Raw genomic sequence first — 72,089 nt, forward strand, 5'->3', positions numbered from 1 at the left:
TAAAAGTCAACCTCTGGTGGCATTTTTGGATTAGAAGATCATGGTCAATGATTGTCACATATGAGAACCTCTTAAACATATATAAAATAAAGGGCAGCAGAATTCTTTCACTTAAAATGAGTGCTGAGAATATAGAACCTCTTAGAACCACATATTACATCATCCATCTGTGAGGTGCATTGACAAAACATCCTCACAAGAGGGCACCATTGCAACTCCTATCACCTCCGCGATAGCAGACACTATTTTTGCAGTGTTAGTTGATGTGTCTAACCTTTTAGTAACTGGCACAAACTCTCAGCCTCTGAGGGGCAGGCTTTTCAGAAAATGTATCAAATTATTAGATATAAAATCAGCATTAAAGGGTACCAAAGGGAAGCCAAGAAGTTGTCTCTGTAAGACGGTTCAGTATGAAAACACTTTTCTTTCATATATACATATATATATATATATATATTTTTTTTTTCTGAACACCAATGCAAAGTTTTTGTTTTTACCAACCGTTCAACTATCAATATAGTATTGTTCAATCAGAAGAAAGCTGATGAAAAGTTGGTTTGAAACTTAGGCAGATTCAACATACATTATTTTCTGTTGTTATCTCCAGAAAACAGAACTAAAAATTTGTAAAATGTCATATATAGTTTTAGAAAACAATTTTACTGGGCGCCTGAGTGGCTTAGTCGGTTAAGCTGCTGAGTTCAGCTCATGTCGCAATCTTATGGTTTGTGAGTTTGAGCCCTGCATTGGGATATTTGCTGTCAGCACAGAACCCACATCAGATCCTCTGTCCCACCCTCTCTCTGCCCCTCCCCTGCTCAAGTTCTCTCTCTCTCTCAAAAATAAATATAAAATAATTAGAAAGCATTTTTACTTATTAATTCCTATAGTTCTAAGAAGTAGGTTTTCCAGCTATTATTTCAGGTCATTTTATAGAAAGCTTTAGATAGGTTAATGTGTCCAAAGACTGACAGCAAGTTTGTGGCAGAATTAGGATCTGGGTTCAATGGAGCAGAGCAAGTTTCTGCCTTTTGTTTTGTTTTGTTTTTTAAGTACATAAATGCTTCATCCTCACATAAGATGTGCATCATTGTTTCCCTAAGGAGGTTTTAGAATTCTGTAAACAGGTCTGTGCCACATCTCTTGAAAATTCACAAGGCCTGTGATTGCTCACATAAGTGTGACCTATTGTTAGCTCACTAGTAGGGCTTTCCCACTTACTCCATCAAGTGACAGTCTAATCTGCATATATATCAGTAATATCATCAGAAAAGAACATCAATATATATATAATTTTACTATAAATACATTACTTACCACTGATATAACAGGAATGTGAAAACAGTTTGCTATGGCATCCAAGAAAAAGATGAAGGAAGAATGGCACTTGACCCCCAGATCATGCAGTCTTATGAGAGAGAACGGTCTGCTGCTGGGTTCTGGGTAATGAATCTTTAAGCTAAGTATCATGATAGTAACTCAAAAGTTCTTTTGAAATTACGTCAGAGGTCACAACTTCGAATGCCTTTAGGTGCTAGATGGATAGCACGTTGATATAGGACAGGGGTTAAAAAAAATGTTTTTCCATGAAATAATCCTCTTAGTAGTTTTCATTTTCCAACTCTCAGTGGAGATGGTAGTGTGCGAGAGATTTCACTTTTCTCTTCCCTCTACTCTAAAAAGGACAGACACACAAACATCAAGACAGTGCTACCTGAACTCTAAGAAGGGGAGACAGCATGGAATGAGGGTTCTATGGTCACCTGCACAGAACGAGTCCATCTAAGAGGGAAGCTACTCCGTACGCCCTTACTCTTTCCTCACTCGAGGCAATGAATGTGGGTTTAATTTTACTACAGTTTCAATTTTTTTGAAGAAAAAAGCTGAAAATATGGATTTTTAGGTGCAGTGTCGTCATGTTTAAAAGTTATTAGCTGACACAAAAATTAGCCAGGGGTGCTGACTAAACAAGTTTGTGGGCAGGCTTTGGCATGTGATTTGCAACCACCTAATTGTGTCTTAACTTTTAAGTGATATCTTTCTCCTGAATTCCTGACCTGGGTAATCAGTGAACTACTAGCCTTCTCTACTGAGACGTGTACAGTTCTCATATGTTCAACATATGTATTCAGCCATACCACGGTCTTCCCTGTAGACCCCACTCTTCTGCCGTTACCGCATCTAGCCAACAAACCTATCCATTTGTTTGCTTCAGTTCGTAACTGAAGTTGCTCTTGACTTCTCTACCTTGCCACCCACACCTGATCAATATGCACATTTTATTAATTCTTTCTCCTGAAGCTCTGACAAATTATTCCTCATTTCTCCATCTTCACCGCCCCCACCATGCCCACTGCCACCATCTGTGATGTAGTCTGTCACCTACATATGCGCAAAGACTTCCTCACAGTTTTCCAGCATGCCATTTTGCCGTTGCTTATTCTTCCACCAGTATGATCTTTGAAACTGAAATCCGATCATGTAGCTTTCTAGCTTAAACATTTAGACTTCTGACTGATGTTAGGATGGAGTTGAAAGTTTAACCTGGTTTTATGGCCTCCACGAGCTGGCCCCCATTCAATCATTCACTTGACAAATATTTGTTGAGCACCTGGCAGGCACATTTTAAGCTTCAACACCCAGCAATGAAATAGACCAACATCTCTGCCTTCGTGTTGCTTTCTGAGTGTGAATCTGGAAGCACGGTTTATTGTACAAATACATTTATCAATTGATTTTCTATCCTTTATCTCACTTACACTTAAGACCTATTATGGCCCAGGTAGTATTCTAGGTACTCAGGAAGCAAAGGCTAATAAGACACAGCCTCTGTGGTCTTTGCCCTAGTGCTATCATTTACACCTGGGACAGGAAAAAAAATATCTCCATGACCAACATTCCCATCACCAACAGTGGGCTGGTCTTCTAATATTTTCTTTTTCTATTTTGTTAGAAATGTTGGAAAATGTAGCTTTCATTAGTATGAGTCATTTCAAAAGTGTGAGTCTTTTTTTTTTTAAAGGCAGTAAAAATTGATTTTATTTTTTTAATTTTTTCATTTATTTTTTTAATTTTTTTTCTAAAGAACAATTTTTTTTTTTATTTAAGAGGATAAGATCTGTAACACCAACAAGCATTGGTCTGCATCATGTTATTTTGAATTGCCATTTTCAGCCTTAATGAGGTATAATTAACAAAAACTGTATAATCAAGGTATAAAACTTGATATTTTGATATATATACATTGCAAAATGATCACCACAAACAAGCTAATTAACATATCAATTAGCAAATTTCAAGTATACAATACATATTTTTTTCTCAATATATGAAATTTATTGACAAATTGGTTTCCATACAACACCCAGTGCTCATCCCAAAAGATGCCCTCTTCAATACCCATCACCCACCCTCCCCCCCTCCCATCCTCCATCAACCCTCAGTTTGTTCTCAGTTTTTAAGAGTCTCTTATGCTTTGGCTCTCTCCCACTCTAACCTCTTTTTTTTTTCTTCCCCTCCCCCATGGGTTTCTGTTAAGTTTCTCAGGATCCACAAAAGAGTGAAAACATATGGTATCTGTCTTTCTCTGTAGGGCTTATTTCACTTAGCATCACACTCTCCAGTTCCATCCACGTTGCTACAAAGGGCCATATTTCATTCTTTCTCATTGCCACATAGTACTCCATTGTGTATATAAACCACAATTTCTTTATCCATTCATCAGTTGATGGACATTTAGGCTCTGTCCATAATTTGGCTATTGTTGAGAGTGCTGCTATAAACATTGGGGTACAAGTGCCCCAATGCATCAGTACTCCTGTATCCCTTGGGTAAATTCCTAGCAGTGCTACTGCTGGGTCATAGGGTAGGTCTATTTTTAATTTTTTGAGGAACCTACACACTGTTTTCCAGAGTGGCTGCACCAGTTTGCATTCTCACCAACAGTGCAAGAGGGTTCCTGTTTCTCCACATCCTCTCCAGCATCTATAGTCTCCTGATTTGTTCATTTTGGCCACTCTGACTGCCGTGAGGTGATATCTGAGTGTGGTTTTGATTTGTATTTCCCTGATGAGAAGAGACATTGAGCATCTTTTCATGTGACTATTGGCCATCCGGATGTCTTCTTTAGAGAAGTGTCTATTCATGTTTTCTGCCCATTTCTTCACTGGGTTATTTGTTTTTCGGGTGTGGAGTTTGGTGAACTCTTTATAGATTTTGGATACTAGCCCTTTGTCCGATATGTCATTTGCAAATATCTTTTCTCATTCTGTCGGTTGCCTTTTAGTTTTGTTGATTGTTTCCTTTGCTGTGCAGAAGTTTTTTATCTTCATGAGGTCCTAGTAGTTAATTTTTGCTTTTAATTCCCTTGCCTTTGGGGATGTGTCAAGTAAGAAATTGCTGCGGCTGAGGTCAGAGGGGTCTTTTCCTACTTTCTCCTCTAGGGTTTTGATGGTTTCCTGTCTCACATTCAGGTCCTTTATCCATTTTGAGTTCATTTTTGTGAATGGTGTGAGAAAGTGGTCTAGTTCAACCTTCTGCATGTTGCTGTCCAGTTCTCCCAGCACCATTTGTTAGACTGTCTTTTTTCCATTGGATATTCTTTCCTGCTTTGTCAAAGATTAGTTGGCCATACGTTTGTGGGTCTAGTCCTGGGGTTTCTATTCTATTCCATTGGTCTATGTGTCTGTTTTTGTGCCAATACATCCTGTCTTGATAATTACAGCTTTGTAGTAGAGGCTAAAGTCTGGGATTGTGATGCCGTCTGCTTTGGTCTTCTTCTTCAAAATTACTTTGGCCATTCAGGGCCTTTTTTTTTTTTTTTTTTTTTTTTTTTTTTAATTTTTTTTTTTCAACATTTATTTATTTTTGGGACAGAGAGAGACAGACCATGAACGGGGGAGGGGCAGAGAGAGAGGGAGGAGGGAGACACAGCATCTGAAACAGGCTCCAGGCTCCGAGCCATCAGCCCAGAGCCCGACGTGGGGCTCGAACTCACGGACCGCGAGATCGTGACCTGGCTGAAGTCGGACGCTTAACCGACTGCGCCACCCAGGCGCCCCTAGGGCCTTTTGTGTCCATATGAATTTTAGGATTGCTTGTTCTAGCTTTGAGAAGAATGCTGGTGCAATTTTGATTGGGATTGCATTGAATGTGTAGATAGCTTTGACATTTTGACAATATTCTTCCAATCCATGAGCATGGAATGTTTTTCCATTTCTTTATATCTTCTTCAATTTCTTTCATAAGCTTTCTATAGTTTTCAGCATACAGATCTTACACATCTTTGGTTAGATTTATTCCTAGGTATTTTATGGTTCTTGGTGCAATTGTGAATGGGATCAGTTTCTTTATTTGTCTTTCTGTTGCTTCATTATTAGTATATAAGAATGTAACTGATTTCTGTACATTGATTTTGTATCCTGCCACTTTGCTGAATTCCTGTATCAGTTCTAGCAGACTTTTGGTGGAGTCTATCGGATTTTCCATGTATAATATCATGTCATCTGCAAAAAGCGAAAGCTTGACTTCATCTTTGCCAATTTTGATGCCTTTGATTTCCTTTTGTTGTCTGATTGCTGATGCTAGAACTTCCAGCACTATGTTAAACAGCAGCGGTGAGAGTGGGCATCCTTGTCGTGTTCCTGATCTCAGGGAAAAAGCTTTCAGTTTTTCCCCGTTGAGGATGATGTTAGCTGTGGGATTTTCATAAATGGCTTTTATGATGTGAGTGAGTCTTTTGAGGTTTATTTAGGTTATGGAAATATAATCCCCTACTGCCAATATGGAGATATTGTTCAGATTCGTAAAATGGCCTTTACTTCCCAAAGGGTGTTGTTTGACTAAAGGGATGAATAAAAGATTGAATCCATGAGTGCCACCTGAGCATCATGGCCAAAGAACCATTGCTGCTCCAACTAGTAGAGAACACATATCAGACTTCTTTCAGCTCCACACTCTCCCCTGTAAGCCATTCACCCTTTCTTTCTTTTGGAATGTGAGATTCTTAAGCAAATTTTTCTGTATGCCTAGTATTGGAAAGACAGTGCTAAGCGAATCAGGATGATCATGAGCATTGGACATAAGGAGGGAGGCAGATGAGGAAGAGATACTAAGACTGCTAAGTGCGTGTAGAGAGAGGGGGAAAGGCAGTTAGATCCAACCGAGGAGACTAGAACATGTGTATTTGACCTGGTGCCTACCAAACGTATAAAATTTCAACAGGCGGACAAAAAGAGAATTCCAGCTGGATGGACTATTCAGAGCAGATCTGAGCCGTGTGAAGGTACGTCATGTACTCAGGAGACAGCACCGTCTGTGAGATGCCTGCAAGGGCTGGGGAGGGTGTGGAAGTGGAAAGGCAGTGTGGGATCCAGGCCAGGCTGGGGTCAGTTCATGTTACAGAGCCTGGAGAAGAAGGTCATAACGAGAAGTGAGAACAGGAGACACATATGGAGATTCCTGGGTAGACAGCTTCAAGCAAATCAAAGTAGCCATTGTATGTCTACAAGACCATAGCTGCCAGCAGCCCTCCTGGCCTGCAGTCCTTAGGCGTGCAGTTTTTCTTTTTGAGTTACAGCATACTGCCAAATATCAATCCGGATAGAATAAACAGAAATATCCTTCTTGACAGAAGCCACTGACATGAATCATAGGGTAGTTCCCACTCATGATCTGTGTGGAGCATCCTGGTGGTCTGGCTGGTTGGAGGACTCCGCCGAGAAAGAAGGAGAATGAAGGAGTTAATATGCTCCATGAGGGTTCTAGGAGCACGGGCTTTGGCGGGTTTTAATAACAGCATTTACAGCTTTAATAAAACTGATAAAGTCTTTCTCACTTTTATACGTTGAAATATGATTTGATATTCACTGGAGATAAAGCTGATATAGTGAGAGTTTCCCCACGGCTCCTGCTGGAAACTGAAATGGCATCATCTGTAATGAACCCAAGGATTCATCTTTGGATTAGGATCTGGGTGAGTTGGAGGAGATGAGGAGTAGGTCGAGGGTTCAAGAATGAAGAGAACAAATATGAAATAGAGTTTAAGTCAGATGGCCATAAGCATTTCTTAGTTGCTCTTATGCATCTGAAAATCTGGAACAAAGTAAGAGAAGGGCGTAGAGGGGCCTTAGCTGGCCCACCTCCATCACTCACAGGCTGCAGGGACTCCCACGATACCTGACCCTGATTCTAATAGGGCTACATGTTCGTTTACTGAAAACAGGATATAAAACAATGTGCTATTTCATCTTCTGTACTTATCTCTCCCAGATCCAGCGAGAAGCAAATTTGCACATAATGACAGATCGCAGGCATCTAGCCCCAAATAGAGTGCCTGGTTGTGATCCATCATCATGACGTTTCAGTTTTAGCAAACATGGCTGCTCACAGAGGGACACAATCCGTGAGTGAAATTGGAGGGAGAGGTTTTTAGGAGCCATACATCAATAGAAGAAGGGATGAGGGAGCGTACTGATGGGATTCATCCTCCAGCAGTGGGCAGTCCTTTACATTGTATTTTTTTTTTTTTCTTTTCAATGAATATCCAAAGATCGTATATCTTTGTCACTTGGGAATCATATGGAGACTTACATCAGATGAAATCTAAGTTAGTGGTTGTTTCACCAAGATAGCCAAATCTTCCTTGAGGGATAAATCAGAGAAGGGGGGCATAGGGGATTTAATTTAATTAGTTGGCTATAAAATCAAACGGAGTGGTTTTTGTTTGTTTTTTGGTGTTGCTTTGAATTTTTGTCAGGGTTTGGATTATCACTGGATCAAATTTGGAAAGACCACACAAAAATTAGTTGTCATATACTTCAGTTATATTTTCAATCAAGGTAGAACCATTACAAAATCTTGCTATTGAAGAAAATATGAACAGATTCAAAATTTAGGCCACCTGTAAAGTGTTTATTTGACTAGCTTAAAAATAAAGACGTACATATTAAAGAATTAAGGCTGAAAGCTAAAAACTAAAAAGAAAACAGAAACATCAAAATTGCGAGTGAGTAGAAAGTAATTGGAGAAAACACTTAAAATAAGTATTTACTCTAGTCAGATCCTAACTGCCAAGTTAGGTGAGTCAGTGGATATGCAAATGACTCAGGTCTCTAACACTCAATATCCCAATCAAGGTGCACACCCGAGTCTTTAGCTTGAGTTGCTCAGATAACTGCTGAACCCTCTGGGGTACTCGCCACAGAGTTAGGAGACAGCGTCAAACCTGAATCCAGTACTAGTGAAATCACCACCCCCCTCCCCAAGTTAAAAAGCTACTGGGAGGTGATCTAGTTAGAGTACTCATCGGTTCATGCAAGAACACTGTGCCATCTCGTGAGGGGGATGGTCACTACATTTCTTCTTCAAGACACGTCATGCTGATTGATTAGTGGTTCTTTCCTATTGCTCCAGGAAGCAGTTAAATACAACCTCTCATTTTGGTAAAGTAAAAAATGAGGCATGGACAGTGTAAGCATTGATTTTATGCCATAAATGAAGACCACATTAACATGAGAGCTGTAACTTTTTCTGACTTGAGGCAAATAAGTAAGCCCCCAAAGTGTTGTGCTGTTAGAATAGAAACTCCATTTGAACAACTACAGTTAAAAGGGAAGGATACTAGGTCTCTTGAGACTTTAAGAGCAGGCATTCTGCATGGCCTTTGGAGGGCCAGCATGAACTGGAGTGCTGTAGAGACCCATGAAACCCTTCTGTGCATCTATTTTATTCTCCTTTTGTTTCTGCAGATCACTTTTCTCTATTTCCCAGTCCCCATGGTAGTTTCAAGTACATTAATGAAGGCCCAAGAGTCAAATACAAGGACTGGTTAAAGATATACTTAAGAAAATCCAGAAAGGTGACAGGGTTCTGGAGGTCAGTGGATGAGAGCAACCATAATGGAAGAGGTTAACATAAATTCATAAAAAGAACTTAAAACAGCACAATTAACCAAAACAACAAATACTACAAAATCCAGAGGTGGGTAAGAGAGGGTGATTGCTTGCTGAATTTTAGTACTGAAATGTATGCAATCCTTTTTTATTGTTTAATGCCTTAGGGATCTACTTTCACTGGAAGAGTTTAAGAGGGAACACTGTATCTCCAGGGAGAAACCAGACTTCATCTATGGTGAGGAAGCAGAGTGATTGATCTCTGATGAGTACTGTTCATAATTCTGTGATGCAAGCATTTGCAGAGACGCTATGTGGGGTTTGCATAAGAATGCAAGTAAACGAGAGACTTCTACAGACAGTTGACCTTTCCCATCAATCTTTTTTTCTTTCTTCTTTTGTTTGATTCGCTTTTATTATTAGGAGCAAAAAGTGAGCAGATTAGAATTTTATTTCCTTTCATAATTCATAAACATGATAGATATGACTAAATGGTTTGGAAATTTTCAATTTCAACAGGTATCCTGTATTGAACACAAGAATCTTCCATTTAGCCACATTATTATTGAATTTCCATTGGTTTTTCATCCAGAAGACATGTTTGAGTGATCTATATTGTACTGTGTGTGATCCTCAGTACTAATTAGCACAGACCATGCACTGCTAACTGTGTCCGGCACTGTTCTAAGAGCTTCACCCATGTGACTTCATGTAATCTATATCCACATCCATGACATTGTTAGTTACCTGTTCTTTTGCTGAGGAAACTGAGGCACAGAGATACTAAACAATGAGGCCTGGGTCACACAGGAAGGAAGTTGGATGTGAATGTCAGCATGGAGTCTCCAAAGCCTTTTCCTTAACTTGGCTATCTTTCCAAAGGTCACAAATATAAATATCTACATTAAGGAGCAGTTTATGATACACACTGACAGAGTGGTTTTCCAAAAGTATAGAAGGCATTGCTGATTTCCAGGTGTTTGACTTGGCCAAAAAAAATGTTGAATGATGGAGAATTATGAATGTTGAACTTAACTGTTAGACAATGGGGACCCACTAAAGAATTAGAGATTTTGCAGCAAAGAGGGAAAACCAAAGGTTTGATGCTTTAGTGGGAAGACAATTTGGCAGCCCTGTGAGGGAGATGGTTTCATCGGGGAGAACTGGGCCCTGGGATCTAGGGTGTTAGGGCCAAGGTGAAGGACTTCAGGAATAATCTCGCAATTGTGTAGGTATACAGGATTTGGGCTTACACCAATATGATTTTAGGAGACATGGAAAAGATAAAAAAGATAAACCATAATACTTTCCCTTTTTCTCAGCTTTCTTTCCTTACCACAAGTACACTTAATTTTTCTGTTTTGTTTCCCTGAGAGAATTTCCTAGGGCAGCAAAATAGTCATGTTTTGCCTTTGATATCTGAGTGCTAATCAGATGTTCAATGGCTTTGTTCTGCTGTTTATGACTTGAAAGGTAACCATATGGGACAAATGAAAGCATGATCCTCAGTCTATACTCTGTTTATGGTAGATCCAGTACAGGAGCTTCAATGGCTACGTTTGAGGGACTCTGAATATTTAAACATAAGCAAAGCCTTTGAAGGCCTAGATAATGTTGATCAGTCTCTAGAAAATGACAGGGATTGACACACGCTCCCATGGATTTACATAACAGGGTAAGATGTATCTTAAGCTCTTTACACTTCTGCCCTTTATATTAGAGGGTTGCCCTCTTGAGGAAAGGTCTGGTTCCTTTATATCCTTCAGTGCTTTGCATTTAGATTTGTATTGCTTGACTTTTTTTTGCTGGTAATTCTTACTAGGACCTGTTGTAGCATGTGGGTTCTTTGTGTGTTTTTTGTTTTATTTTTTTCATAGACCTCAGATCATCTCTTTTTATTTTATTTTTTAAAGTTTATTTATTTTGAGACACAGAGCACAAGTGGGAGAGGGGCAGAGAGTGAGAGGGAGAGAGAGAATCCCAAGCAGGCTCTGCCTGACATGGGGCTTGATCTCACAAAGCATAAGATCATGACCTGAGCTGAAATTAAGAGTTGGACACTTAACCGACTAAGCCACTCAGGAACCACAGTCAGACTATCTCTTTTAAAAATGAGTCATCCCTGGGGCCCCTGGGTGGCTCAGTTGGTTAAGCATCCAACTCTTGGTTTTGGCTCAGGTCATGGTGAATGTGAGAACTGTCAGTATTTCTACTGTCTGTGTGGAGCCTGCTTGGGATCCTCTCTCTCTCCCTCTCTCTCTGTCCCTCCCTTGCTTGCTCTTTCTCTCTCAAAAAAAAAAAAATTAAAAAAAATGAGTTATCCCAACAACATACTAAGTGAACTAAGTCAGACATAAAAGGACAAATAATGAGTTTTTTCATTTGCAGAAGTTACTTAGTATAGTCAAATTCATAAAGACAGAAAGTTACCAGGGGCTGGGGTGGGTGAGGGGGAATGGGGATTGTTTAATGGATACAGAGTTCCAGATCATTCTATGGGACGATAGAAAATTTCTCAAAATGGCTAGTGGCGATGGCCACACAACAATGTAAATGTAGGTTATGTCACTGAAACTTACACTTAAAAATGGTTAAAGTGGCAAACTTTATATTGTATATATTTTATCATGACCAAAAAAAAAGAGTCATACTAACTTACCCTAGTTTCCCCTTTCAAGACTGATATGTTGGTGGCTATGTTCCAGGGATCTCACTAATAATTCTATATTGCTTGAATTGTGCAATCTCTTTTGAAATGTGCAATCTGAGAATTTATTAAAAATGGGGCAGACCCCATCACTTACTTCCATCCAGGTAAATAATTGATCCTGTTTGCCTAGTGGCATTTCACAAACCATATTCTCTTGAAACTTAGATCTACAAGGTGTTAATAAATGTCACTGATTCTGTGTCTCCCTCTCTCTCTGCCCCTCCCCCGTTCATGCTCTCTCTCTCTGTCCCAAAATAAATTAAAAAACGTTGAAAAAAAATTAAAAAAAAAAATGTCACTGAAAAATAATTGAGGGAATTATAGAGCTTGAGAAGCTGTGAGTTAACAATACTGAGAATCTTTCTTACTCTCAGACTTCTCTCAAATTTTAGCATACTAATGTGAATAAAGAATATTCGAGAGAGTAGCAGAGTATGCATATCTCCCCCCAAACTTCTGGCCACACACCTGTCTAATAACAGAAAATCTTTTGGGACTAGAATTCCTTGGATAACAGTTTGGGGGAATGGAGAGTGGCAGGATAAAGTCCAGCTATTTAGTATGGATTCCAACATCTTCCATGGCGATTCCACTAAAATTCCAACCTTCTACATCCCCACCCCCCACTCAGTGCGTAGCCATGTTATACTTCTTGATTAGTGTAATTTGCACTCTTGGCTCCCATGTACTTGTTCAAGCTCAGTCTGGTATGCACTCCTCTCCTGTTTATCCTCCAGAGAAACTTGACCTCATTCAAGTTTTTCTTGGCTTTCTAAGTGTGAAGGAGTTGCAAATGTCTTATTACATCTTTTGAAGCATTAATGCATACCTTAGCTACTTACGTGAGCAATTATGACATTTTACCTTTATTATTGCTAATTGTTCACAAGTCTCTCTTATCTACTACATGTTAAGTTTCATGAGTGCAAGGCAAGGCCATGTCTTATTCATCTTCGCATTTTCCCCACCCTGTTGTCATTCACGTCAAATAGGTATTCCCTATGTATATGTTTGCAAACTTGAATTTCATTACTTAGCAGTACCTATGGTGCATCAAGCATCCGAACCAGGTTTAATTGGTAGGATTAAAAAAATATTAGTCACAGTTTCTGTTTGTTAGCAGATAGGAAACCAACACATGCAGAGCTGAAATAATTTTAGAAAAATTATAAAGTGAAATTGCTGGTGCAAATGGGGGAAAAGAAATAGAATATGTGAGAAAAGCAAAACCTTAAAGACTAATGTAGTTGGCTGGGTTGAAGGATAGCACTTGAGCTGAGTTTTAAAGGACGTGATGGACATGAATTGGTGGAGAGGACCAGAAGTGCTGCTTTCCTTTGCTGTCATCCTAATTTACATCATCAGCATCTTTATCAGAATTATTAAAACCCACCTTTCCTATCACCATTTTGTTATCAAAAAGCTGTCCATGGATGGTGCTGTCTGTTGACCTTTTCACGTCTACCTGGTGTAACCGGGCTTCCTTGGCTAAGACGATGTCTATTTCTATAGTTTCGCATCTCACTGGTGAAGTTATTTTTTTCCTTTGATCCTGTGGATGGTGCGTAAGTGACAAAGGGAAATGACAGAGGTGTTTTTCTACTCTAGCAAGTCATAGTATATTAACCACATGATGTAACTGTTGTTTTATGTATCATGACCTGAACCTTAATGCCATGTTGCCACCATATTCTGGTGGGAAAAAGACTCAGAGGCTTTTTCTGCTTTGGTATTATCTACTTAAATAATTCTGATTTTTAAGACTCCAAGAAAGTTGTCACAAGTCTTGCTTTATGGAAACCTACGGAAGGAGATGTTGCCTAACTGACGTCAGCCCTTGCTAATTACTTGGCAATCACTTGGCCTTCACAGGTACCATGGACGTTTCTGCCATTGCTGACAAATGGGAAGGGGCATGTAGTGACGTTCATTGTGCCACAGGCCGTCAACAGCAGGGAAAGACTGATTTGGCAGCTCCAGCGATGGAACTTCAAAAGGAAAAACTGTTGAAAAATTTAAGGTGCCTAGTTGGTTGAATTATATCACAGAAATAATGGGAACATTTAGGCCAGGCGAAAAAGAGAGACATAACTGCATTTAAAGGATTGCCATATCATTCTACAAACCTCCAGCAGCCTACTTTCTCCAAACTGGGCATGCGGCTCTCTTACTAGGTGAAAGTCCAGCCAGGCATGTCTGCTTCCGTGAGCATTCAGCAGGAGAAAGGCCAGCTCTCCTTAAGATTACAAACCACTAGGGGCGCCTAGGGGCTGGGTCAGTTGAGCATCCAACTTCCGCCGAGGTCACGATCTCACAATTTGTGGATTAGATCCCCGCCTCTGACTGTGTGCTGACAGCGTGGAGCCCAGAGCCTGCTTCAGATTCTGTGTCTCTCTCCCCTTCCCCGCTTGCGCGCGCTCTCTCTCAAAATAAATAAACATTTAAAAAAAAATTACAAACTACTAACATTTCCTTTCATTGGGATACTTCTTTTGAAAGAGATATTAAGCTGTTACATTTAACCAAATAGTACATGGGAAGGTGCTTTGTAAACAGTAATTTCCAGCAGCAATAACAGAAGAATATTTTATGCATTATAATATACTTCCAACACTCCATTCTATATGTGAATGCTCTTATTTTCATTATTTGAGGCAATTTCTCATCCTGGAATTTAGAGCTTACTTGCATTCGGTTTAGAAGACAGATTTCCCATTATCATTTGATACAGGCGTGAGAGACGGAAGGAACATCGGCAAAAAATGTGAAATATGAACAAGGGGCAGTGGTGGTGGGTGGTCGTGGTTATGGGAGTAGAAGGAGGTCATGACAGTAAGGCCTGTCCTGAGAATCAGTATCATTCAATTGCTTGAATTTCTGCTGCCATAGGAGCAAATGTCAATGCCTCATTTCAGAGGAGTAGCTTTGAAGTACACTAATGTGCAAAATCATAGGGGAGAGGAAAGGAAACTGCAAGGGAGTAGCTGTAAACAAAACGATCGTTATTAAGTGAATCTGGCACTTTTGTTTTTGTTGCCCATATAAATAATGTTAGAAATAACTCTAACTTCAGACGTAAATTTCAGTCTATTCTTGAGATTGTATCTTGAGATATTATTTGTGAAGCGGTTCTTTCCTCTAACTTCTTTCCCCCTGGTTAATCAGAGACTTCCATATTGCCCCAAGAAGTAGGAATATTGTAAAAGGAATAAAAAGAAGTAGAGTCAGTGTTCAGTTTCCTTGACTTTCAATATAGGGCATTGAGATTCAAAAGGGAAAACGTAAACCATTTAAGGAACAATTTACACCTGGAAGTAGAATGAATGAGGAAGTAGAACATGAGATTATGCTTGACTAGGGTCGCCTCTACCCTGCCCCCTGGTGGGAAGATAGAGGAATGACACAGGAATAGTTCGGGAGATTTCAATTAAAGACTTGGGCAATGCTGGAAACCAAATCATTGATTCTTTGCGGAGGGAGTCTTGCATGCAACCTGTATGAAGGAGGTATGATAGTGGCCTATCTTGTCCCTGACGGTCCTTTTAATGTTAGCTGTCTACATATTGCTCTCTTGTCAGTTTGCAGAAGGATTTCAGGCTGTACCTAAACTGCCCCATGTAGACAGATACCATCCTATCCCGACCTCTTTAAATAACCCATTACAAATTCTCAAGTTGACTAATATGCCTAAGGGAATACAGCCAGTCTATTGCTAGTATTCACCCCAAACATACAGTTAGGATTCAAACTCAGACTATTTCATGCAAGGAACGAGCTCCATTTAACCACTAGGAATTACAGAGAGATCCAAGGAACTGAGTCATAAGAACTGTCATCAGAGGATGCCGAAACTGTGACAAGTTTACCTCTGAATTGAGCAGCCTGCTGCTTAGAAGGACACTTTCCACTAGTCATAATCTTGTGAAAAATTAAAAAATATTTTATTTATATTTAGAATGGCTTTTTATAGATGTTAATGATCATAAACTCGTATCTTATTTGTACCCTACTCAAGAAATGATCAACAACCTTCTGTCTTTTGTTTTTTTCTGAGGTTAAGTTCTTTTTCACTTATAAAATTAAATAAAACACTACTATACAGGGTTACGAGGATTAAATTGGATAACATGTCAAATGTCGAAGCACTTAGCACAGTGTCTGACACATACAAGACCTAGAAAACTTTAGTGATTGTCTTAGAAAAAAAGAAAAAGAAAAAGAAAAAAATGTTCTAGGGCTATTTTTATGTATTAACCACATAAAAAGGTCAGGTGCCAAAATAAAATATGTATCATTTCTATTTAATGGCTCTACCTCTTAATTTCCCTGGGAGATTTACCCAAAGGCACTTTTTCCCTGATATTATGATTCTGTTGAGATCTTGAGGAGGGATTTCAGTGATTTCACAGATGCAAATGAAATAAGAAGCAGGGGAGCCCATCTTCATGATCCTTTGTAAACTTCATTCTGCATGAGCTAGGGTATGTGCATATCATCCTGTCCCAAACATACCCTAAGTCTCTGTCCCCTTGACGGCCAGAGCCAGAGCCCAATGCCTACCTTTGAGGAGACTGTGTTTTGAGTCTCCCAAACCCACATATCTGATTTCTTTAATCAGATATGTGCAATCTTTAATTCTTTAAATCAGATATGTGCAATAAATTCTTTAATCAGATATGTGCAATTCTTTAATCAGTACAATCTTTCTTCTGAAGAACTCATGGCATTATCATTAGAGAATGTTATCCCATTTCTTTCTTTGGTTTGCAGAATAGAGGAGAAACCGCTATTTGATGTTATACAGGGTATTTAGCAAAATCCTGGTCTCTCTAGAGGGTAGCTCGGAGTTCACATAGAAGGAAGTTTGATGCTACACAAGGGGGCATCTCTGGTGACGAAGAGGGCCATTGTATGTTTTTTTTGCTTTTTGGGTTTTTTTGCTTAATTAGGATAATCACTTTTCATTACCTGCTGCTTAATTCAATGTTTCTAAAATTCAAGGCCCATATTAATCTCATTTAACACAATAGCAACATTCATTAGAAAACATTTCTTATTTAGTCTTGATGGGTTCTTCACAATTGTCATATTATAGATAATGTAGTAGGGATAATTTTGTTTCAATGCCTGACCTATAGTCCCATCATTTTTGTTGTTATTGGTGCAGATAATAAACTGCTATTAAATCCCAATATTCTAAAAGATTGCTAAAATGACTGACCATCTGTTAGTTTGAGCTTTTTTCCTCCAGGGCAGCAATTTGAATTTTTTGTAAGCTAACTTTTGCTTGGTTATTTGTGTTTGTTGAGGCAGGAGTATTTAAATCTTGATACAACTTGTTTTTTTCTTCATGTGAAGGAACTCCAAAACAGTTTATATTCTCTTTCCACCTCCCATCTGCCCTGCCTTAGGCACCTAAAAAGATTCTGGTAAGGAAAACTAGAATCTTCTTTACTTTGTTGTAAGAGGCAAGAGACAAGCCTTCTGGGGGAAGAGAAGGGCTTGGCATTGATAATATTTTCCCAGTCTTTTGGCTTACGCCCTCCTAAAATAAATAATTCAAAATGTTAGGGATGTTTCAGTGCATATCAATCCAAGGTGCAGAAGGGTGTGTCTGGTCTTTGCACAGCCAACAGCTAATCAAAGACTTGCTTATCATAAATGTATTCATGTAGGAAATAAGAACCTGATCTGTTTAAATCTTACAGAGCATACAAGACCCAGTTCACAGCTTTGAGTAAAAATCCTGACTCCCTTTGATAAGATTGTGGGGACAAATGTGAAATATTTTTAGAAAAGTAGAAACATCGTAAAGACTGCAGGTACTTCACTGGTGTGTTTCTGGAATTTTCTGTCAATAGCATTGCTAGAATTAATTGATTATATACAGCTACATTGCTGTCCCCTCAATTCACCTGCACACATGTTACAATCACCTGTCTTGATAGAAACAAGCAATTGCTTCAAGATTGTTTTCTATACCAGTGTTTAGTAGAACTACTCTACGGGTTAGAATATTTCCTTAGTCTTTGAATTTTGAGGAAACCATACATTATACTTTATTTTACCCAGAATGTCTCAAAAAAGTGAAACAGGTCATCTTCATAGTTTCTTGTTGTCTCTTAAGGTTTACAAAGTGGAGGAATTCATATGACTTGGACGAAATGTGCAGCTATTGGTTTTGAGGAGTTTGTTAAGTACTGGTTTTATCCTCCAGTTTATTTGGGGATCTATTTATTTCATATAGAGGAAAGGAAAGTGGATTAGGGCACTGGTATAGGAATAGAAGAAATTGTGATTTTTCTCTTCTCAAGTGTTGAATGTTTTGTATACATTTTCAATGGTATGCACTTTCCAAGTATTTCTCTGTCAGTTATGTATCTTTTACACTCTTAAAACGTAGGCTGCAAATCTCCTCATGCAAACACAGAACCCAGTGAGTGAAAATGCTAACCAGCCCAGGGCCACGGGCTGAGAGGTGGGAACTAATTTGTCTTTAGGTTTCCTCATATTGAACTTTACTAGATGGACAGTGCTGACCCTTGCTCTTATTAATTCATTGACCTTACATTATCCAATAAAAAATTACTTAAGGAAATTTTTATTTGACAATTTGAGGATGTTATATGACTGTCAAAAGCAAATTATACAATTTCTCCTTCTCTAACATTTATGCTTTCTTGCAGTTTTTAAATTTTGTCAGTCAACACACGTTTCACTAAGTTCCTTTTGTGGGTAGGAGGCTTCTAGAATTTTCTTTACAAGGGACAAAAGGATGCATGAAATATAGTTCCTTCTTAGAAGAGATTTTAGGGGGAGCTAAGGTAGCTACCCTAGAACATTAAACAGTCATTCAGGTAGGTGCGCCTAGGTGGGTCAGTCGGTTAAGCGTCTGACTTTGGCTTAGGTCATGGTCTCATGGTTCATGAGTTCGAGCCCCGTGCCTGGCTCTGCGCTGACTGCTTAGAACCTGGAGCCTTCTTTGGATTCTGTGTCCTTCTCTCTCTCTCTCTCTCTGCCCCTTCCCCACTCACACACACACACACACACACACACACACACACGCACTCTCTCTCTCTCTCTCTCTCTCTCCCCAAAATGAATAAACGTTAAAAAAAATTTTTAAAAAAAGTCATTCAGGTATTGTTTGGTTAACTACCATGGAAGTGACATAGAGAATTCATGTTACCCTTCAGAGAAAGGGTTGTCAACAGGCTGGAGCAGTTGAGATATGGCACTTGTCCTAGACTTTAGAAACAGTAAGGGGTGCCTGGATGGTTCAGTCAGTTAAGCATACAACTTCTTGATTTCAGCTCAGGTCATGACCTCAGGGTTGGTAAGTTTGAGCCCTGTGTCTGGCTCTGGGCTGACAGTGCAGAGTCTGCTTGGGATTCTCTCTCTGCCCCTCCCCTGCTTTCTTTCTCTCTCTCCCAAAATGAATAAACATTAAAAAAAAAAAAAGCAGCAGTTATGGTGTAGGGTAAAAAAAACAGTAAAATGGGCTAAGCAGACCTTGGTTCTCACTTTAGACTAGACTTGAATGAGTTATACAATCACCCTGTGTCTCAGTTTTCTCATCTGTAAAATGAAAAGCTTAGATATAATTTTAGTGTCTATCTCGAACACTAGATAGGTGAGAAGGACTCTTCTGGGTAAGGCAGCTTCTGCAGTGTCTGCCAATGATCCCTGCCTTCTGTTATTTATGGCAACATTGAGGGAATGTCACTTCAATGATTAGATTATGAAATATTGGGACTTTTTTCTTGCTAGCAGACTCCCTCTATTGCTTTTTTGGCTTGTGTGTACTTTGATAAGGCAAGTTGCTGTGTTGGAGAAGCCCCGAGGCAAGAAGCTGAGGGCCACATCCAGACAAGAACAATCGATGAATTGAGGTCCTCCGCCTAACAGCCAATGAAGAGCTGAATGCTTCCAACAACTATTGAGTGACATGCTTCCCCAGTAGAGCCCACAGATGAGATTGCATTCACTGAGCCAACACTTTCACTGCAGCTTTGTGAGAGACCATGAAGCAGTGAGGACTCAGTTGGTCACAGATTCCTGACCTACAGAGACTGTGGTGTAATAAATGGGTGTTGTTTTAACAGGCCATATTGTCGGATAATTTGATACTCAGCAATAGACAATGAATACACCCATTTAACTAAAATATATTGTTTGGTATCACAAATACTGTTTAGTTATTATGGAACTTTTATTACAACGTAAATAATGTAGTTAATTTTTATTATAACGTAGATGAGCAAAGGAGGTGTCTATACGACTTTCTACGTTGAAATAATCCCTGGTAAAACCTTGATAAAGCTGTTAACCTTCATTAAACCTGGTGGACCTCTTTCAGCGTACACGTGCATGTGGTTTTGTTTCTCCATGTATCATTTGGTGTCATCTGTTTTCTTTCAGGAATCTTTCTTTCTTTCTTTCTTTCTTTCTTTCTCTTTCTTTCTTTCTTTCTCTTTCTCTTTCTTTCTTTCTCTTTCATTCTCTTTCTTTCTTTCTTTCTTTCTCTTTCTTTCTTTCTTTCTTCCTCTTTTTCTTTCTTTCTTTCTTTCTCTTTCTTTCTTTCTTCCTCTCTTTCTCTTTCTTTCTTTCTCTTTCTTTCTTTCTTTCTCTTTCTTTCTTTCTTTCTCTTTCTTTCTTTCTTTCTTTCTCTCTCTCTCTCTCTCTTTCCCTTCCTTCCTTCCTCCCTCCCTCCCTCCCTCCCACTCTCCTTTTCTTTTTTTCTCTCTTTTCTTTCTTCTTTCTTTCTTTCTTTCTTTCTTCCTTTATCTCTTTGTCTCTCTCTCTCTTTTCCTTCCTTCCTTCCTTCCTTCCTTCCTTCCTTCCTTCCAATACTGGCTGAAAATGAACTCATATTACCTTTACGTATGGACGACTCAGCAGTGCACACTTAGCCCGGTTTGGTGCCAGTTCTTTAGCCTTTGCCTTTTCCAGCCCAGCAACACAAGCCACTGACTTTGGACCCAGGACGATGCCTCCCCAGAGATGGTGGATCTCATCATATTTGTCATTGTCATTGGTCCTCATAGCTTCCACCTGCTTGGACAGACCTCCTTTGTCTTCTGAGTGAACCTGTGTGAGGTTTTCCTGTGGACCAGATGCCCAGCCTGGCCTTCCTCTTGATAACGCAATGGGGAACACCCACCTTATGACACAGGGCAGACAGGAAGACAACCAGCTCAGTGGGGTCCACAGAATGTAAAATCACTATCAGCTGAGACTTCTTATTTTCCATTAAGGTGGGGATAGTATTAACCCCCACTTGGAGAACAGGTGGCCTCTTAGTGGGGTCATCCCCTTTGCTAGCAACTTTGTTCTCAACTCAGGCCAAAATTTTCTGCTTCTCTTGCTTTGTCTCTGGTCTGAATCTGTGGATGAACTTAAGCAATTGAATAACTGTTTGGTGGGGCAAGGCCTGGGTGAACTGGTTAATGACAGAAGGAATTTTCAGATGTTTAAAGGGAAGAGCCATTGCCACTGCAACCAGATGCAGAGGGGACATTTCACAGAGTGAAGTCCCTTTGAGGCTGGATGTCCTGTCCCTTGTTTTAACAAGGGACTGACCACCTTTTTTGGCCTCTTGCTTCTTCATGACAGCAGGGTCCAAGACTGCCTTCTTCCCTTTAGCCTTCTTTCCTTGTGGCAGCTTTGATAGCTGGAAGAGAGAGAAAGGAAAGGGAATTGTCTCTTTCACGAATTTCTTAAAACTCCTGTTCCATTGGTAGTACTTTCACAAAATACATGGATTTTTACAAAATAAAATTATTTATGTCATTGTTTGGGTTTAGGGTTGGTTGGAAGGCAGATGTTTGTGCTAGATCATTCATTCTTGCTGGTGCTTTCTTTTCCTAAATTCCTTCTCTCCTGGGTTCAGTGGCAATTCTGTGTCTAGCTTTTCTCTGACCCTTTTAGGGTCTCAGTCACCCTCAGTCACCAGGTTCTAGTCACCCTTGTTTGCTTTTCTTTTTTGGTTCACTTCTTAAATATGAAGGTTTTATTTTTAGAACTTTCCTGTTCTAAATCTGCATTCTCAGAGTTTATCTAGCTTGTACTTATGGTTTAAGCTAGCATTTCCTGAAGTATGGGATAGGAATCACTGCCAGAATGGAATGATTTGGGGGGTTCATGCTCGTATAGGTAACTAATACTGAATCACATGTTGAGAACCTTAAATCCATTTTAATGCTTTTTCTATCCAGAGTACATCAAGTTAGGTATGAAACTTGAACACTCTTCTAATATGGGCTAACCACCCTTGATAATAAAGGAATGCAGTCCTCATGAGCAAATTTATTTTTTAAATAAACCTTAAAATATGGTTTGTTTATTGGAAGGTCACTTTCTTTCTTTCTTTCTTTCTTTTTCTTTTTCTTTTCTTTTTTTTTGTTTTGTTTTTTGAGGATTTTGGGGATCTATCAGGCAAATTACTTAACTAACAATAATCAGGCAATTTCTTTCTTTCTTTTGTTTTTTTTGGTCCTGTTTTATTTTATTTTATTTTTAATTTAAATTTTAGTTAGCATACAGTGCGATACTGGTTTCCAGAGTAGAAGTCAGTGATTCATCACTTATATACAACACCCAGGGCCCATCACAGGTGCCTTCCTTAATACCCATCACCCATTTAGCCCATCCTGCACCCACCTCCCCTCCAACAATCTTCAGCTTGTTCTCTATTGTTACAAGTCACTTGTGGTTTGTTTCCTGCTCTTCTTTCCACCCCCCTCACATGTTCATCTGTTTTGTTTCTTTAATTCGACATATGAGTGAAATCACATGGTACTTGTCTTTCTCCAGTTGACTAATTTTGCTCAGCATAATACACTCTAGCTTCAACCATGTCATTGCAAATAGCAAGATTTCATTCTTTTTGATGGCTGAGTGATATCTCATTGTATAAATATCATATCTTCTTTATCCGTTCATCATTCGATGGACATTTGAGCTTTCTCCATAGTTTTGCTATTGTCGATAAGGCTGTTAAACATTGGGGTGCATGTACCCCTTCCATCTGGGTTTATATCCTTTGGGTAAATACCTAATAGTGCAATTGCTGGATTGTAGGGTAGTTCTATTTTTAGTCTCTTGGGGATCCTCCATACTGGTCTTCAGAGTGGCTGCACCAGTTTGCATTCACACCAGCAGGGCAAGAGGCTTCTCCTTTCACCACATCCTCACCAACATCTGTTGTTTCTTGTGTTATACATTTTAGACATTCTGAAAGGTATGAAGTGATATCTCACCATGGTTTTGATTTATATTTCCCTAATGATGAATGATATTGAGCATCTTTTCATGTGTCTATTAGCCATCTGGATGTCTTCTTTGGAAAAGTATCTATTTATGTTTTCTGCCCATTTCTTACCTGGATTATTTGTTTTTTGGGGTGTTGAAATTGATATGTTCTTCATAGATTTTGGATATTAACCCTTTATCAGATGTGCCATTTGAAAATATCTTCTCCCACTCCATAGGCTGCCTTTTAGTTTTGTTGATTGTTTAACTCACTGTGCAGAAGTTTTTATCTTGATGAGGTCCCAATAGTTCATGTTTGCTTTAGTTTCCCTTGCGTTTGGTGATGTGTCTAGTAAGAAACTGCTGCGGCTGAGGTTAAAGAGGTTGCTGCCTGTGTTCTCCTCTAGGATTTTGATGGTTTCCTATCTCACATTTAGGTCATTCATCCATTTTGAGTTTATTTTTGTGTATGGTGTAAGTAAGTGGTTCAGTTTCATTCTTCTGCATGTCGCCAGCCAGTTTTCCCAACATCATTTGTTGAAAAGACTGTCTTTTTTCCTTTGGATATTCTTTCCTGCTTTTTTGAAGATTTGTTGCCCATATAGTTGTGGGTCCATTTCTGGGTTTTCTTTGCTGTTCCATTGATCTATGTGTCTGTTTTTGCACTTGTGCCATACTGTCTTGATGACTACAGCTCTATAATATAGCTTGGAATCTGGAATTATGATATTTCCAGCTTTGCTTTTTTTTTTCAGGATTGCTTTGGCTATTTGGGGTCTTTTGTGGTTCCATACAAATTTTCGGATTGTTTGTTCTAGCTCTGTAAAAAATGCTCGTGGTATTTTGAAAGGGATTGCATTAATGTATAGATTGCTTTGGGTAGTATAGATATTTTGACAATGTTCTTCCAATCCATGAGCATGGAATGCTTTTCCATTTCTTTGTATCTTCAATTTTTTTCATAAGTGTTCTATAGTTTTTAGAGTATGGATCTTTTACCTCTTTAGTTAGGTTTATTCCTAGGTATCTAATTGTTATTGGGGCAATTACAAATGGGATTGATTCCTTGATTTCTTCTTCTGCTGTTTCATTATTGGTGTATAGAAATGCAACAGATTTCTACACATTGATTTTATATCCTGTGACTTTGATAAGTTCATGTATTAGTTATAGCAATTTTTTGGTGCAGTCTTTGGGTTTTATACAAAGAGTATCATGTCATCAGAGCAGAACTTTTGACAAATAAGGGTAGAATCTGACATTGTATTCTTCTTTGTAGTTAGCTTTTACTCACAGCAAGTGGTACTTTCTGGTGATGGCAGTAATATAAATTTGTCCTTTAATTTATTAAAATAAAAAAGGGAATTTATTTAAGGAAAAACTTTAAGTAAATAATATGTGTGTACAATATGTGATACATGGTTGGAGCAGAATTATGAAGGTAGTAACTGTGGTATGAGAATTTGAGAAGTGGTACACTAGAGATCTAGAAAACCACAAATGCATCATTATCCTCAATTGATCTATTTAATGGTTGTCAATGAACTGAGCATGGTTCTAAAAGGCACAGTATGGATCTGGATAATAAAAAAGAATAATAGATGTTATTAGATGTAAGAGCACTGAGTTGGAAATGATCCTACCTACATTCTCCTGATTGCCTCAGTTTCTTTGCCGGAGAAATCTTGTGCATGGCCCAAAGCAGTGGTTCTCAGACTTTAGGTAGGGGCATCCAATTCACATGGAAGTTTCTTAAAACATAGATTAGTCCCTTGTACCTTCAGAATTTCTGCTTTAGTAGGGTCTGAGAATTTGCAATTCTGAGTTACTAGATCTGGAGACCATACTCAGTCTAAGCTAAATCTTGGACAAAATTCTTATAACATTTTGGGGGCTCAAATTTCAAAGGAAGCTTTTGGTTACATAACATAGACTTATAGGGTTTTAGAAATGGAAGCGATTGATCCTATGTGTCCTAAAGTGTGGTATAGTTTTCATTGCTGGTATTTAAGAAGACTTAGATGCATTTTAATTTTAATTTATATGTGCTTATATTAAGGTGTAGTAGAAAACCACAGTGTATCAAACCTATTATTTTTCTGCTTAGCATGAGGCTTAATGTGAGTCAATAAAAATTACTAAGTAAAAGATAGTAGTGGGTTTTTCTTAGATTGTGATGGAGAACATGAATAATGGAATTGGGAAATGCTGATTCTTTTTTTTTTTAAATTTTTTAGTGTTTATTTCTGAAAGAGAGAGAGAGAGAGAGAGAGAAAGTGCGAGCAGGAGAGGGGCAGAAAGAGGGAGACACAGAATCCAAAACAGGCTCTGAGCTTTTAGCACAGAGCCCCATGCAGGAATCGGACCATCGAACCCGAGATCATGACCTGAGGTGAAGTCAGATGCTTAACTGACGGAGCCACCCAGGCATCCCAGGAAATGCTGATTATTAAAGCCTTACCTCTTGACTGCATCTCCATTTTCAACTGTAGTTGCAAATAACCAATAGTTTCTTGATTCCTTTCCATGGTTTTAGTTAAGAGCTTTGACAACTCTTTCCTTGCTCATAGTGTTTCGTAATTGTTTTTCCTTCTACTCCATTCATTGTCTACACTGTTTTCGGTGACATCTCCCTGAAACACAAACTGCAGCATGTTATCCACCCCCCCACCCTCCCCCCACCCCAAATCCATCAGTGGCTTCCTAGCGGCTCAGAATACAGTTCAAATTCCTTAACATCTTATGCAGGCCCCACGATCAGCCTTCTACCATCACCCTCCACTCTTCTACCATATCCACCTAGGATTTGCTTTTACCAAACTACCACACATAATGGATACCTCTCCTCCTCCTAGACCCCTGTGCCTTTGCACATGCTAATTCTCTGCCGTAAGTACCTTTCCTCTGCTATTCTGTCTGACTGATTCCTGCTTAGTTATTAAGTCTCAGCTGATCCCATCTCCCATGGTTAGAAACTGCATATGTCTATCATAATATCTATCATGCTATTTTTTAAAAAGTCATAAAATATATGATTAGAGATTTTTCAAATATTACAAAAGTGTAAAGAAAGTCCTCCTTCCCAGCTTTCCCCAGCCTCACCTTTCTCCCTGAAGGAAACACTATTAATAGTCCAGTGTGTTTTTTACACCTTTTTAATCTGCATTTACAAACATACATATAAATAATGAAAACTATCTAAGACTATGGTTTAAGAGGTTGTTTTTTTTGTTTGTTTTTTTTTTGTTTTTTTTTTCATTTCAGATCTCATGGACATCTGTGCACATCAGGGCTTGAAAGTCTACTACTTTTTTTTTCTTTTTTTAGCAATTGCCTTTTCTTTAAGGAGAGATCAAGGAAAGAGACTGACTTTCATGTCTCCAGGGGTTTTTTTTATAAATGCTAGAAAATCTTCATTTAATGCAGCAACTTGTCTTATTTTTATCCTTATTTTATGTCCTTGAATAAAAAATATCTACACTGTTTTCCAGGAGTGATTTCAAGCAAAACTTAGTAACCGACATTTCTTATGTTATTTATCTATGTAGTCATTTATTTTTATCATTACTCATCCCATCTGAATGTTTTTTGTCCTTATAACCCTTGCCACACTTCTAGGACCCATTCTTTATTTATTTATTTTTTATATTTGAATGAAACACTTGAGTGTTTCAGAATATTATTGAATTTGATTTTCACAGTGACTCTGAGAACTAAGCAGGACAGAATCATTCTTCTTTTACAAGGAGGAAGTTGAGGCATAGAGAAAGTGGTCTAACTATAGCCTGAGCATTCTGTCCTACATCGACAACATGTCCTCTGATTGTCCCTTGCTTGCTCAGGACTCACCATTGTGATGTCCCAGCAGATATGCTCTGAATCTATACTCTTTGAAATAAAAAAATCTAGTCTGTTTAGTTTTCCTTAGATAAATTAATTTACACTAAAATATTTGCAGTAATGGTGACTTATTGTGGTACCACTCCCAGATATGAGTGATTATCATAGGAGCTGGTGAGTTAATCTAAGTGAATGATAAATCCCAGTAGGAACTGTTGGAGAAAAGAGTTTTAATCAGAGTAGACTTTTTGGTGTACTCCAAACAATTTTATATGAAAGATCCTTTGAATCCACATCTCTGAATGAAATCATACCTATTACTTATGTTTTAGGAGGACACAGCCAGCTCTTAGCAGACTTCTCTTTTTCTTTTTGCATATTCTGCTTTATTTTTTTCACATTTTTTCCCCTCTGATCCATCTCAGCCAGTTCTTCAAGTAATCCTGAAAGGAAAGTCAGACTTGCCTGGTTTCTTTGAAAACTTTTCTTCAGAATAGCTGACAAAGTTATTGAACTGTTGGTATTCATTTTTCATAATAACTCTTCATGAAAATGACCAAAATATTTTCAGAAAGTAGACTACTGGGGGACCTCTTTACTATGCATTTGCCACCTGACTCTTGAGATCTCAATTTAATTCTGTGAATTGAGATTTTTATTGCTACAGGGTGATTGGAAAAATTAATAGCAATTTCCTCAAAGCACTTTGAGGTCCTAAGGGGCCATTTATTGTTTCAACAAGATATTCTCCTCCTAATGTGTGCGTATTATTGTTTATGAAACAATGAGGGCCCAATGAAGAATAAGATTTGTCGTTGCAAAGAGTTTGCCTTTCTTCCTTATCTGCATTGAAACATGATTTTTTTCAAGAAGGATATTAGCACTGAAATCTCTAATCTTTATTCAGAAAGATGGCTTTCTTTTTTTTAATAAAGGACTGGGCTGCATCTTTATCAGCCTGATTTTTTTTTTCATCCCTGTGGTGCTTTTAAATATACATAGAAAGATGGTCAGAGACTCTAGAAAGAAGGCGGAGCAGTTTCCTGATGGGAGTGAAGGAAGGTCAATAACATCTGTCCTCTGAATAGGGAAAGGGAGCTGCAGGTAGTGTAGACAAGGGTCTGAGCAAATTAATTAATACATGAGAGGACATCAGGAAATGGCTTCTCTGGTTTGCTGTAAATGAAATTTAATGAACTTTCGAAAACCAACAAAAAAAGAAAATCTGGGAATTCCTTAGAAATAGATCTCCCAGTTTCCCCTATTGTCTCAATTTGTGAAACAATAAATTATTTGTCTTATAATGATTTCTATTATTAGTAACAGTAGAGATGATTATATAAAGAGTATCCACAATTAGCTCTGTGCTATGCATGCTACCTACATATTGATTCTTTTTTTTGTTTGTTTTTTGTTTTTGTTTTTGTTTTTGTTTTTTTTTAGGTAGCCTTCATGCTCAGCAGGGAGCCCAACACAGGGCCAATGTGGGACCCAATGTGAAGCCCAAAGTGGAGCTTGAACCTATGATCCCCACATCAAAACCAGAGCTGAGATCAAGAGTCAGATGCCTAACGGACTGAGTCACCCAGGTGCCCCCAGATTGATTCTATTCAATCCTTCACATGGTCTTTGAGGTAAACGCTGTGATCCTCATTTTACAGATGAAGAACCTGAGTCTCAGTACTAACAACCTGCTCAAAGATGAAGAGCTAGTAAGTGCAGGAGTGTGAGCCAAACCAGGTTGTAGTCAAACTAGCCAAACACATCCCCTCAAGTACTTTAATGCCTCTTGACCTTTCCAAACTGTGGACTGAGTTGCAATGTTCTTCACATGAAATGACAACAATGGAAAACCAGAGTTGCAAATGAGGAACTCCCTTGGCATGCCAGGGCTGAACACTCTTTGCAGCATTTACAGTAGTACTAATAAAATAAATATTCCTGGGGGCAATGGTTTGATGTTTTAGTATATTCTCTGTGCTACTTCTCATTTAGTCAACCAAATTTAATGGACATCTGCTCTGTGAAACTGACTTAAGTGTTGTGTGCACTTGCAAGGGAAATTGCAGATTCCTGACCGATGGCCGGAAAGTTGTGTTGAGATGGTAATCCTGGGGAGGTGGGGAAGACGTGAAGAGATATAAGAAGATGGGACGAGTGGATCAATGCTCTTCACATTTATGTTGTTGATGATTAGAACATTCTAGAATTGGTTAGTATTGCATAAAACAAAGCAACATGTGGCGATTGCTCAGTTAATTTCACCACCATAACCACTTTAACTGAGTAAGCTTTGTGATCTGAATTACCCTGTGTGACTTCCTTATCATCTTCCCCTGAACACCCTCCCCAATTTCTACCTCCATTAGCTTCCCCTGTTCCTTCTGTTTGTTTGCCCTGATGGAAAGAACACTGAACTACAAGTGAGGGGCCATGAGCTGTGCTTCGACTGCCACATACCACCAGTGTGATTTTAGGAGAGGCATTCTAGGGCTGCAGTGGATGGCAAAGATGGCCATAGATTTATCATCTTTTACATTCACACCCTTTGCTTATATCCTCCCACACCGATTCTGGGCTGGACCATGTGACTTGCTTTGACCAAGGGACTTTAGCAAATGTGACATACACAGAGACTTGCAACATGCTTGCACATTTGGCATGTGCTTTTGCTGCTCTCAGAACTCTGCTACCATCACGTGAAGAAGCCTGAGTTAGCGTGTAGAATGATGAAATATGTGTGGCCCAGTTGTCCTGTCATCCTGGCCAGACAATGAGTGAGTGAGGCCATCCTAGGTCAGCCAGTTGCTGGCTGACTCACTAGTGAGCCCAGCTAAAATTAGCTGAACTAGCCCAAACCAGAGGAAGCTGCCTAGCTGATTTGCAGAATTGCAGCTTCATAAAGGTTGCTTCACTAAGTTTTGGGGCGAGTTATTCATAGCAAAAGGTAACTAATAAAAAATCCAATTAAAAAAACGCTCAAACAATGGATAGCAAAATATCCACTGCCTACCCCGGAGCATTGTTGGAGATTATATGGGATAATGAAGTAACTATGCCTATGATAGGCAAAGCTTCTGAGGAGCAGTACCCAGCAGTGTCTTGTGTTTGACCAGCAACTCGATGTTCAGTGAAGAAATTACTGGATAATAAGCTACACAATTATAAGGTGGCAGTAGCAGCAGCAATAGAATAATACAAAATTTAAAATAATTTTTTTAATGTTTATTTATTTTTGAGAGAAAGAGAGACAGAACGTGAGGTGGGAGGGGCAGAGAGAGAGGGAGACACAGGATCCGAAGCAGGCTTTAGGCTCTGAGCTGTCAGCGCAGAGCTGGACTAGGGGCTCAAACTCATGAACTATGAGATCATGACCTGAACTCAGATGGTTAATTGGCTGAGCCACCCAGATAAATTTAATTTAATTTATCAGCTATGTAGAGAGAATTGAAAAGGACAAGAAAGAGCAGGAATGGGCAGTCTAGGCCACCGGTGCTCTGGTCACAGGCAGGACAGCAGCCTGTAGCCCTTAGGGTTTTCTCACTGCTGTCGGTAAGATACTGCCAATTGTTATCCTTCCCATTGGGTTTAAAATATTCCCAGTTATTTGACTTTTTTCTTTTTTTATTATAACATGTCTAGATTCTATCTGGATATCATTCCCATGACAATAGTTAGTCTCCATAATGAAAAGTTTCTGAGAGCCAAATTTAGAGGTATAGAGAAGCATTTCTAGCCTATAAAAATACAAAGACTACAAGATAAGTAAATCGAAAAAAATCTGATGGGAGCAGTATTTTCTGAGCTAAAGGTAATTGATCCAATGGAATCTATAAGGAATAAGGTTATGTACTTTGATTCACATTTATCTAGTGGAAACATATTTTTTTTCCAATCTGGTTATACTGTAAAGTAAAGCCCATGTAGAGAAAAGTATGCAAAACCTAAAGGTACCGTTTATTGAAAAATTATAGGGGCACCTGGGTGGCTCAGTCAGTTAAGCGTCCAACTTTGGCTCAGGTCATAATCTCACAGTTTGTGGGTTTGAACCCCACATCGGTCTCTGTGCTGGCAGCTCAGAGCCTGAGGCCTGCTTCCGATTCTGTGTCTCTCTCTCTCTGATCCTCCCCCACTCATGCTCTGTCTCTCTGTCTCTCTCTCAAAAATAAATAAACATTATTATTTTTTTTTTTACAGGAACAATGACAAAGCGAATACCCATGTAACCACTAACCAGGTCAGAGATGGAGCCTTGCCTGAACACCAGAACTCTCTTACTATTCTCATTTTCTCCCTCACACTTTCCCCTTCACTTACCCTGTTAAATTGACCACAATGCTTAATGATGATCAAGTCCTTGTTTAGCTTTAGAGCTTTACCACCTCTGCAGAGTTAACCACCTATGTGTAACTTTAAACACTACATTTTAGTTTTGCTTGCTTTGAATTTTCTATAAATGAAGTCATTCTGTATATACTCTTTTGCATCTTGCTTCTTTCGCTTAATGCTATTACTTGCTTTGTGTAGTTGTAGTTTGTTCAATTTCATTGACAGGTGGTCTTCCATATATGAACACACTAGACAATGTACTGTTGATAGATACATCAGTAGCTTCCATCCTGTGGATCATTATAAGCAACGTAGCTGTGGCTGTCCTTACGTACCTCCTCCTGCACAAGCATACAAGTTTCTCAAGAGGGTGCCTTTTTTGCGTCATAAGAGAGGCATATCTTCAAATTCAGGAGAAGAGGCCAAAATATTTCCAAAAGTGGCATGACCATTTGGCTACTGCCAGCGGTGTGGGTGTTCTCAGTGCTCCGGGTCCTTGTCAGCACCTGATACTGTCAGTGCAGTAGTCAGTTGTTTTTGCCAATCTGGCAGATGTATAGTGGAATCTCCTTCTGATTCACGTTTGCGTTTTTTTGTTTGTTTTTTTTTTTTTTTGTTAATTTTTTTTCAACGTTTTTATTTATTTTTGGGACAGAGACAGAGCATGTACGGGGGAGGGGCAGAGAGAGAGGGAGACACAGAATCGGAAACAGGCTCCAGGCTCTGAGCCATCAGCCCAGAGCCTGACGCGGGGCTCGAACTCCCGGACCGCGAGATCGTGACCTGGCTGAAGTCGGACGCTTAACCGACTGCGCCACCCAGGCGCCCCATGTTTGCGTTTTCTCATTATTTATGAGGCTGAGCATTCTTTCATATATTTTTAGCCATTCAGTTTCTTTTTTATGAAGTGTCTGTTCAAGTCTTCTGTCCTTTTTCCTTTCTTCTTTTTCTTCTAATGTTAATTCACTGTTGAGAGAGAGAGAGAGAGCGAGCATGAATGGGGAAGGGGCAGAGAGAGAGGGAGACACAGAATCCCAAGCAGGCTCCAGGCTCTGAGCTGTCAACACAGAGCCCGACGCAGGGCTTGAATCCAAGAACCAAGAGATCATGACCTGAGTCAAAGTCACTGAACTGACTGAGCCACCCAGGCACCCCTTCCATCCTTTTTTCCTAATGTTTGTGACTTTTTCTAATGTTTTGTAGGGTTTTGTTTTGTTTTGTTTTGTTTTTAACATGTTTTGCATATAAATGTCTCATTTTACATGTTACAGTAGCTTTTCCCATTCTTGGGTTTATTTTGTTTTTCACTCTATTAATATGTATCTTTTAAAAATGTTTATTTATTTGTTTTGAGAGATAGAGCGAGAAAGAGAGCATGAGCAGAGAGAGGTGCAGAGGGAGAGGGAGAAAGAGAATGTTAAGCAGGTTCCATGCTCTGTGTGGAACCTGATGCAGGACTCAGTGTCACGACTGTAAGATCATGACCTGAGCTGAAATCAAGAGTCGGATGCTTAACCAACTGAGCCCCCCCAGACATCCCTTAATATGTATCTTTTGATGAATTATAAGTTCTTAATTTTAATAGACTTAAATAGATCTAATTTCTTCTCTTTTGATTGCTTTTTATGTCTTATTTAAGAAAATTTTTCCTATCCTGAAGACACAAAGAAGTCTCCTATGAGCTCTTAAAAGCTTTACAGCTTTGTCTTTCACCATAAGTGTATAACATACAAGGTATGATTCTTATCTTTGTATGAGTTAAAGCTGTAACTTCATTATTTCCCATATGAATGCATACTTCTTCCAGAGTCATTGATTGCAAAGGACATTATTTCTCCACTGCCTTGCCTTGCCATCTTAGTTATAAATCAAGTGCTCAGGATGTGTGGGTCCATTCCTGGACTCCTTATTCTGCTTCATTGGTTTACTTCTCTATTGCTGCACTAATGCCGTATTTTCTTTTTTCTTTCTTTCTTAATTTTTTAATGTTTTTATTAACTTTTGAGAGAGAGACAGAGTGAGTGGGAAGGGGGCAGAGAGAGAGGGAGACACAGAAACTGAAGCAGGCTCCAGGCTCTGAGCTGTCAGCACAGAGCCCAACACAGAGCTCAAACCAGGTTAGAGTGGGAGAGAGCCAAAGCATAAGAGACCCTTAAAAACTGAGAACAAACTGAGGGTTGATGGGGGGGTGGGAGGGAGGGGAGGGTGGGTACTGAGGAGGGCACCATTTGGGATGAGCACCGGGTGTTGTATGGAAACCAATTTGACAATAAATTTCATATATTGAAAAAAAAAAAACCTCACAAGCTGTGAGATCATGACCTGAGCCAAAATGGGACGGACGCTCAACTGACTGAGTCCAGGCACCCCCAAATTTTCTTAATTATCACAACTTTATAATAAGCCTCGATATCTGGTAGAATGAAAGTCTTTACACTTGGTTCATCCTCAAGAAAGAGGGTTAGCTATTGCACCAGGGAAACCAGAAAGACAAGTTTGGAATCTACTGGAATCATTAGAGCAGAAGATGATGAGAGCCTGTATTAGGATCATGGAAATAGCAATGGGGAGAGGGGCTGGTTTTAGAGCAGTTCAGGAGATCGCTGGAAAGAATGCCAAACAATTGCTTCTAAATGATGTAAGGAGATAAGCTTTGGTGGAAAAAGATTATATGAATAGATCAAAGAGAAAATAACGAATGGATAGCAACATCTTCAAAACAGGCTACCACAGGCTCTGTGGAAACTTTTACAACAGTAAAATTTCAGAAAGTTAAAAAAAAATAAAGACGAAAAATCAGAAATTGTAGAGAACTTTGAAGGAACCAGAGACCTGCAATTGATATGAAACTGGTGATTGATGATAAATATATTAACAGGAATTATGCATGGCTCCACTTTGTTTAATATTATTTTTCAGTTTTTGACATTTCTTGCAATAAGTTTTTCAATTTCTATATCTGGTGCCTTTCAGGTAACTTGATTTCAGTTTGTAACATCATAAGTCTTGCTGAAAATGCATTCAATATTTCCCAGTTGATAGTATCTTCTAGGGCTTGACTCAGCCTGTGTTTTCTAACAAACTCTCTTATCATTTTTTCTCCTATACTGATTTTTTTCTGATATGTTCTTTAACAAGTTCAAGAAAAGCAGATCAAACAATAACTAGACTAGTGTAGTGTGGTTGGACTTCATATTTGGTGTCATTCCTGTTAAGAGATTAATTAATAAGATACATACTAGTTTGTGACTGACAGTTGATTATTAGAGAATTTTCATTTGCTTTGAAATGTAGGAACATTTAATGTAGTAATTCACAGCTGAATATTTCACACTCAAGATCACACCTTCTTATTTCTATTCCTTGCCCTTCTGAATTTTGCACTTTTGAAAGAAATGGGCCCTCTGGAGCATGACAAATTTGATTTAAAGGTATTTGCACAGGATGTTATTTTCTGTCAAAAGTTAATGTAACAGTAGGTTCTCTCTTCTTAGTTTGGAACTCATGGGCTGGGGAGCTGCTAATGTAAATTCTAATCTTAGACCTGTTCGCATGGCAAATATGGAAAAAAAAACCAGATAATTGCTCAAGAGGTATAGATTAAGAAGGCTGCAGGACCTATAATTAAGACATTTTTGAATTTAGTGAATTATAACCTGATTTTCAAAAGTAATAGTGGCATTTGCAAATGAGAGAAGAAAAAAATGATAGGATGTAGGAACAAATGCAACTAGAACTCAGATGTACCAAACTCTGAGTGTGTGTGTGTGTGTGTGTGTGTGTGTGTGTGTGAAAGAGAGAGAGAGAGAGAGAGAGAGAGAGAGAGAGAGAGATTGGTGTGGGTGAAGAAGGTCGTTTTAACTTTTTAGCTGTTAACATTTCAGAGTGAAAGATCAAATCTCTGAAGCATTGGTGATAGAATGTTTAGAGAAGAAAGAAACAGACCCTGAGTGCTCCCTTGGAATGTATGACATGTTAATAAACATGCCTACAGATCCAGAAATTCCACTTCTGGATATTTATCTGAAGAAAACAAAAACACTAACATGAAAAGACATCTCTACCTCTGTGTTCATTGCAGCATTATTTACAATAGCTAAGATACGGAAGTAACCTAAATGTCCATCGATGGATGAATGGATAAAGAAAATGTGGGATATATATATATATATATGTGTGTGTGTGTGTGTGTATACAAACACACACACACATATATATAAAATGAAATATTATGCAATATATATATATGTGTGTGTGTATATATATGTGTGTGTGTGTGTGTGTGTGTATACACACACACACACACACACATATATATAAAATGAAATATTATGCAACCATAAAAAGAAGGCGATCCCACCATTTGCAATAACATGGCTGGATCTTGAGGGCATTGTGCTAATTGAAATAAATCAGAGAAAGACAAATATCATATGATCTTATTTATATGTAAATATAAAAAAACACCTTAGACCAGAACCCACCCCCCCCAATACCCTGAGCTCATAGATACACAGAAGAGATTGGTGGTTGCCAGAGGTAGGAGGTGAGGAATGGGCGTAATGGATGAAGTTTGTCCAAAAGGGCAAGCTTCCGGTCATAAAATAAATAATGAGATGTAATGTACAGCATGATGACTATAGGTAATAATACTGTATTGCATATTTGAATGTTGCTAAGAGAGTAGACCTTAAAAGTTATCATCACAATAAAAAATGTTTGTAACCATGTATGGAAATGGATGTTAACTGGACTTGTGATCATTTCACAATATATAGAAATATCGAATTCTCATGTTGTACACTTGAAAGTAATATAATGTCACATGTCACATGTACCTCACTAACAAAAGTAAACATGCTTACATAGTATGAAGGTGTATTATCTCAGTTCAGGTTATAGTGAAAGTTACAAAACTTAGACTCAAAGCTTGATTATGTTTTTGGATGTCTCATTTCATCTCTGTGTTTTGCCTTTCATAGAAAATGATTTGCTCTGTATTTGTAATTCATTCTTTACTGTTTACTCAGCGAGGAATTGAAGGAAATTCTTTAGTCATTTAAGATCTGGTTTTGAACCTATTGCAGACCCCTGTGGAAGTTATTCTATCTGCCCAATTTTCAGCATTCATAAAGTGGGTGTTTCCAAGTAGTGAAGAAGTGACATATTCCTCTGAGAAAAATGGTATTAGGAGTGGAGTTTAGTATACCAAACTACATCAAAGAGTCTGTAACAGTCTGGGTCTAACTGGGAGATAGGAACCACATAGTAGGTTAAAGAGGAATTTTGATATAAGAATTTGTAACTCTAATAAAGAGTAACTATAAGACAGAGGAAACTTTATATATAGTACATAAGGGCTGAGGGGGAATACTCAAGGAAAGACATGTTTGGAAGGAGTTCAGGCTTCTTGGATAAAGTGTGCTGTGGCCACCTAACAGCAGGAAAGTTGGCTGGAGTGGAGTTGTAGGCAGACATCAGGCAGTCCTCCAGGTGCATGCAGGTGGGGAGCAGACGATTGGCAACACGTGGTGTGGGCATGCAGTGGGGGTCTTGATGTTAGCAGGGGCAGAAGGCTTTCTGGATGTAGGATGCGCTGGGAATGGGGGTGGGTGAGTGAAGGTTTTCAAGAGAGGACGAGTTATCACCAGGCCAAGCTGCAAGGTCGTGAGGGATCATGTTCTGGTCACATGGCTTGGGCAGGCTCCTTCCGGACAAGGCAAACACCCAACTGTCTCCCCTACCTGTGCTGAGAATTTCCAGAAGCCTCTTCCTCTTGCATTGTCTCTTCAGCACCCTCTATTGGGGAGGCTTAGTATCATACTCACCCTAAAGGCAAAATGCTTCTAGGAATTCCTGGGTGGTTTATCATAAAGCGTTATATTCAGGGATGTGTTTGGCAATGAACTGATAACCAATACAGAGTCCAAGGGCAGTAAAGAAGGCCGATACCAGCATTACAAAAAAGACTTGTGGCTCTTTTCAGTCTGTGAAAGGAGAGCCCTTAAGAGAACACAGGCAAACAACCTTTTTTTCCTGTTGACAAAAGACTCAAACACTTTGATATTTTTTCAGCGTGTTATGGCATATTAATTTGTGCATTTATATAAAGTGGAGCAAGTTTTTACCTGTATTTTTAAATTAAAAATTTTTAATGTTTATTCATTTTTGAGAGAGAGAGAGAGAGAGAGAGAGGACACACACACACACACACACACACACACACACACACGAAGTGCGAACGGGGGAGGGGCAGAGAGGGAGGAAGACACAGAATCCGAAAAAGGCTCCAGGCTCCGAGCTGTCAGCACAAAGCCCAACAAGGGGTTTCAAACTCATGAACTGGGAGATCATGACCTGAGCCCAAGTCGGACACTTAATCACCTGAGCCACCCAGGCACCCCATTTTGTCTGTATTTTTAAAGACAAATGCAAACCTTAGAGACAGTCATATTCAAATAAGCGTGTCAATAACCACAAGTACTAAAGCACTCAGCCCCTGGAAAAAAAAATAAAGGGGACGCAGTTCATAAACCCAGGGAGCACTTCTCATGTCTCTTTTCCGTCTTGGGCCTGATTCTTTTTCATATCATTTTATGCTGGAGCCTCTCCTCTGTGACCCGCCACTCCCACAGAATAAGTCCTCTTTTTCTCTGAACCCCATGACTTACTTTTTCTCTCCCATCATTCTCTTTCTCTCTCAACTTTGTCTTTCGCTCTCTGCTCCTTTTCCTTTTCTCCTTAGACTTTCCTCTCTGGATTCTTAGCTTCAATTGTTCTCTGCTCATTTTCTAATTCAGCCTTGCAGGAGTCCTTGAACTAGTTTGTCAGAGAAGCTCCTCAGAAGGCAGAGGCGTGAGGAGTGCCTCATTCTCTTCACTGAGGTGGGTGGGGAGGCTGGGAACATTAACAGATTATAAATCCTGTCCCCTTCACACTTTCTCCTCATCAATCTTTGTTGACTCCTGCAAAGAGATATTCAATGTTCAATATTTAAATGTTCTTCCAGAAGTTCTTTGAATTTACAGCCTAAGGCCACCCTGTTCTTTGTTCTCTTTACAGGGCTGTACATCATTTCTCTTGGTTCCTTGGAAAGGACAGCCAGGTGAAGTGTGAGTATGCAAACACGTGCACACACACACACACACACACACGCACGCACATTCACACATCATTCTCCCTTCTGGAAAACCTTGAACATCCATATTAGCATTTAAACTCTTTGCCCTCTAGCATCTCTGCTCCTCAAAACTTGCAAAGAAAATGTATTCCCTACGTAAGCATATTCACAGTTCGATGTTCTTTTTAGGTGCTCTTCTGCATAGGCAAGCATCTGTGCGAGTGCCAGGGAGTGGCCCCCGGTGGGCACTGAGACACTGTTTACATACAACGCTGCCAGATTAGAGGCACATGAGAAGGCACAAGAGTTCATGCTGAAACTTCAGGCAGCTTTTACTTACCTGCAAACCAAGAAAATAAAGTTGCTAGGGTTTAAATACATCTGAGTTCATTATTCTTTTAAGAAGCATATAGGATTTTACTGTTTTAATGGAAATCAGCTAGGATTTACTTGCTAAAGGTGGTAGTCGTAGTCTAATGGTGTTATTTCATAAATATCTCAGTTTCCTTTCTCTTCTGCACATGTAATAAGATTGTGCTGCCAGTGGATCTGATGACTGGAATTTCCAAGACAGAGCATTTCACTGCCACTGCAAGACTCTGCAAAGCTGTCTTTCTTCTTTGGCATGGTGACTGGTCACATTCAAGATGGTGGCTACTCTCTCAGTAAGGCCCTAGTGTGTGAAGCAGAAAACTCAGCCACTCTGTGACGGACATGTCATCTAGGAGAGAAATAAGCCTTTGTTGTTCTAAGGTACTAAGATTTGGGGTTTTTTGTTAGCATAATCTTATGCTATTTATGTAATTTAGCTCATCTTGACCAATTCCTTAAGCACAAATATTTCTCCTTGCCCTACTGGAAATATTTTTTTGTCTTGGATAAGCATCTTGACTTACTATAGAACATTGGAACTGTTGTGCCAACTTCTCCATTTTGTGATATTTCTGTCATTGTTTTTTGGAAGAAACATTTATGAACTTAATAAAAATAAAATTATTTTTATAGCAAAGATTCCCATATACAGGTAATGAATTTAATGTATTAAAATTATTGGAAAGAGAGAGATTTTCACTAGTGTAGGTCTTATCTAATTTTCTATATTAACTTCTGTGTGATTTCCTTCATTTGCTCTCATTCACTCATTCATTCATGTATTCGTTTATTTATGTTTTTGTTCAATAAGCTATATTGAATGCCAGGCACTGAGCTAGGGTGGAGATATCAGTATGAATAAGAGATATTCCCTAATACCATTTTTATACTCAATAACTAACTCATTTCTTGTTTAGAAAAAACTAAGGATAGTTAAAAGTAAAACACAAGGTCACTTTAAAATAATTTTCCTTTTAATATGTGAATACTTTCTACATAAATAACTTAAATAAATAAATAACTTAATTAAATAAAATAACTTTCTACAGCAGGTTTTTTTTTTTTTTTAATTTTTTTTTTCAACGTTTATTTATTTTTGGGACAGAGAGAGACAGAGCATGAACGGGGGTGGGTCAGAGAGAGAGGGAGACACAGAATCGGAAACAGGCTCCAGGCTCCGAGCCATCAGCCCAGAGCCCGACGCGGGGCTCGAACTCACGGACCGCGAGATCGTGACCTGGCTGAAGTCGGACGCTTAACCGACTGCGCCACCCAGGCGCCCCTCTACAGCAGGTTTAAAGCTGTTTCAAACTATTAAGAAACTGTTGTATGTTAAACAGGCAAGGAGCCTCTTATTAGTTCCATCTACTTTTAACTCTTACAAATTTAAGATAGCTAACTTGAATTATACTCTATTTGTGATACTAATTTGTATGTGTATTTGGTATAAGTGAAATAACTGATCTAGAGATACATCAAGAGTGTTGTGTATCCACAAGTAAGTTGTGGAGGTGGATGACTTCTATTGTGAATTTATTTCATTTGCACAGACCAAATGAGATGGTGTTGCATATTTTCCCATATGTAAGGGTGCTTTAAAAATGGTCTTACAAGTGGAGAAATGGTGTCCTCCAGTGGTTGAAATTATTCATTTAAGGGGTATTTGGCTCTCATGGGATTATCTTGGGAGTATCTGGTGTATTCTGTCACTGGATAGCTTCCCACCATTGAGTATTGAGTTTGGTTTAAAAAAACTGCAGATGGTGTTTACCAAGATAAAAAAATATGAATTACAGAAAAGCAACACAAAAAGAGTAGAGCCCTTCCAGGTCGAGCCCTAGTAGGGAAGAATATAGAGAAGAAAATGTATTAGAAGATGTTTATGTGTAGGGGAGGAGTTTTCAAGATAAGAAATGAGGTGGTTGGGTCAAGGGCATGTGATAAGAAGTCTCTCTCAAAACATGCATCCTATCCTGAGAAACTTAACAGAAACCCATAGGGGAGGGGAAGGATAAAAAAAAAAGAGGTTAGAGTGGAAGAGAGCCAAAGCATAAGAGACTCTTAAGAACAGAACAAACTGAGGATTGATGGGGGGTGGGAGGGAGGCGAGGGTGGGTGATAGTTATTGAGGAGGGCACCTTTTGGGATGAGCACTGGGTGTTGTATGGAAACCAATTTGACAATAAACTTCATATATTGAAAAAAAAATAAAAAAATTAAAAAAAAACATGCATCCTAGGCTGATTTTTAGGGAAATGCTTCTATTGAGGCTGTCATCATATCTTCAGTGAGGTACATTGTGTGTGTGTGTGTGTGTGTGTGTGCGCGCGTGTGTGTGTGTATCCCCTCATCTCAATGATAATCCTAAAACTTTCTGAAATATGACATAATATATTCTATAATGTATACCTCAATGTCATATTAACATTTGGGAAGAAAATATCATTCTATAGTACTACATTGAAACATTTATATGTGAAATAAAAATTTATTACTCTTTTTCTACATTTGCCACCAGGGATGCTCTTGATTTTTCCAGTGAGTTTTTAAATGACTTTTTATCTCACATTCCTGCCAGTACTTCATGTAACAGTTTGTTAGCTCATAAGTTCAGGAATATCACAGGGTAGACTAGGTCCTCAGGGATATAGCAATGAAATACAGTCTATTATATTGATGTGAATCGTGTCCACTGACACTAGAATTATAAAAGCATTATATTACAGTAAATTTGGCTCATACCAATAAGTACAAGTGGGAAATATAGTATAAAGTTCATGCTGTTTCCTACTTATTTTTTTGTCTAATAAGCCTATAGAGAAGCGGTTTTGATTATGGAGAGTGAGAAAGATGGGGAGAAGGACAGAGGGCCATGGCAGAGCATTGGTAATATCACTCTTCTGATGGATGGCATTTTGTAGAAACCAAGAAATTGTTAATATTTCAATATATGTAATATTTACTATCTACTAAAAGTAAGATTTAATTATATTAGAGAAATATAAAACTATCAGGAAGATCATGGACCTTTTTAGGGGTTTTGGATACACACTGGTAATGATACCAAGTGAGAGCCACAGATGAATGAAAGAATTTGATTTAATTTCCGGCTTCTTTTTAGAGAAAGCCATTTGAATACACACACATACACACACAAGCACATTCATTAACCATCTGCTCTAAAATCAAGCAGCATAAACATAAGCCTTTAGCCAATATATCCAATAAATGCTAAAAAGCACATTTCAATCCTCTGTGGGTACCATTTAAAGGCGAGAAAGAACATCGGAAATGGAGAGAAGACACAAAGCTCTGTGGTGTCTAATGAGCAATGTTCTCATTCCAGCTGGCTGGGCTTGGAATTCAAGCATTACCTAGTACCAATGCAGATGGAAATTATGGCTTTCTCATTGAACTTTGCTCATGGTTCTTTAACTAATATTATTCTTTTTAAAAAAAATTATTTATTGTCAAGTTAGCTAACATACAGTATAGTCTGGGCTTCAGGAGTAGATTCCTGTGATTCATCACTCACATACAACACCCAGTGCTCATCCCAATAAGTACCCTTCTCAATGACCATCACTCATTTTCCCTGCTTCACCAACCCCTCACCCCATCAACCCTCAATTTGTTCTCAGTGTTTAAGAATCTCTTATGGTTTGCCTCCCTCTCTGCTTGTAACTTATTTTTCTTTCCCTTCCCCTATGGTCTTCTGTTAAGTTTCTCAAATTCCACATATGAGTAAAAGCATATAATACCTGTTTTTCTCTGAATGACTTATTTCATTTAGCATAATACCCTCTAGTTTCACCGATGTTGTTGCAAATGGCAAGATTTCATTCTTTTTCATTGCCGAGTAGTATTCCATTGAGTGTGTGTGTGTGTGTGTGTGTGTGTGTGTGTGTATACATACATACATACCACATCTTCTTTATCCATTCTCAGTTGATGAACATTTGGGCTCTTTCCATAATTTGGCTGTTGCTGCTAGTGCTGCTATAAACATTGGGGTACATGTGCCTTTACAAATCAGCACTCCTATATCTTTTGGATAAATTCCTAGTAGTGCTGTTGCTGGATCATACGGTAATTCTATTTTTAACTTTTTGAGGAACCCCCACACTGTTTTCCAGAGTTGCTCCAGTTTGCATTCCCACCAACAGTGCAAGAGGGTTCCCCTTTCTCCACATCCTTAACTTATATTATTAAGCTAAGAGCTACTTTGAAAAAGATAGTTTCAGTCAGCCATCACTCATGGAATGTCTTTCTTGTATATACTGATTTTGATACAGGGATACCATGTCACTGGACACTTACAAAGGGTGGTTGACCTCAAAATGAAGGTGGGAAAAGGTGGATAAGCTGAAGATCTCTCCTAACCCCCTTCCAGGCCTGCCCCTTCTCCAGTCTATGGACTATCTAATGGAAAATTCTTGCCATAAGAATGAAAAATTTTGCTGTGTCCATGTTCCAGCAATGTCACAGTCACTCTTGGGGGTGAACTGGTCTATTTATAGTATAAAAAATGGAAGTTAATAATGGTGCACTTTCTGGCTTGCTGTATCATGTTGTTATGTTAAAGCACTCTGAGTAGCTTTAGAAGTCTTTAAGATGCAAGGTCATTCCTAAATCAATATTACCTATGTACATTATTCATAATTTAACGATCCACAGATATATACTGAGTGCCAAGTATGTGCCGGGCACTCTGTGAACTGTTGGGATAAATGAGTGAGCAAACATAGATATGTACATTTTTACCTCTGTGCTTTTCCTAGGCTGGAAAGCCTTCCATCTTTCTCCCAATATTTGTTCTATCTGAACTCCAAGCCCAAGCTAGAGTCTCCATCTACCCTATAAAGCTTTCATTCACTACTGCTTCTTAAAGCACTTTCTCTACCACATATTGGTATTTAATTATATGCTTTCTGAGCTCCCTTCATGTCTCCTACTTCACCTAGCACAGTGTTGGCCATGTAAATAGCTCAATAGCTACTGGTGATTGATTACTTTCTTCTCTACCCCATACTATTATCATAGATAAATAAGATAATAAAAAAAGAAGGTGCTTTGGACACACACAGATGAAAAAATGCAGTTACAAATCTGACATCTGGTAAGAATTTCATGATCTATAATAGGAAAGAAAAAATAACTTGCCTGTCAAAGCCAAGTAACAAAGGTTCTGCAAGCTGCTACAGTTTTGTAAGAAAGATAATGGTCTTCTCTAATTTGGTTTGAAAATTCTACATTTGTACCTGAACTGTGTTTAGTTTAGTTGCAGCCTCTATGCGTGAAAGGAGACAGTATCTCCCAGCCTTACTCTTTGTCTTTTGACTCTTTTACTAAATGACTGCTGCATGCAAATATGTTTTCTGTGCCCAAAGCAATAACTAGATGTTTAAAAAAAAAAAGATACCCCTGCCAAAAGAATTCTGCTTGGCTGTCTATCACACAAATTAATTCCTCTGAAAACAGGCTATTTTCTCATTTGTTTTAATGGTGCTCAGAACAGGTAGTTGTGATTTTTTGCTAGGTCTTATGCTCATGCAACCTATGAGCATTTTGTTTTGTTATGGACCATTAAAGAGTGGGGATGATAATGTTCCATCATTAGGCAGTCATGCAGAAGATAAATTTCTCTTTCAGACAAATGGAGTTAAAAGACTATTATTCTTTCCCCACTTTCTTCCCCCAGCCATAGATCATTCAAAAGCCATAGGGGTATAACACTTTAAAAATCTCTAAGAAAATTTTTAACAGCAATGGTACATTCTGGCCCAATTTACAACCAAAAAAAAAAAACCCAGAAAGAAAAGAAAAGAAATAAAAGAAAGGCATAAGAAATCTTAGGGGATATTTTTACGTTAGTGATTTCTTCTTTGTTCTTCCCCAGGGTGTGGTTCTGCTACAGCATTCGGTGGAACCCATGCAGGCTCTCCAGTGTTGGGAGAAGAATTTGCAGATTTCTGATTGGGTATTACAATCATTAAATCTATAAAGATAAGCCAGACTACTTGAATTAGAATGAATAAAGTACTGCAATTGTCAGACTTGCCCATTTGTATTTAAACCAAATGAATAATAATGAATTAGCATAATTCAAAAGATTGAAACTAAGAAAGATGATTTGGCCGTTTCAATATTTCCTAAATGAAATAAGTCACTTTCAGGACAATACTTTGCATTCATATTCAATGGTTTTGAACTTAGTGTGTTTTAAGAAAGGTTAAAAATAGTATTTTCACAATGCCTTGCAACTATAATATATTAGATGCTTAATATATTTCTTAACTCAGGAATATTCTCCTTGGTGAACATAGAACTTGTCAGAGAGAAGTTTTGAATAGTAATGCTGTGAAGAGCACAGACACTGGGGTCAGACACCAGGAATTTGCCCCTTGCTACCTGTGTGGACTGGGGGAAATTGTCCAGCATCTGTAACGGGCTGACTGGTGCCCCCCAAAAAGATATGTCCACGCCTTAACACCCGGAATCTGTGAATGTGAGTTAATTTGGAAGAAGAGTTTTGTGGAGGTACTCAGATTAAGGATCTTGAGATGAGATCATCCTGGATTATTTGGATGGTCCATAAATCCAATGACAAATGTCATTATAAGAGAAAGGCTGAGGGATATTTGAGAGAGACACATAGAGAAGGTGATGTGAAGACTAAGGCAGAGATTGGACTTATGCATCCATGAGCCCAGAGCCACCAGAAACTGGATAAGGCAAGGAAATGTTCACCACTAGAGTGTTCAGATGGAGTTTGGCCCCGCTGACACCTCAGTTTTGGACTTCTGACTACCATATCTGTGAGAAAAAATTTCTGTTGTTTTAAGCCATAAAGTTTGTGGTAATTTGTTACAGTGGCATTAGGAAACTTCCCTAAACTGGAGTTTCTTTAGCTACAAAACAGGGATAATCCTAGTATAATAACAACCTCAAAGGGTTGCAATGTGGACTGAGTGATATTTGTAATGTAAGAGCTCTGCACAGGGTAAGGCATATAGTCAGTATTCTTAGAAAGTACTGTTGCTACTGTTCAACGAATTGTTGTTCAAGCGAATTAATTTCACACTAACTAAATCTAATAATGACTAAAATGTACAAACTTTGATAATCTTAATTCTCCTTGTACAAAATATTCAGAACTTCTTGGTCTGACATTTCTTTTAGAAGCCATTGCCCCACTTATGTCTGGAGTGTACAAATAAGTAATATCACTATTCTCCGTTATAGCCCTCCATTAATATTAGAGGCCCAGAATTAGGAAGAAACTATTAAACTGACTCCCTTCTACTGTTATAGTCTATAGATTTTGTGATAATCAGGCTCAATGGGAAAAAAATTTCACCCATTTTTCCTTTACTTCTCTTCTTGGAGCAACAAGTTTTTTTACCTTTTGGAGTATGTATATATAATATATACTATTAGAGTGTATATATATATATATATATATATGCGCTATAATATATATATAAATTTTGACTATATAAAATTATAATTTTATATATGTCCCCTCCTTCCAGAGATGCCATTTACTAGAGGAGCTTTATTTTATTTTATTTTATTTTATTTTATTTTACTTTATTTCATTTCATTTTTTTTAAAGTTTATTCATTTATTTTGAGGGAGAGAGTGCATGTGCAAGCAGGGGAGGGACAGAAAGAGGGAGAGAGAGAATACCAAGCAGGCCCTGTGCTATCAATGCATGGAGTCCAACCTGGGGCTCATCAGGGTGCTCGGTGCAGGGTTCCAACTCACAAACCACTCACAAACTGGAAAATCATGACCTGAGCCTAAATTGAGAGTCCAATGCTTAACCGACTGGGCCACCCAGGTGCCCCTAGAGGAGCTCTGTTTTTGTTTTTGTTTTTTAAAGAATATTTAATGTTTATTTATTTTTGACAGAGAGAGACAGAGAGGGATGGAGAGAGAGAGAGACAGAGACAGAGAGCATAAGCAGGGGAGGGGCAGAGAGAAAGGGAGACACAGAATCTGCAGCAGTTTCCAGGCTCTGAGCTATCAGCACAGAGCTAGACCCGGGGCTCCAACTCACGAACTGTGAGATCATGACCTGATCCAAAGTTGAACGCTTTGTCCAGCATCTGTAACAGGCTGACTGGTGCCCCCCTAAGTGCCCCAAGGAGCTCTGTTTTAAAAGGAGGCTATTCTTGGGGCATCTGGGTGGCTCAGTCACTTGACTCTTGGTTTCAGCTTAGGTCATGATCTTGGTTCGTGAGACAGAGCCCTGCATTGGCCTCTGTGCTGACAGTGTGGAGCCTGCTTGATATTCTCTCTCTCTCGCTCTCTCTGCCCCTCCCCCTCTCTTTCTTAAAAAACATAAACATAAACATTTAGGAAAAAAAAAGGATATTCCCAAGCCATCACACAATACATTTGCTAACAATCACTGACCAGTAAGAGATCATTCATTATTCTCATCTACTCTTTCCATTTGAGTTCCTTGACAGGATATAATAAATCTAACATCCCAAGATTGAGAGCTATGTAATCTTTGTGTTATATACTCTGTACCCACAATATACAGCAGGGTATCTGGCCACTCCATAAATGTTCTTTGAATAGACACATTTGGGAAATCTTTGGTCTGGTACAAGAAACCACTGTTTCTTTTACTGTTTTTATTTCTAGGGAAAGCATAGACATGTTTCCTTTTGCTTTTTCTGCTTGTGGATTATGATCAATATCCATGTCTTCTTCAACAAATTGGGAACACGTATGAGCTATGTTAGGACAATTAGTTCTTAGGCTTACTCTAAGAAGAAGGAAGTGGATTATCTTTGGCCACCTCTTTATATATGTGTGGAAGAGAGCATTCCTATTAAGGGTCAGCTGACTTGGGGATTCAGAATTGAATTCTGCGGTCTTTTCACCTGGGGGCTGAAACATGGAAATCACAGTTATGAGGGTGCTTTGAAAAAGATAGGAGATACAGTCTTGTCTGTGGGACAAGCTGAGCCTTTATCTTGGTGCCTAAGGCCATGCTTTCTTCCTTACTTTTCAAGTCCAGGCCAAGATGCAATAGAGAACATGGACAATCATCTCTTCTGGATTTGGATGTATAAAAATAACACTCACATGGGTGCTAAAGGATAGTCCAGCTTGATGCAAGTCAAGAGAGATGCTACTAAATTGAGGGAAACCACATGTTTGTACAGTATAAAAGATTCTGCATTTGTGGAACATGAAGATCTAAAGTCCCTGGGAGGTGTAGAAATAGGCAGGTAATCAATTAATAGAAACAACCAAGATGTTCCTCAACAGATGAAAAGTTTTTAAAAATGCGATAAATCCACACCATGGATTACCTACTTAGCAATAAAAAGGGATGGATTATTGATAGATATAACTTGGATGAATCTCCAGGGAATTATGGTGATGAACAAAAGCCAATTACTAAAGTCACATATTATGTGATTTCATTTATGTAACATCACTGAAATGACAAAGTAATAGAAATGGAGAACAATTTAGTAGCTACCTGGGCTAAGGAGAGGTGGAAGGAAAGAAGGTGTGCCTACAAAAATGCAACATGAGAAGTCCTTAGGGAGATGCAAATGTTCTAGTTCTTGACTGTATCAATGTCAAAATCCTGGTTGTGATATTGTGCTATAATTTTGCAAGATGTTGCCATTGGGGAAACCTGGGGAAAGATTACATGGAATCTCTTTATTATTTCTTATGATGGATATGAATCTAAATGATCTCAAAATAAACAGGTTACTTCTAAAAATTAATAATGATGGGAGGATGTGAAGAAGAAATACCACCAAATGGAGTAAGTAGATTGTCCTCTACTTCTTAGCTATAAGTAAAAGTGATAATTGTATTAAGCATTGCTTTACAGTTAAAACAATAGATGTGAAATGGTATAGAGTGGGAAACTCAGGTGTCTGATCATATTGATTCTGGCAGGGACAGAAGCTTTATATACATAATTTCAACTGTAGCCAAAGTAAGACAGGACCATAGCATGATTAAATAGCATAATTATTGTGCCTTATTGTGGATTAGCGGTATTTTTAGCTGCTTAATACTCTGCCATTTCTCTTCTTCACTTTATATAGATAAAAAGCACTAGTGGTCCTATTGTACGAGAGGAAATCTTAGTTTGAGGTATATTAATAATAGTACTAAGTCAAACTGAAATGATGCAGAATTGGGGATTATTTCTAAGACACTTCTACAAAACTGAGGAAAATATAATTCTATTGATTAAATATGATTCTATTTAATCAAAAGTCAAAATGATGTGGAGCAATTTGAATTTGAAGGTTATTGCCAGTATAAGTAATGTTGCTGGTTACATACAGTTTAGGGTGCGGGGATGGGATCTGGCAATACAAAATGGGCTCATAACCTGCAACTGACTTTTGGGATATATGATATTTCAAATTTATTTTTCAGAAAATTATATTTTCAGATGAAATTTATTTTACAGATAATGTATTTAAACTTTAGTCACAATATCATACACAAACATGCACTCAACATAGAAACATCTATACACCAGGGAGAGATTATTTGCATTTAAAAGATACTTGGATCTTTCTAGGGCAAAAATTAAGAAACTCACGTGGTATGATTGCTTACAATATAGAACATGCAATGTTGAAACATACCAGTGTCTGAACTCAGAAATAAATTTCCCTACACGTGTGCAACATTTTTACTCATTTTTCTTTCCTTCTAGTATATAATCAGTTAGCTTGTGGTTCTCTCTCTCTGGTGACAATTTTATATGCCACATATATCCTACTCAGCTGCACAGAGGCATCAGACCAAAATAGCAGGTCAAAATAGCAGGGCATATTTATTGCCAGGCTCTGTGCTCAGCATTCACATGGGGTTATCTCATTCAATTTTCTCAGCCTCCCTATGAAGAGGACACTATTATTATCCCCATTTTCCAGATAAAGAAATGATGACAGTTTCAACTTTGGTAGCTTACCCAAAGCCACACAGCCCCTTGATCTAATAATTCGATGTGTGATTTAATGTGGCAATTTATTTTCTTTATACCTGCTTCTTCAAAAGAGAGGGGGAGGTTATTTATTATTACCTGATAGTAATTTTGGGGTCACAGGTCTGGATTAGAACCCAAACAGGTCAGCCACACTCATCTTCACTTCAGACAGTACCCCTCCAAAAGTAAAAGGCGCTATGGAATATCAGTTACTAGAGAGAGTGTGACTTAAATATCTAAGAACTCCAGTTATGGTGACAGTCACATGGAAGTCATATTGGGGGGGAGTTGTTGGTTGACATTTTTTGCTTAGTTTTGCAAACGGAATCTCTGAAGTCTTATGAGAGAAACAAATCAGAAATCATGAATTCTATTTTCACATTATAAGTGATTGAACTATTTGATTATGGGAAAGTTAATTATGAATTGTCTAGCAAGTCAGTTTCCAAAAAGCTTTAGGGACAAAAACTACATGCCTACAAACCGAATGTTACTGACCACAGTCTGGTATTCAGACGTATTTCATGGGTGACCTTCTTGTTAAAATCTTGCCATCTGAAGTGTAGACTCTTCCATCAACACTTATAAGACTAATTTTCATTTCTCCTGTACAACTACTCTGCATTTCTATGAATCAGTCCTGCTTTGTGCTGTTTATGTCACACTGTAAAGCTTTTCCACCTCCACATCATTCTTTAAATCGTTCCCTCTGCTCATTTCTTAAGACTCCTTCCAAATGCTACACTTTCTTTCCTGTTTTCTGGAATACAATATCACCTTTCTTTGAAATACAGCAGTTAAATCGAGTGTCACTAATAATAGTAACATGGATTGTTTCTAATGTGCCAGTATTGAGTGTACAAGTATCCATTCATTTAATCCTCACACAGGGCCTGTGCTATATATATTCTATCATTGCCCCCATTTTCCAGAGGAAGACAGGGAGATACCGCCAGATTATGTAATTTACTCATGCTCATAGAGCTGGCAAATTGCAGCTAAGGAATTAGAACCTCTGACAGTCAGGCTCCAATTGCGCTAATTACTTTCTACCTTGTAATATGATTACCCTTAAACTTTTTATACCTCCTTCTGGATCACACAGTCTTTGACAAGTAAACTTCCCTTATCCTTCTCTGTGTCCCTCTGGAAATTTATAGTAAGGGCCTCACAGATATTTGTTGAATTAAATTGAATTTCTTTCAATGGCTATGATAATAGCTCTTTGGGAAGTAAAACAAATAAAAACTGGATGTCTTCTTTAGAGAAGTGTGGCCAACAGACACATGAAAAGATGCTGGACATCACTCCTCATCAGGGAAATACAGATCAAAACCACACTGAGATATCACCTCACCCCAGTCAGAGTGGCCAAAATGAACAAATCAGGAGACTATAGATGCTGGAGAGGATGTGGAGAAATGGGAACCCTCTTGCACTATTGGTAGGAATGCAAACTGGTGCAGCCGCTCTGGAAAACAGTGTGGAGGTTCCTCAAAAAATTAAAAATAGATCTACACTATGACACAGCAATAGCACTGCTAGGAATTGGCCCAAGGGATACAGGACTGCTGATGCGTAGGGGCACTTGTACCCCAATGTTTATAGCGGCACTCTCAACAATAGCCAAATTATGGAAAGAGCCTAAATGTCAATCAACTGATGAATGGATAAAGAAATTGTGGTTTATGTATACAATGGATTACTAGTTGGCAGTGAGAAAGAATGAAATATGGCCTTTTGTAGCAACGTGGATGGAACTGGAGAGTGTTATGCTAAGTGAAATAAGTTATACAGAGAAAGACAGATACCATATGTTTTCACTCTTATGTGGATCCTGAGAAACTTAACAGAAGACCATGGGGGAGGGGGAGGGGGAAAAAAGTTAGAGAGGGAGGGAGGCAAATCATAAGTGACTCTTAAAAACTGAGAATAAACTGAGGGTTGATGGGGCGTGGGAGGAAGGGGAAAGTGGGTGATGGGCATTGAGGAGGGCACCTGTTGGGATGAGCACTGGGTGTTGTATGGAAACCAATTTGGCAATAAATTTCATATTTAAAAAAAAGTTATGTGTATACTTTACTGTAGTCTATGTAGTGTGCAACAGCATTATGTCCAAAAAATAATGTACATGCCTTAATGAAAACTACTTTATTGCTAAAAAATGCTACCTATCATCTGAGCTTTCAGCCAGTCATACTCTTTTTGCTGGTGGGGGGGTCTTGCCTTAATGTTGATGGCTGGTGACTGGTCAGCGTGGTGATTACTGAAGTTTGGAGCAGCTGTGGAAATTTCTTAAAATAACACAGCATTGGGAGTTCCTGGGTGGCTCAGTCAGTTGAACCTCCGACTCTTGACTTTGCCGCAGGTCATGATCTCACAGTTTGTGAGTTCGAGCCCCCCATAGGACTCTGCACTGACAGTGTGGAGCCTTCTTGGGATTCTCTCTTTCCTCTCTCTCTCAAAATAAATAAATAAAAATAACAGCAATGAAAAAAACAAAAAAAAACCCAAAAACTTTCAGGTACTTATAATAGGTAAAAAAATGTGTCTGGAAACACATAATTCACACTGCCTGAAAACAATTTCTTCTTCCTCACAATGCTTTCCTCTTTCCTGCCACCACCCCCACTTCCCACATGGGTACAAATAAATACCACCTTGATCTTTGGGAGAGTGTGATCCTACATATTGAAATAAAGTGGAATATCAACATAAAAGATAATGCTTTCTATTCTTTCCTTGTTTTTCATTGTCTTCTTTTAGAGCCAAGGCAATTACCTGGCTTTGGTCCTACCCAATTGCTCAGTATGATTGTTCTTATCAAATATAACTGTTTTGTATAAAAGAATATGAAAGAGTGTTTTCATATTCTTATATAATAAACAGACTTGATCTTTGGCAGGTGTCCCCTCCCCCATTCCCCAATTTCTAACTCTCACTTAATAAGGGGCAGAACTCTACTTAGCAGCCTGAAATTCCCTGCTGGTCTTTACCATCTGGCACATTTTCTTGAAGCTCATGACATAGATTTTTGAATGTCAGCGCAGGAAAACTTTTTGCTTAGAGAGACAGGTTAGATGTCAATCATCATTAAAATAAAGATCTTTAGTGACTTAAGTCAATTCCCACAAATGGAAGAACACCTGCCAATCGGTGATGGTGTATACAGTTAGTATAAGAGAGGCAGGACGGCTTCTGATACTGGTGCACCCATGTGGGGGTTAGTGTCAGTCAGGTTCTCATCTTCTCTGTGATCTCTAACCTCGGGCCTTCACTACTGAAATTCTCATGAAATTCTTGTATTAGAGGACTACTTAGGAATTCATAGTTAACTTTCTATTACCACTGTCATTATTAGAGAAATAACTAAAACGTGTAGCATACCTAAAAGTGTATAATGCTGTTCTAATCCCAGCAATTTCCCACCCCAAACCTAGTCATGAAGGAAATCATATCTAACATTTTCAAATCTACCAGAGATGATTAAAGGATATCCACTCCCCAAGGAGTAGCTGCAGTCATACTCCTTACTTCCTACTGGGAATCTTCTATGTGCAAGATTTTCCACTCAATGACACAAGGGCCACTACCCAGGATAATTTGTGCAGGGTCCCTGGCCTCCAGAGAATGTAATCTTACTAAGGAGTTTAGAAGTATATACATGTTAGCATGTGCTAATTTTGTAGATTTGAAGTGATAGAGCAGTTGTTTTGGTTGACAAAGTTGTTTGTTTGTTTGTTTAGTGTACTCCACTCGTAAAGGTCAAAATTCTCTTTGGCCCACCTAGGTCATTGATTGTCACTTTCCAGGAGAAAAGAAAAAGGGTAAAATAAAGGGACCAGAAAAGAACTAAATAAAATCTTTTGATACCAACATATGTGACTCACTTATAAGTAAAATTTTGAGGATATGGGTTCATGCTTTTAATTTTTATAAAGCAATGCTCTAAAAACTAAATAACAGTTTTATTACATTCCATTTGGCAATATATTACAAATTATTAAAATAGAACAAGCTCACAGATGACAATAATGACATATCAGTGTAGAGGCAAATTTTGAGGAGATTATAAAATCATCTATTTTAACAGTGGTGTAATGGGTGAATAAGAAATAAGGTCTTAAGTTCCAGTTAGTAGATCATTAAAGACCCAAACTATTCATGCAAATATCTTTACTACCCACTATAGACTTAACCAAATAATAGTACAAAAGCCATATTAAAATAATGATAACGGACATTTATTAAGAAGCCACTATGTTCCAACCCCTACTCTAAGTGCCTGACATGTCCTTCCTTTAATTCTATGAGAAACTGCATAAAGAAACTGGGGATGAGACAGGCTGACCAATGTGTTCAGCGCCACAGCTATAGGTGGCCCACTCTAGAGCTGATATGCTAACTTCTGTTGCTAATGTCCAAGGATGATAAGGAGTTAATAAAAGAAAAGTGACAGCTGAAGACAAAAGTATAGGCAACAAAAATAAGATCACAGTTATCAATGACCAAAATCTCCTGACACCTGGAGAAATTGAAAGAATGGTTAATGATGCTGAAAAGTTTGCTGAGGAAGACAAAAAGCTCAAGGAGTGCATTGATACTAGAGATTAATTGGAAAGCTATGCCTATTCTTTAAATAACCAGATTGGATATAAAGAAAAACTCCCCTCTGGGTAAGAAGACAATGAAAAAGCCATAGAGGAAAAGACTGAATGGCCAGAAAGTCACCAAGATTCTGACATTGAAGATTTCAAAGCTAAAAAGAAGGAACAAGAAGAAATTGTTAAGCTAATTATCAGCAAACTCTATGGAAATGCAGGCCCTCCCCCAACTGGTGACAAGGAACCAGCAGACCAACATGAGTTGTAGACATTGCTGTGCTAGTGCTGTAATATTGTAAATACTGGGCTCAGAAACTTTCATTAGGAGAAAATTGAGAGCTCGAATGTCATTGGAATCTTTGAGGAGGGCACCTGTTGGGATGAGCACTGGGTGTTGTATGGAAACCAATTTGACAATAAATTTCATATTAAAAAAAAAGAGGAATACAAGAAAGAAAGAAAGAAAGAAAGAAAGAAAGAAAGAAAGAAAGAAAAGAAAAGAAAATGCTATAGCCCAAGTGGCTGTTTACTGCTTTTCATTAGCAGTTGCTCACATGTCTTGCGGTGGAGGGAAAGAAGAACTGGCTATCTTAAAAAGTGGGTAAAAAAGCTGGGTTAGGGCATATGTTCACCTTGGAAATGTTCTATTTAAAAATTGGGTCATGAGCATCTGGTGTAGGAACTTTTTCTACTATAAGTGACACCACCAATAAATGTTTGCTATTTACAAAAAAAAAAAAAGAAAGAAAGAAAAGTGAGAATTGCACTAAATATCATGACCGTATGAAAATGCTCTGATGATGGGTTAATAACCAAGAACATGTAATGGTGAAACTTCCTACTATTTTTGAGTGGGTGTTCATGAACAGGCTTGGTGTGGTAGTTCAGCTTGAATAGAACATTGAATTAGAGTTCTCTGCAAACTTTAGTAATGCATTTATTTTAATTTATCAATATGAAATTTTAGTACTTGTATCAATTCATGAAGTCCCTATACCTTAGTAGCAAGTGAAAATAAAAACACTTTTTTGAAGAAAGGCCTAGAACTTCTGGTCCAGTGAGTGGTACAGCAGAAGGGCCCAACAGCATCTGTGGATATTTTTTATTTTTTTATTTTTTTAAAGTTCAATTTATTTAAACTGAAAAAATAAATAAATAAAAGCAATTCATCCATTTCTCCTCTCCTTCACTTCCCACATCTGGCAACTACCAATCTATTCTCTGTATTTATGAGCTTGGTTATAAATATATATATATATATATTTTTTTCTTTTTGATTATACATATAAGAGATATCAAATGGTATTTGACTATCTCTGTCTGACTTATTTCATTTAGCATAATGCCCTTGAGGTTCATCCATGTTGTCTCAAATGGCAAGATGTCATTATTTTTTATGGATAATATTCCATTATATTTTATGAATAATATTTTATTATATATTATATATATCACATATATATCATATTATCACAGTTTCATATATACCGAATCATATACTACAATTATATATATATTTATACATATAGTATCATATATCACAATTTCCATATCTTGGCTATTGTAAATAATGCCGCAATAAAAGCAGCATATATCTCTTTGAATTAGTGTTTTCATTTTCTTTGGATAAATAATAGTAGTGGAGTTATAGGACCATATGGTATTTCTTTGTGTGTGTGTGTGTGTGTGTGTGTGTGTGTGTGTGTGTGTGTTTTATTTACTTTTTAATTACATCCAAGTTAGTGAGCATGTAGTGCAATGATGATTTCAGGAATAGATTCGTTAATGTCCCTTGCCCATTTAGCCCATCCCCCCTCCCACAGCCCTTCCAGCAACTGCCTGTTTGTTGTCCATATTTAAGAATCTCTTATGTTTTGTCCCCCTCCCTGTTTTTATATTATTTTTGTTTCCCTCACTTATGTTAATCTGTTTTGTATCTTAAAGTCCTCATGAGTGAAGTCATAGGATATTTGTCTTTCTCTGACTAATTTCGCTTAGCATAATACCCTCCAGTTCCATCCATGTAGTTGCAAATGGCAAGATTTCATTCTTTTTTATTGCCGAGTAATACTCAACCATATGGTATTTCTATTTTTAATCTTTTGAGGGAGCTCCATATTTATTTCCATAGTGGCTGTACCAATTCACATTCTCACCAACAATGCCTAAGTTTTCCCTTTTCCACAACCTCGTGCTGTTAATTTCAGCCATTCTGACAGGTGTTAGGTGGTATCTCATTGTGGTTTTGATTTGTATTTCCCTGACAATGGGTAAGGTTGGGCATTTTTTCATGTGTCTGTTAGCAATCTGGATGTCTTCCCTGGAAAATGTCTATTCATGTTTTCTGCCCATTTTTTAACTGGATTATTTATTTTTTGAGTGTTAAATTTGATAAATTCTATATAAATTTTGTATACTAACCCTTTATCAGGTATATCATTTACAAATATTTTCTTCCATTCCATAGACTGCCTTTTAGTTTTGTTGATTGTTTCTTTCACCAAGCAGAAGCTTTTTATCTTGATGAACTCCCAACAGTTCATATTTACTTTGGTTTCCCTTGCCTCTGGTGAGAGGTCTAGTAAGAAGTGGATGTGGCCGAGGTCAAAGAGGTTGCTGTCTATGATCTCCTCTAGGATTTATTCTTTTGCATGTTGTTGTCCAGTTTTCCCAATACCATTTATTAAAGAGACTGTCTTTTTTTTCCATTGGATATTTGTTCCTACTTTGTTGAAGATTAGTTGGCCATATAGTTGTGGGTCCATTTTTGTGTTTTCTATTCTGTTCCATTGATCTATGTGTCTGTTTTTGTGCCAGTACCATGCTGTCTTAATGAGTACAGCTTTATAATACAGCTTGAAATCTGGAATTGCAATGCTACCAGCTTTGCTTTTCTTTTTCCGGATTGCTTTGGCTATTTGAGGTCTTTTGTGGTTCCATACAAATTTTAGGATTGTTTGTTCCAGCTCTGTGAAAAATGCTGGTGGCATTTTTGTTTTTACATTTATTTATTTTTGAAAGACAGAGAGAGACAGAGCGCAAGTGGGGGAGGGACAGAAAGAGAGGGAGACATAGAATCTGAAGGAGGTTCCAGGCTCTGAGCTGTCAGCACAGAGCCCGACGTGGGGCTCAAACTCACGAACAGTGAGATCATGACCTGAGCCGAAGTCGGACCCTTAACAGATTGAGCCACCCAGATGCCCCAGGTCATATTTTGAAAGGGATTGAATTAATGTGTAGATTGCTTTGGGTAGTATAGACATTTTGACAATGACTCTTCCTCCAATCCATAAGCATGGAATGTTTTTCCATTTCTTTGTGTCTTCAATTTTTTCATAAATGTTCTATAGTTTTTAGAGTACCAATCTTTTACCTCTTTGATTAGGTTTATTCCTAGGTACCTAATTGTTATTGGTACAATTGCAAATGGGATTGATTCTCTATTTCTTTTTCTGCTGCTTTATTATTGGTGTATATAAATGCAACAGGTGCATATAATACATCAGGCTGTCTGTGAAGAGTGAAAGTTTGACTTCTTCCTTGCTGATTTGGATGCCTTTTATTTCTTTTTGTTGTATGATTGCTGAAGCTAAGACTTACAGTACTTTGTTAAATAATTATGGTGAGAGTGGACATCCCTGTCACATTCTTGACCATAGGGGGAAAGCTCTTAGATTTTCCCCATTGAGGATGATATGAGATGTGGATCTTTTATATATGGCCTTTATGATGTTGAGGTATGTTCTATCTACACTTATTTTGTTGAGGGTTTTTAATCAAGAATGGATGCCATATTTTGTCAAATTTTTCCTCTGCATCTTTTGAGAGAATCATATGGTTCATATCCTTTCGTTTATTTATGTAGTGTATCACATTGATTGAGTTGAAAATATTGAACTGACCCTGCATCCAAGGAATAAATCCCACTTGATTATGGTGAATAATTCTTTTAGTATACTATTGAATTCGATTTGCTAATATCTTGTTAAGAATTTTTGCATCCATGTTCATCAGGGATATTGGTCTGTAATTCTTCTTTTTAGTGGGGCCTTTGTCTGGTCTTGGAATCAAGGTAATGCTGGTCTGGTAAAATGAATTGGAAGATTTTCTTCCATTTTTATTTTTTGAAAGAGTTTGAGAAGAATAGGTATTAACTCTTCTTTAAATATCTGGTAGAATTCCCCTGGGAAGCCATCTGGCTCTGGACTTTTGTTTGTTGGGACACTTTTGATTACTGTTTCAATTTCTTTGCTGATTCTGTTCAAATTTTCAAACAGAAAATTTCTGTTCAAATTTTTTATTTCTTCCTGTTTTAGTGTTGGTAGTCTGTATGTTTCTAGGAATTTAACCATTTCTTCCAGATTGCCCAGTTTGTTGGCATATGATTTTTCATAATATACACTTATGATTGCATTTCTGTGGTGTTGGTTGTGATCTTTCCCCTTTCATTCGTGGACTTATTTTTTGTAAAAATTTTAAAAATGTTTAGTATTTAGTTTTGGAGAGAGAGAGAGAGAGAGACAGAGAGAGAGAGAGAGAGCAGGGGAGGGGCAGAGAGAGGGAGACATAGAATCTGAAGCAGACTCTAGTCTCTGAGCTGCCAGCGCAGAGCCCAATGTGGGGATCTAATCCATGAATTGTGAGATCATGATCTGAGCCAAAGTCGGATGCTTAACTGACTGAGCCAGCCAGGCACCCCCTCATTTGTGGATTTATTTATTAGGGTCCTTTCTCTTTTCTTTTTGATAAGTCTGGCTGGGGGCTTATTTTATTAATTCTTTTAAGGAACCAGTAGCTGGTTTCATTTATCTGTTCTACTTTGTTGTTTTTGTTTGTTTGTTTCTGTTTTGTTTATTTCTGCTACAGTCTTTATTATTTCCCTTCTGCTGGCTTTAGGCTTTATTTGTTTTTCATTTTCTAGCTCCTTTAGGTGTAAGATTAGGTTGTGTATTTGAGACCTTTGTTGCTTCTTGAGGTAGGCCTGTATTAAAATATACTTCCCTTTTAGGACTGGCTTTGTTGCACTCCAAAGGTTTTGGACTGTTATGTTTTCATTTTCATCGGCTTCCATGTACTTTTTAATTTCCTCTTAATTTCCTGGTTAACTCATTCATTCTTTAGTAGGATGTTCTTTAACCTCTAAGTACTTGTGGTCTTTCCAAATTTTTTTCTTGTATTGACTTCAAATTTCATAGTTTTGTGGTCTGAATATACTCATGGTATGATCTCAATCGTTTTGTACTTGTTGAGGGTTGATTTGTGACCCAGTATGTGATACATTCTGGAAAATATTACCTGTGCACTCAAAAAGAATGTGTATTCTGCTGCTTTCAGGTGAAATGTTCTGAATATATCTTTTAGGTGCATCTGGTCCAGTGTGTCATTCAGAGCCATTGTTTTCTTGTTGAATTTCTGCTTACATGATCTATCCACTGTTGTAAGTGGAGTGTTACTCAATGGTAACAATTGGGTATCAATTGGGTATCAATGTCAATGCATTTCTTTATGTTTGTTATTAATTGAGTTATATATTTGGGTGTCCTCCAGTTGGGGGCATAAACATTTATAATTGTTAGCTCTTCTTGATGGGTAGATCCCTTAAATATGATATAATTCTCTTGTTACAGTCTTTGTTCTAAAATCTAGTTTGTCTGATATAAATATGATTACTCTGGCTTTCTTTTGGCATCCATTAGCATAGTAGATAGCTCTCCATACCCTCACTTTTTTTTTTGCTTGTCACACAATTTTTATTAAGTCAAACACTTATTTATATCTGTTTTGATTCATGTATACATATTCTGTACATTATTTTATTTTATTTTATTTTATTTTATTTTTTTAAATTTACACCCAAATTAGTTAGCATATAGTACAACAATGATTTCAGGAGTGGATCCCTAATGCCCCCTACCCATTTAGCCCCTCCCCCTCCCATTACCCCTCCAGTAACCCTCTGTTTGTTCCCCATATTTAAGAGTCTCTTATGTTTTGTTCCCCTCCCTGTTTTTATATTATTTTTGCATCCTTTCCCTTATGTTCATCTGTTCTGTCTCTTAAAGTCCTCATATGAGTGAAGTCATATGATATTTATCTTTCTCTGACTAACTAATTTCGCTTAGCATAATACTCTCCAGTTCCATTCACATAGGTGCAAATGGCAAGATTTCATTCTTTTTGATTGATGAGTAATACTACATTATATACAAATATACCATCTCTTCTTTATCCATTCATCCATCGATGGACATTTGGCTCTTTTCATACTTTGGTTATTGTTGATAGTGCTGCTATAAACATGGGGGTGCATGTGCCCCTTCAAAACAGCAAACATGTATCCCTTGGATAAATACCTAGTAGTGCAATTCCTGGGTCCTAGGGTAGTTCTATTTTTAATTTTTTGAAGAACCTCCATGCTGTTTTCCAGAGTGGCTGCACCATCTTGCATTCCCACCAGCAGTGCAAAAGAGATCCTCTTTGTCCACATCCTCGCCAACATCTGTTGTTGCCTGAGTTGTTAATGTGAGCCATTCTGACAGGTGTAAGGTGGTATCTCATTGTGGTTCTGCTTTGTATTTCCCTGATGGTGAGTGATGTTGAGCATTTTTTCATGTGTCCATTGGCCATCTGGATGTCTTCTTTGGAGAAGCGTCTGTTCAGGTGTTTTGCCCATTTCTTCACTGGATTATTTGTTGAGTTTGATAAGTTCTTTATAGATTTTGGATACTAACCCTTTATCTGGTATGTCATTTGCAAATATCTTCTCCCATTCTATCGGTTGCCTTTTAGTTTTGTTGATTGTTTCCTTCACTGTGCAGAAGCTTTTTATTTTGATGAGGTCTCAGTAGTTCATTTTTGCTTTTGTTTCCCTTGCCTCTGAAGACGTGTTGAGAAAGAAGTTGCTGCGGCCAAGATCAAAGAGGTTTTTGCCTGCTTTCTCCTCAAGGATTTTGTTGGCTTCCTGTCTTACATTGAGGTCCTTTATCCATTTTGAGTTTATTTTTGTGTATGGTGTAAGAAAGTGGTCCAGGTTCATTCTTTTTTTTTTTTCAATATATGAAATTTATTGTCAAATTGGTTTCCATACAACACCCAGTGCTCATCCCAAAAGGTGCCCTCTTCAATACCCATCACCCACCCTCCCTTCCCTCCCACTCCCCGTCAACCCTCAGTTTGTTCTCAGTTTTTAACAGTCTCTTATGCTTTGGCTCTCTCCCACTCTAACCTCTTTTTTTTTCCTTCCCTCCCCCATGGGTTTCTGTTAAGTTTCTCAGGATCCACATAAGAGTGAAAACATATGGTATCTGTCTTTCTCTGTAGGGCTTATTTCACTTAGCATCACACTCTCCAGTTCCATCCACGTTGCTACAAAGGGCCATATTTCGTTCTTTCTCATTGCCCTGTAGTACTCCATTGTGTATATAAACCACAATTTCTTTATCCATTCATCAGTTGATGGACATTTAGGCTCTTTCCATAATTTGGCTATTGTTGAGAGTGCTGCTATAAACATTGGGGTACAAGTGGCCCTATGCATCAGTACTCCTGTATCCCTTGGGCCAATTCCTAGCAGTGCTATTGCTGGGTCATAGGGTAGGTATATTGTTAATTTTCTGAGGAACCTCCACACTGTTTTCCAGAGTGGCTGCACCAATTTGCATTCCCACCAACAGTGCAAGAGGGTTCCCATTTCTCCACATCCTCTCCAGCATCTATAGTCTCCTGATTTGTTCATTTTCGCCACTCTGACTGGCGTGAGGTGATATCTGCGTGTGGTTTTGATTTGTATTTCCCTGATAAGGAGCGACGCTGAACATCTTTTCATGTGCCTGTTGGCCATCCGGATGTCTTCTTTAGAGAAGTGTCTATTCATGTTTTCTGCCCATTTCTTCACTGGGTTATTTGTTTTTCAGGTGTGGAGTTTGGTGAACTCTTTATAGATTTTGGATACTAGCCCTTTGTCTGATATTTCATTTGCAAATATCTTTTCCCATTCCGTTGGTTGCCTTTTAGTTTTGTTGGTTGTTTCCTTTGCTGTGCAGAAGCTTTTTATCTTCATAAGGTCCCAGTAGTTCATTTTTGCTTTTAATTCCCTTGCCTTTGGGGATGTGTCGAGTAAGAGATTGCTACGGCTGAGGTCAGAGAGGTCTTTTCCTACTTTCTCCTCTAGGGTTTTGATGGTTTCCTGTCTCACATTCAGGTCCTTTATCCATTTTGAGTTCCTTTTTGTGAATGGTGTGAGAAAGTGGTCTAGTTTCAACCTTCTGCATGTTGCTGTCCAGTTCTCCCAGCACCATTTGTTAAAGAGACTGTCTTTTTTCTATTGGATGTTCTTTCCTGCTTTGTCAAAGATTAGTTGGCCATATGTTTGTGGGTCTAGTTCTGGGGTTTCTATTCTATTCCATTGGTCTATGTGTCTGTTTTTGTGCCACAGGTTCATTCTTCTGCATGTCGCTGTCCAGTTTTCCCAGCACTACTTGCTGAAGAGACTGTCTTTATTCCATTGGATATTCTTTCCTGCTTTGCCAAAGATTAGTTGGCCATACGTTTGTGGGTCCATTTCTGGGTTCTCTATTCTATTCCATTGATCTGAGTATCTGTTTTTGTGCTAGTACCATACTGTCTTGATGATTACAGATTTGTAGTATAGTTTGAAGTCCGGGATTGTGATACCTCTTGCTTTGGTTTTCTTTTTCAAGATTGCTTTGGCTATTCAGTCCATCCCCTCACTTTCAATCCACAGGTGCCTTTAGGTCTAAAATGAGTCTCTTGTAGGCAGCATGTAGATGGATCTTGTTTTTTAATCCATTCCAATCCCCTATATCTTTGGAGCATTTAGTCCATTTATATTCAGGGTGATTATTGAAAAATATGAGGTTAGTGTCATTGTGCTACCCGTAAAATTGGTGTTTTTGGTGATGTTCTCTGTTCCTTTCTAATTTTTGCTGCTTTTTGTCTCCTCCTCACCCCAACTCAAAGAGTCTGCCTTAATATTTCTTGCAGGGCTGCTTTAGTGGTCACAGACTCCTTTTGTTTTTGTTTGTCTGCGTAACTATTTATCGCTCTTTCAATTCTGAACAACAGACTTGCTGGATAAATTATTCTTTGTTGCACATTTTCCCCATTCAGTACATTGAAAATATCCACCATTCCCTTCTGGCCTGCCAAATTTCTGTGGAAAGATCTGCTGTAAACCTGTACTGTCTTCCCTTGTATGTTAAGGATTTTTTTTTCCTTGCTGTTTTCAGGATTCTTTCCTTGTCTGTATATTTTGTAAATATGACTATTCTATGCCTTTGTAATGGTTGGCTTTTGTTGAATTCAATGGGAACTCTCTGTGCTTCTTGGATTTTGATGTCTATGTCCTTCCCCAGATTAGGGAAGTTTTCAGCTACAATTTGCTCACATAAATCTTCTGCTCCTTTTTCTCTATCTGGGACTCCTTTGAGACGAATCTTATGTTTTAACAAGTTGCTGACTTCCCTCAGTCTACCTTCCTGATCCAGTACCTGTGTTTCCGTCTTATTTTCAGCTTCATTATTTTCCATAATTTTATCTTCTTTTTTTTTTAATTTTTTTTCAACGTTTTTTATTTATTTTTTGGGACAGAGAGAGACAGAGCATGAACGGGGAAGGGGCAGAGGGAGAGGGAGACACAGAATCAGAAACAGGCTCCAGGCTCTGAGCCATCAGCCCAGAGCCTGACGCGGGGCTCGAACTCCCGGACCGCGAGATCGTGACCTGGCTGAAGTCGGACGCTTAACCGACTGCACCACCCAGGCGCCCCCATAATTTTATCTTCTATATAACTAATTAATTCCTCTGCTTCTTCCATTCTCACTCATCCACCACAGAAGAACAAGGGACATAGGGCATTTGGCAAGAAAGTAGTTAAAACTACAGACTATGGATTTGAAAGTAAGTTTTACTGAAGTATACACAAACAGAAAGGTGAACATACCATAGAAATACAGCTTAGTAAAGTTTACACACTGACCACCTGTGTAACCAGGACTAGGAGAGTAACGTGAGTTATGGAATTTAGTGCAGAGCAGATAAGAGTGAGGACAGAAGAGAGAAAAGTACCAGGGACTATAGGATAAAATGATATTCTGATAATATTAAAGAACTGAGGCAAAAGTTGAATGAGAGGAAGGATAGGATGTTGTGACCACAGAAGAATGGCTACTTAAGTGTTTTATCCCAGGTTCCAGGTTTTAGTAGTAAACTTGATGTGGTCTTGGGGGGGGGGGGGTGGCTCATTTGGTGTCATTGAAGCCAAGTCATTTGACAGGTTATATGCTCAAATATTTTGGGCATCCGGGACAACAGAAAGAAGGACTTCAAAGTCTTAAGAACATATGCAGGAGTGACCTGGAGTCAATAGATAATGGCAAGGAAAAGTGGTAGAGGTAGAACAATGGAGGCAGATCTTAAAAGTACTAAAAGAATGAAGAAAGAAAGATAATGAAGGACAAGGGGCCTTGAAGCAGCAGTAGGGTTTGAGGAGGATGTTGACCCCACCTTCAGATTCTGTGGAGTTGGGTATAAAATTCAGTCCCTACTTGAAAGGGCTGTAAGGGAGGAGGAACACTGGAGCAGAGGTAGTTGCAATGAAGGCCAAGGAGTGAAGGGCATTCTCTGCATAAAGGTTGGAGTTGGGAGAGTTCGGAAACCTTTGAGTGGATCTCCAGTGAATATAGGGGTAGGTTGGGGTGGCGCGGAGATGGGGAGGATGTGATAAGACATTTTGTCATTTTGGTCAGGATTTCTGTTCACTTCTGGACATTGTTTCTGCCCCTTTGATTTTCTTATGGTACGCCTTTTGTGCCCTCTCTTACCTAGGTGGCCTCTCTCTCACTTCATCCATTTTCTAAGTGTTCTTCAAGGTAACTTTCATTTCTTTCTCTGAGAGTCGGCATTTTTTGTAAAATTCTAATTTCTTCTATCTCCTTAGTTTCACCTCTAAATTTTATTTGAGTTTTAATGCCTTGCTTGGGTAAATGAGTAAATTTCAGACATTTCAGAGGAAGATCTAGGAAAACTCGGTTATCTCAATGAGAAAAAAGGGAGCCATTATCTCTCTTCAGTTTTTTGGGGGTAATTTAGCTCGTTCTTTCTTTCCTCCCTTCCTCCTTTTCTTCCTTCCTTCCTCCCTCCTTCCTCCCTCCCTTCATTCTTTCCTTGCTTCCTCTCTTCTTTCTTCCTTATTCCAGCTATAACATTTTGGCATAAGAACTACATTGTCTTTCTGCTGTTCTCTATGAGCGGTTTATTATTTTAATTGCTACCTTATCACTCAACAAGTTAAAATTCTTACATCATTCTCTTTGCACAGTATAAAGATCCTCATGGCTATAAACTCTGCTTTGACAGAAGGTTGGCAGTTTAACTTTTGAAACTAAAAGGTGAATACCACTAACGAAGAACTTAAATTCGTGTCCAGGATTCTGGTTTGAGGGAGAAAACAGTGCTGAACTAAATGAGGTAAATGGGGCCCTACTATCAAAATGAGCCAACTGTTACAGGGGCAGGATGATAATGTTCAGTAACACCTCCTGGTTTAATTAAGCATAATAAATACAGATGAAATCTAGGTTACTCTTTCCTGTATCTTATCATTATATGATATATTCTCATTTCTAGAGGAGTATTTAAGATTCTTGCATTCATGTGCTGCAGATGGTGTCTAATCTCTCAAATCTTCATGGAACATATTTATTTAACATCTAATTGAGTAAGGCAGCCTGCTGGGTGTAATGTCAAGAAAAAAATATCTTATAAGGTTATAATGTAGGAGGAGAATTATGGAAGCATTTTCACATTTCTTTTCCTCATATAATCTTACCCTAGTTTTTAAATATACCTTAAGGTTTTAAAACATGTAACTTATTTATTGCTCTGTTTTAAATAATGGTAGAATTTAAGAAACTTAATTTTTAAAGAGTCACCACTTTAACAGAGTTTATGCACTTGCTGCCTTCAAGACATCACGTACATTAATGCATTCATGAGTAGCATAAATAAACAAATGTAAAGATGCATATTATAGACACATTAGAAATGTGGATTTATTATAACAGAGTATAAGATTCTTGAAGAGGCAGTTTTGTTAATATTTTTTATGTTCTTTACTTGTGGCATGGATGATATTTCAGCTCCTTATGAAGTATTAGGAGTTGTCTTATGTGAACAAATTATGCTCAAATTTAAGTTCCTTCCGAGTTTGGCCTTGAAGTTATTAAATAAATATTGAATTATTTTAATGTGAAAATGTCTCACATTTTGAAAGCAGGTATTCTTTTCTCCTTGAGTTTCCTATTTTCCAGGTTAAACAGTGCCAGGTTTCCCAATGGCCTTTTTACATGACACAGTTTTTATATGGCATCCTGATTCTCTTTGACCCAGAAACAAGTATAATACCTTTAATAAAGTCTGATCAATGAAAAGCACAAGCTTTACTGCCTACGTCTGATATACTCAATGATTATTATTAATGGAGTAGAACTTGTATTAATTGGCTTATTTTGTCGATATATCATCATTTATTTATATCTTATTCATTGTCAGCTAGAACTCTTAAGGTTTTACAGCTCATGTTAATAAGTAATAACCATAACAGTTGTAGTTAATTGAGTGCTGAATAGCTGACAAGCACTGTTTTAAACACTTTGCATGTCTAATGATTTTTATCCCTCAGTAATCTTATGAGTCAGGTATGTTATTCTTTCTTCTTTAAAGATGAGTAAATTTAGACATTGCAAAAGGCCATGGAGTTAACAGGTGGCAGATCCGGGATTCAAAGTTGGGCGGTCTGGATCTGGGCTCACGCTCTTATCTTACTTTTCTTATACGATTTAATTTACATACCCAGGAACTGTAGACTCAATTATTACTATCTTTAAATAAACATTTTATTTTTGAATAGTTTCAGGTTTATAGGAAAATTGAAGAGAAGTAGTTTTCCATATACTGTTCATCCAGTTTTTCCTATTTTAACATTTTACATAACCACTTGTAGAAACTAAGAAACCAACGGTGCATTACTATTAACTAAATGCCAGCTGTTCTCTTAATATCGTTAGTTTTTTCACTAATGTCTCTTTTCTGTCCCAGGATGTCATCTGGGATAGCACTTTATACTTAGTTGTTCTGTCTCCTCTGGGGTATGACAGCTTTCCAGCCTTTCCTTGTTTCCAATGACTTTGACAATTTTGAGGAGTGCTTGTCAGGTATTTTGTAGAATGTCCCTCAATTTGGGTTGGTCTGATTTTCCGATAAATAGACTGCGGTTGTGAATTTTGGGGAACAATGCCACAGAGGTGAAGTGCCCTTCACATTACATCATACGTGGGCACATGCTGTCAAACTGATTTATTACTGCTGATGTTAACCTCAATCATCTGTCCAGGTAGTGTTTGCTAGGTTTCCCCACTGCAAAGTCACTTTTCCTCCCTCTTTTTCCTATATATTTTTTTATTAGATATTTTGGTTCAGTGTTTCCCAAAGTGTATTATACAAAAAATACTAGCTCTGTGAGAAGTTAATTAGTATTACTTGAATTAAGGAATCCATTACCAAATAAAAGTGGAAAATATTGGTAAAACAAAGGTAATTTTTCTTTATTGCATTGCTTCTCAGAGCATTTTTAAATGCCTATATGCATTATACTTCTCCAGGAGAAAATAATACGCAGTGTTTCCAAATTTTGTATGATATCATAATAGTTAAAGCATCACAAGGATGAGCATTTTGTAAAACACGTTTTAAGAATAGCTGTTTCATCTTGCCTTCTAGTCTAAATGAAGCTCATTTTTTTTTTTTCAACGTTTCTTTATTTTTGGGACAGAGAGAGACAGAGCATGAACAGGGGAGGGGCAGAGAGAGAGGGAGACACAGAATCGGAAACAGGCTCCAGGCTCTGAGCCATCAGCCCAGAGCCCGACGCAGGGCTCGAACTCACGGACCGCGAGATCGTGACCTGGCTGAAGCCAGACACTTAACTGACTGCGCCACCCAGGCGCCCCATGAAGCTCATTTTTAAAAAAATATAATTTATTGTCAAATTGGCTAACATACAGTGTGTAAAGTGTGCTCTTGGTTTTTGGGGTAGATTCCTGTGGTTCATCGCTTACATATAACACCCAGTGCTCATCCCAACAAGTGCCCTCCTCAATGCCTATCACCCATTTTCCCCTCTCTCCCACCACCCATTCACCCTCAGTTTTTTCTCTGTATTTAAGAGTCTCTTGTGGTTTGCCTCCTTCCCTCTCTGTAACTATTTTTTCCCCTTCCCTTCCCCCATGGTCTTCTGTTAAGTTTCTCAAGATCTACATATGAGTGAAAATATATGATATCTTTCTCTAATTGACTTATTTCACTCAGCAAAATACCTTCCAGTTCCATCCACGTTGCTGCAAATGGCATGATTTCACTCTTTTTCATTGCCAAGTAGTATTCCATTGTATATATAAGCCACATCTTCTATATCCATTCGTCAGTTGATGGAAATTTAGGCTCATTCTATAATTTGGCTATTGTTGAAAGTGCTGCTATAAACATTGGAGTACATGTGCTCCTATGAATCAGCACTCCTGTATCCTTTGGATAAATTCCTAGTAGTGCTATTGCTGGGTCATAAGGTAGTTCTATTTTTTTATTTTTTTGAGGAACCTCCACACTGTTTTCCAGAAGAGCTGCACCAGTTTGCATTCCCACCAACAGTAAATGCAGCTCATTGATGTCTTAGAAGACATTGGCAGAGAGTCACCTGTAAAAGGGCAGCTACAGGAATTAATTTTACTATTTTGTAGTGTGTAAAGCAAATTATTCATGAGATGTCATGTGACTTCATCTTTAATGATTATTACTTACATTAACATTCCAAATGAATGAACTGAGTTCCAAATGAACATGAACTGAGTTCATGTTTTCCAAAGTTGTTTATTTATAGGCCATATAGCATTACAATAGTGTAGTCATAATTAAAATATATTTTTGGAACTGTTATTTTGGAGTTTCACATAGCTTGCAAAATACCTTTCATAAACTCATTGGCAGCAAATTTCCATTCATAATTTCAAAAGCAACGAGTAACTCAGGGTAGGATGAATGAAGCCAGTGATCAAGAAGGGTAGTAAGTTTTTAATTAAAAAAAATGCAACTGTAAAGTAAGGAAAGTGATTTTTGTGCGTGTCTTGAAAATTATTTCTGATGGTTATTTCAGGAAAAAAGTCCAAGCACTTTTGGATCATGGGAATAGTTATATAACTTCTAAGGTTTGAGACTCGTAAAGATTGAGAGGTCATTAAATTGGCATGTGAGATAGACTCTTAGATAAGTTCACCGTTCAATTTTGACAGAGACTGACAATTCTCATGGACTGGGTGGGTAATTTGTCAAGTCATATAGTTACTTGGGGGTAGTGCTTCAATCTACTCTACAGAATCACTTTATATATTACTACTGTGATATCATCTCTTGGTCCACCGTGGCACATAAAGTAAGGATATCTTTCCTCTCCAGCTAATTCCTGCCACACATACTGTATACATTGGTGGCAGGTAGAGAATCAGGCAGCAATGAAATTGTCAGAAGTGAACCTGTGTGAGTGGAGTTAGGGGTCAGGGTAGGACTGTGTTGAGGGTGAATGTTGGGAAGATGAAGCCATTTCTTGTGTGTATCTGACAGAATGTTGCTGGAGTTGAGATTCTGAACTACCTCTGCTTTCTCCTCTAAATTCCTTTCACCTGGTTATCCTAAACATTTAATTCTAGTGATCACAGAGGCTTTCTGAGTTCGCTAATTTTTAGTTACTATCTTTGAGTTTTAAAGTAACCTTAATAAGCACAGATTACCTCTTTATGTTTACTTTCAATATTTTTTTGTCTACTGAGGAAGTTAATATAGCTACAAGTAATGCCATGAAATTCACTGAAACGACATAATTTCAGTGAAACCAATGTGATTTCATTCAAAGTAGGTTCATTCTGGCAGAGAGAATTACATTTTCCTCACATTTTCTTTTCCTTTCTTAAGGCATTCCTCTGCCTCTGGTCTAAAACAGTTTCTCAGTTTCTTTGCAGGAGGTCTCCTTTAAAGGCCTTTTTCTGCCATGGACTATTTTTATCCCTCTCTTTTGTATTTTTATATTATAGCACTGTTCCACTTCTCAAATTATTCAGAAGAATAAATCCATTTAGTTTAACATGGCTTCTCAGAAATACTTCTTTCCTTCAGTCTCACTTTGTTTTGTCTTTTTTATTTTTGTTTTTGTTTTTGTGTTTTTCATGGATCACTAGGATGACTAGGACAACTTGAAGCCAATAAAGAACTGTGTTTGACATCAGGAGACCTCGACCATGTTATTGAACCTCTCTGAGTCTCAGTTACCATATAGATGTCCCATGGTTAACAGTGAGGTTGGCTTAGATATTATATTCACAACATAGCTCATAGACTTAGAGATTATTATTATGATTCTAGGAACCATAACCATGAATATGAAAGACAATTTTAAAACAAATGTTCCCTTTTGAACTATGAAAAGATTGTTAACCAAAGATGTTTTCTCATACTAGCGGAAGCATGGACTTCATGGCCCAGCTTTTTCAGAATTTGTTATTCTAAAAAGAGATACTTCTCTCCCCTCCCCCAGCATTTCTATACTGATGGGTACATTCATTCACAAAACTCCAAGAGCTTTTAGATAATTTTGTTGGATAGTTTTAGCTATTTGAAATATAATAATTTTTATCTATTCAAAAACTATCAACCAGCCTTAGAATTGTCCTCAATACTTCCATATTCAGTTACATATAATTACTTGGTTGTTGTAAGTATTTCTGTAGTTTATAAGCACACCAACTACTACTCATCAGTGTTCACAGAGTAATCATTTACTAAATTACTTTACAATTATCTTTCCTACAGATAAGTCTTTTTTTAAGTTCATTTATTTATTTTGAGACAGAGCAGGGGAAAGGCAGAGAGAGAGGGAGAGAGAATCCCAAGCAGGCTCTGTACTGTCAGCATAGAGCTCACCTTGGGATTCCAACCCAGGAACCATGAGATCATGACCTGAGCAGAAATAAAGAGTCCCATGCTTAACTGACTGAGCCACCCAAGTGTGCCATCTAAGTCCAAGTGCCCCTTATAAGTCTAAATAAGTTTTGTTGAGGGGATAGTTCCTTCAAGCTGAAAAAAAACCTACTTATGATGAAAACTAAAATCTAAGACTGCCAAAATTTTTAGGGCACTTTCAATGGCTGTTATGTGACTATAAAACACTTTGTCATGTTTAACTCCCCATACCCCACTAGCATTACTTTCAGCAAAACTGAAAATTCCTGTTGAAATCTTTATAGGGGGATCCCTCTTACTTAGCTGAGATCAATCCCTCAGGGTCATGGGACGGGATGTAATGAGACACACAACCATGATGCACTTTCAGGCATCTGTAAAAGCAAACTGAACACAATACCCAGAAAACGGCTGACAGGGGCTGGAGGAAAAACCCATTCAGGGACACCCCACTTTACCTACAGAATAACAGAAGAAATTCCGATGCCACTCAGTTTCCTTATTGAGAAGTGGAAAATTGTTTTCTGTTAGTTTGTATATAATAGTAAACTAAAGAGCTCCCTTGAATTCAGCTCCCTTGAATTCACTCTGTTGTGACACGTTTAGTTCCATATGGCACCCCCATCTCTACCCCCTTCACTTCCTGCTTGAATTAGTAGTGTATTTAATGTTACCTGAAAAACTATAGTGCAAATATAGACAGCCTGACTTCTCAAAGCAAATTCCAGCCCATTATATTTCCTAGTTTTTGGCACATTAGAAAGTCTATTCCTTCTGAGGCATTTTGGTTGCTTTTCTTTATTTTCGAATAAGGGAACCAGGAGGATACTGATGCAGATTCTTTGCCTGACTCCCAATGAAGGGGAGGGATCAGGACCCTTTAATTGTTTGG

At 38.2% G+C, this 72,089-nt stretch overlaps 1 pseudogene; it reads right to left on the reverse strand.

The window, feature by feature from the left end:
• Positions 1–12,949: 12,949 nt before the first annotated feature.
• Positions 12,950–38,455, reverse strand: LOC125164771 (60S ribosomal protein L7a-like; annotated as a pseudogene).
• Between the last annotated feature and the right edge of the window lie 33,634 nt (positions 38,456–72,089).

The sequence above is a fragment of the Prionailurus viverrinus genome, chromosome B1 (assembly GCF_022837055.1).
Source record: "Prionailurus viverrinus isolate Anna chromosome B1, UM_Priviv_1.0, whole genome shotgun sequence".
NCBI lineage: Eukaryota > Metazoa > Chordata > Mammalia > Carnivora > Felidae > Prionailurus > Prionailurus viverrinus.